The sequence below is a fragment of the Gossypium arboreum genome, chromosome 10, assembly GCF_025698485.1.
Source record: "Gossypium arboreum isolate Shixiya-1 chromosome 10, ASM2569848v2, whole genome shotgun sequence".
NCBI classification, from domain to species: Eukaryota; Viridiplantae; Streptophyta; class Magnoliopsida; order Malvales; family Malvaceae; genus Gossypium; species Gossypium arboreum.
This window is the reverse complement of record NC_069079.1, coordinates 50,709,675-50,781,763: the sequence shown is the minus strand read 5'-3', so window position 1 is coordinate 50,781,763 and position 72,089 is coordinate 50,709,675.

Sequence of the window (72,089 nt, the reverse complement as noted above, 5' to 3'; positions counted from 1 at the left end):
CTACGTTAAACTCGCATTAGAAGTATAATACTATCCCCAACCAAATCTCACTTACCACACAACCGAGCAGAGTATAGATTAATGAAATGGCGCACACCGAAGCATGAAAAGAATTGATCTGAAAGGTATATAGAAGGGGTAGTCAGCAAGAAGAGAGAAGTTAGTAGATGGTTCAATAAAGTAAACAAACCGAAAGCTAAAAGGGGAAACAGCGACATTGAAGGCTTACCTTACAATATTCGGCCAACACAAAACATTAGAGTGAGAAAAGAGAACCGTGTGCCTTACTCAACTGATCACCACATTCACCAACCAAAAACAAAACAAAGAAATAAGATGCTATTCGGCCAAGATACAAATGTAAGAAGGGAAAGAAACAAGACCTACCAGCTAAAGCCAAGGTTCACTTAAGGGGAAAAGCTAGATTTTTTCCAAAAGCCCAGACTTGAACCCAAGCTTCTTCAACAAGCCCAAACACACTCAAATTCCTTAGCCATTAAAGCAACCATGCAACTTATATCATTTTCTTGCTTAACTAAAATATTTATGACGAGTCTCCTAACCGCTTTCAAGCTCAAGGCCCAATATTTCTAGGCCCAAAATTCGGGGAGTTACAACTTTACCCCCTTAAAGAAATTTCATCCTCGAAATTTCCAACTATCCAATAGTCGCATAACTCAGGTTACACCACTACACTTCTGCTGTGCACTCTAATTCTAATTTCAAAATAAATAAATAGTACACTATGGATAAGGTACGTACTAGTATTCGCATCTGGAGCATATTCATCCTCTCGGCGGCGTGCTGCATAGACCAAGGCTGGCTACCCTGCCTCAGTATGATCAGCACCTCTTTCTGGTGCTCCACAACCCAAACTGTTTCCACCATTGGACGGACCATGGCCTCTAAGTCGCTACTACCCAACCCTTGGTGGCTGTAAATTACCTCTACAAAATACTTGCCTCTAATCCGGTCTTTTGGGACACTCTCTGAGACGATGCTCCATGGAACCACAACTCAGACAGGCTCCTGTTCTCCACTAGCACTCTCCTGCATGACTTTTTCCATAAATAGCACAAGCTGGTAACCTAGTAGTAGCAACAGAGGGCCCCTCTCTGACCAGCCCATCCACTCTGGTCCTTCTCTTAGTCCTTTGATTGCAATTGGAGGGCTCAAAGTCCCTTTTATTTTTTCCCCTTTCTCTTTCTCGGTTTAGGTGCTCAGTACGCTTTACATCTTCAGTGACTTTTGCTTTCTCCACCAATGCTATGAAATCTCGCTCCCTCTGAGGAGCAATCAGTACCTGAAGACTGTCTCTGAGGCCGTCTTCGAACAGAACACAATGTTTATAATCTGTTGCCACTATTCTTTTAGCATACCGACTGAGTCGTAAGAATTCTGCCTCGTACTCCACCACAGATCGGTCTCCATGAGTCAAGTTCAAGAATTCCTTCCTCCGGGCATCCACGCAGCTTGCACCCACGTATTTCCTTTGAAACACCGATTTGAAGAACTCCTAGGTTATCCGGTCAAGCTGAGTGCCTTCTTTCACGGTAAGCCACCACTAGTAAGCTTCCTCTCGCAACAGTGACACTGCTCCTTTCAGTTTTTGCTCGGAAATGCAATCCAGGTCGTCCATTATCCTTTCTGTAACAGCCTGATTTTGGGCCTAGTCAAAATAGTGGTTTTGGAACCACTATTCTGAGGCCGGAGAAAATTATTTTGATGTTATTTTATATGTTATAATGTGATTTTATAAGTGCATGTTAATTTTGGTATATTAATTTTAGCGATTTCTAATCCAATTTCGAAAAATGACTAAATCGCGTAAGAAGTAAAAGTTATTTTTTAATACCTAAAGGTGTTAAATTGCCTTGTATCTTAATTGAGGTTTTTAATGTGAAATTATGACATTGAAAGAGTGATGGACGGCCATGAGACAAGGAATTAAATGGTCAAATATGTTAGGTAAGTGTTGGGTGACTTATTTGACAAATAAGTAATAAAATAAAGAAAAGAAATTATCATCTTTTCTTAATCTTCTCTCCACCAATTTTTCCAGCCAAGAAAGGGGTTTAGAACCTAGAAAATTTCATCAAAGAAACTCCCATGCTAATAAGTGTTTTTTAATGTCTTTCTTGATAATTTTTGCATTTTTAGAACCCCTAAAGCATGAGCTTTCAAGAGAGGGGGCTATTTTGCAAAATGATTAAGAGTCTAGGGTTTTCCATGAAAGCATATGTGTTTTTTTCTGAGTTTATATGAAATAATATGAGTCTTGGTAGTGTTATAAATAACTTTTATGAAAGAAGTTTCCATGAAAACACCTAAAATGGGGTATTTTGCAAAGTTGTTAAATAAGTGTAAATGTGTGAAATAATTGAATTTGTGAGTTGTTATAGTTATGAAAATCATTTTTCTAGGCTTAAAGAGTAAGAAAATGTGATAAAAATCATTTTACGAGCCTAAGGGCAATTTGGTAATTTTGGCAAAGTATAGGGGCAAAATCAAAAAATTTTCCAAAATGTGTCATTGGACTAATTTGATTATTATATTGTGTTAATAAGTTAAATGTGATGTTATAGATGATGAAAAACGAGACTCGAGCTTAGAACGAGGAAAAACGAGAAATTGATGTTTAGGCCTCTTTTACCAATTTGGTGTCGAGGTAAGTTCGTATGACTAAATAAGCATGTTATCCATGTTATTGTTAATATACTTGAATCTATCTTGCTTTGGTTATATTAAATTATATGTTGATGATATTGAGTATGATGAAAGTGATGCCAAAGTTAATAACATTCACGTGATGGTAGAAGACATTAGAAATTCAATGGAATATGATATCCCATAGAAACGAGTAAGTCATATGTAAATAATACAACTACATCATTACTACACGTATTTGAATTGATATAGCATAAATTGCTTGATTGTGGAAATGATTATGCATGATGAGAATTGATGTAGAGGAACCTCCCGGTTGAATCTTAGGAATAAACGGATATTCATGCAATGACATTGGGTGATGTGTGTGTGCTAGTGTAAGACATGTCTGAGACATGTATCAACCACATTATGAGAGCCAGTGTAAGACCATGTCTGGGACATGGCATCGACATTGAGACGAGAGCTAGTGTAAGACATGTCTGGGACATGCATCAGCCTTGAGATGTAAGCCAATGTAAGACATGTCTGGGACATGCATCGGCTACGAGATGTGCTAGTGTAAGACATGTCTGGGACATGCATCGGCACGGATATGTGAGAGCCAGTGTAATACCATGTCTGGGACATGGCATTGGCATTATACCCTATGTTTGAGGCTTAGTGAATATCCAATAGCTTTTCGAATGGTTCAACGATGAGAGCTACGGTTTAAGCTAAATGAGAAAGGTTATGAACATATTGTGAATGGTACAGGTACTTACATGAAATTGATGAGATTTGAATTCAATTCATGTTATATGATTAGTAAGGAATGAATATGAGCATGTTGAGTAACACAGGTATGTATGCCAAGCTCATGAGATATGATTTCAGTTTATGATGCACATTTGATGAAGATGTAAATAGGTAATTCATGCCTATGAGAATGATTTTGTGATAACCTTGTGATTATAGGTCTATACTTATGATGTATGAATATGTAGCCTTACCAAAGTGGTGGAAATGAATTAATATGGTGTGATAAACTTAGCATCGTTTATTTACACTAAAATAGTTTTGGACAGCAGCCATAGTCTGACATTGAAAATACACTAAAAATAGTGGAAAATAAGTTAAGAGGCTAAATAAAATATGGAATTAAATTTTACTGAGTCTAGTTTCTTATAAAAGAAACCATGTAAGCAAAAGAATTTCCTATAATGAGATATTTGAAGTTGTGTGAGATAGAGTCAGAATGACTTCGAAATCCCCTATTCTGATTTGAGAAAATCATTATAAATTTTACAATAATAGTTATGAGTTATAGTGTATAGTTTTATAATCCTTAATGAGTATATTTTTAATAGAAATAGACAAGAACATTATTCGAGTCCTGTCCTATGAGATAATTGAACTTTAGTGCAAAAGGTTCAGAACTACCAGACACTAAATCAGGGGTAAATTTGAGGAATAAACTGTACTATTTGGCTAAATCAAAAATTTTGGAAATTTTATGATAGAAAGTTACATGAGTCTAGTTTAAATGAAAATTAACAGAACTTAATTTAGAGTTTCTTAGCTCCAGATACAAATATTTTATTAACTATTGTACAAGAAGATAGCTTATCATGACTTGAGAATATGTTGGGAACTTGGATAAAACATGTTAATGAGTTGCTTATTGTTTTCATATGAACTTACTAAGCATAAAGCTTACCCCTTTCCTTTCCCATGTTCTCTAGGGTTTCCAGGTTTGCTCAGGTTGGAGTTCATCAGAGATATTTTCACATTGTCAAGCTATTACTATTGGTGTAAGTGATTTCAAGTACTTTTAGTCTATAGCATGTATAGGAGTTTAAATATTTGAGTATGTGATATTATTTTTGCCAAATGTATTGACTTATTTTGGTTATGGGGTTGTAAACCCATTTTAAAGATGCATGCATGTGCTATGGACTTACGTGATGAGCTTATAATCATTTTGGCATGAATGTGGTAAAGATGTGAGTAAAATCTATGATATCTATTGCATGTGAAATTGCCATGGTCATGACATGTTAGGAATGTTTAAGTGCCTAATTTTGTCATGTTGTATGCTATTGTATAAGTATGCATGCATGTGTTGTGAGGGGGACAAAATGGCTTGGAAAATAGCCTTGTATTTGTCCACACGGGTAGACACACGGGCGTGTGTCTAAGCTGTGTGTGACGCACGGTCCGCCCCCATAGGTATGTTGTCCAGCCGTGTGTCCCCTGCACCTAAGTTTTTCAAGTCAGTATGCACGGTAGTAAGCACACAGGCAAGAGACAGGGCGATGTGTCTCAGCCTTATGAAGGCCATGGCCATAGGATACAGGTGTGTGCCTTGGCCGTGTGGCTTCAATTTTTTCATAACCAAATTGGAAAAATGTCCAAGTTTTTGGACACGGATTCGAGACACAGGCGTGTCCCTAGCATACGGGCGTGTGGAGCCTTAAACCATGAAATTTTTCTAAGTTTTTCTTAAGTTCTCGGTTCAGTCCCGAACAGTCTCTAATACATGTTTTGGGCCTCATGAGCCCGTTTAAAGGACAAAATATATATGAAATGAAAAGTTTTAAATTGATCAAAATTTTACAGCCCAATTTTATATAGTTGGTTGAGTTTAAGTCCTGTATCACTTCGAACCAGTCCCGGCGTCGGATATAGGCAAGGGGTGTTACACTTTCGGTGGCCTCTAACCAATATCCAGCCATATTCAGTGCTACTCTCGCGATACCCTTGAAGATCTCAACTCTATCGACCGAAGTCTCTCAGAAATCAACCCTCGGCTCCCATTACCAATGTTTGGCCCAGTGACCCTTTCTACAATCCTTAACATTGCTTGGGAAAATGCGTCGTCCCCAGCTGCTCGATCATACGACCCTATCTCGGGTACTGATGAAGCCGGTGCTTCTCTTGCCTCAACGTTGGCCATGTGACCTGATGCCGAAGATCCAGCCTTAGCACTTCGCGTATAATCTGGTTAAGAAATTTTATGGCCCATAGTTTCAGTAATTAAGCAGATGTTTTCTAACAGTAGTAGTTAAGAGTTGTTTTCGCAATCGCAGGCTCGCTACAGTTTTAGTTTCCTATAGTTTTTCAGTTTACTCTAACTAAAGAGTCTCAATATAGTCTATCATCTAAAATAAGCCGAGTAACTGTCTATAGTATAACAATTTAAAATAGATTTCAGTATCAGGAGAACTTACTTGGTTCGACCCCGGAGACTCGGTGAACCATACAATAAAAATCCTTCAAAACACTTTAGAATCGTTTGTAAATAACTTTAAAATCCAAAAACTAAGGCCTATTTCCCAGCCGAGTTTTGTAACTTGACTCTGATACCACTAAATGTAACACCCCAAACTCGGCCTAGACGTTAAGACCGAATCTGGCGTGTCACATTAAAATACTTTTTTGAAAAACTTTGTCTTATTAATAAATCTTGCTTGAAAGAGAAAAACTCCTTTGTTTAATTTTTGAAGTCAACTTAATTATTTGTTAACCATTTAAAACTAGCCTTACTTTTAAAAACGAGTTTGTTGCGAAAGTATTTTAACAATGTTACGAAAGTTGTTAAAACCCCCAAATTAAAAGCTAGGAAATTAGAGAAAATGCCTTATTACATCAAAAACTCAAAGAGAAAGTAATTTAAGTAATGTAAAAGAAAATACGAAAATTTAAAGCCGTTCATAGTGTGTAACACCCCAAACCCGGCCTGGATGTTATGACCGGATCTGATGCGCCACATTGATGCGTTCAAAACACTTAGTTTGGAAAAGCTGAGTTGGTGTTGTAAAAGACACTTTTAAAAGTAAGTTAAAGTGAATGGAAGCTGCGCACCAGGTAGGAAACCAGGAAGAAGAGGAGGTGAGTCCGTCGGACTACTTAAGTACCAAGCTCTCTCTTCGGATCCAATCCTAGACATGCACACCGCCATTGCCACACTCTAACATCTCGTATAATTTTGAGAAAACCGTTTGATTATGACCAGCTTAAGAAAATGATTAATGTTGCAAATCGTTTGCTTAAAATATTTATTTTTCTTGGGAAAACATTTACTTTACGGAAACTTTGCTCGTCATCGTGATCTTTTTAAAAACAAGTAGATTTTATAAAACGAACCCTAGTGCTAGCCAGTTTAATAATCCCCACAATAAAAGTAATTAAAAATAGCGGCCTTATTACAACTTTAAGCATAATAAAAAAATAAAAAATAAAATAACCCAAATTAAAGGCTAAACTTCTTTAAAATCGGCAATTAATCTTCATGGCCACTCGACTCCTTGACTCCAAGTCCACCAATTCTAGGGCTCACCGCAAGGATAGAAGAGGAAGGGGTGAGTTTGGGAAAACTCAGTATACTGAAACCCATCCAAAGCCCAATTCAGCTCGAGCCCATTGGGCCTAAGCCCTATTCAGATAACAAGATACAGAGGTCAAGCCCTTTTCGTATCACAAGAGCAAGGCCTTAGCCCTTTTTACATAACAGTGTGGCCCATAGGCCCATTCAAGAGCATGAGTAACAACAAGAATAATGAATGCAAGCCCATCTGGGAGACTACTCAACCCACCAACCGCTACACCGCCTGCACCAACCCTACACACCATGTGGGGAATATCTCAACCCACCCAAATTTACACACCACAGCTTGCAAAGAACGCGCTCAAATTTCAATCATTGAGGCAAAGCCTCCAAGACGTGGATGAACCACTTTCAAGATTTCCTCCATTAATACCCCAATCCCATGCAACAGATATTAATAAATGCATATCATGCAAAAACAAGAGTAATCAATCAAGCGCTTCACCAATTTAAAACCCTAGAGGTATATCGATAATTTTGCTCTTTAGGGTAATTTGGTAATTTTGCTCTTTAGGGTAATTTCGTGATCTACGCCATCGCAAGCTAATTCAGTAATTTTATCGCTTTTATGCAATTTGATTCCACCATCTACCTAATGAGCTAATTTGCCCATCTCTTACCCATATTGGTCCGTAAGCCCATTGGGCCCAATTTTGGCCCATCGAGCCCCTTTTTTCGAAATACGCTAAAACGTCACGCTGAACGTGCTTACCACCTTGCGGTGCAGATCTAACAATTACTCTATGACTTGAGAGCATTCAGATACCCACATGACCATGAAATGCCGGAATTTGGCATTTCGCTTTTGCCGAATTGAACTAAAGAAGGTGTGTTAGACACACCGTTTCATGACGATCGCCATCGAGATCCCTTACGATGTCCTACAATTATTCATCACCATTTTTAGCATACAAGTTATGCTTAACAAACTCAAAATCCACCCTACCTTATTCTACCAAAGAACCCTTATTGACCATAAGTTGCTTACCTTCACGTGGTCCAATAATACGATTCAAGCTTATCCAAGTCGATACTCCAAGCCTCATTGCTCCTCCAAAGTTGTCTATATCACACAGTCCAAGTCAACACTTGCCCACAAGGGCAAAATAGTCATTTAACACCCTAGGGGCAAATGGTAATTTTACCCCACAAGGGTATTTCAAGAATTTTACCCTACTGGGTATTTTAGTAATTTTTCAAACCATGGGTATTTTGGTAATTTTATAAACAAAGGGTATTTTAGTAATTTTACAAACCGTGGGTATTTTGGTGATTTTATAAACCAAGGGTATTTTGGTAATTCAGTAAATTGGGGGTAAAACAGTAATTTCAGAATCGGAGTACTTTGGTAATTTTACAAGTCGAGGCATTTCAAGAATTGGTAAACTAAAGTATTCTAAACATGGATAACAATACGAATGGGCCTAAAGCCTATTCTCTACCAAATGAGCCCACACGCTCGTGTGGCCCTTTTAGCCCAAACCTAGCCACAGATATTCGATTCACCTAGCCTAGTCCAATATTTACTACACAATCAAACAACTTATCGAATTGGGCTCAGAGGCCCATTGGGCCCACATGGCCCCTTTCGCCCATCGCACCAAGTAGCAATCCAACAACAAGAGTAGTGATAAATACACACCGATAGGAGATGGAGTTAATCCGCTCCAAGCACTTCTAGCCGATGCCCAACCCAAACGAGCTCGCCATAACGCGAAGGGATCACCAAGAAAGGTACCTTTACTCTCCTCATAGTTCTCTATTTAAAGCCGACAGATCCACTCCTATGTTAGCTTACCGATGTGGGATCCTCCATCATCGAGTTTAAATTCAACACCAACTCTTGCCATCCCAACATAGCAAAATAATCAACCTTTGCATGCCAAGGATTCAACCAAAGTCCTCCTATATGCCAACTCACGCCATCACCACTAGGCCACCAACTCATTTGTGTCATAAATCCAACACATTAAACTTTAAAGCACACCTACTTGCTTCTAGATTTATTGAAAAGAAAAACAAAATATATTGCAAGAGCCAAGACTTGAACCTTGGACCCTTGCTTCCTCTATGACGTCACTTCCTTGTCCCTAAGTGGCGCCACCTTGCCAAGACACCACACTCCTTTTTGTGTCACAATTTCTCCAACAATATTCTTAAGGCCTACCTACTACACCTGTGGTTTGATCTACCTTAAATTTTTACTAGAGTCCGTGTTTGAACCCAAGACTTCTCCAACACTTCTCAAGACACTTAACCACTAAAATAAGCCTTCATTAACAAAATTTACATGCACAACAAAATATTAAAAGTCGCCTTCAACCGCTCCCATGCTCAAGGCCCAAAACTTCTAGGCCCAAATTCGTGGTGTTACAACTCTACCTCCTTAAAGAAATTTCGACCTCGAAATTTCCATTTAACAGGTAGTCATCTAACATCTACCCCACTATGCTATCACAAGACTCTGGTCTAAATAATTTTAATACTGACGCAGAACATCTAATTACCGAAATAAAGAAACGTTTATCAAGCACGCATTCAATTCAGTAACACACACTTAAATAGGATAAACTTGGAAATCCCGAGCTCGATGCTCCTTAGACCCACATCTAAAGCATCCTCCCATCTTCCTAAGGCATTCACCAAGATGACACCGCTGCGTCTTTGCAGTTGGAAAGTTTGGTCGTGCCTTAACACGCTTCACGTAAGCGAAGCTTGGTCTTCGAGAACTAGAATCCTTTCTCTTCTTACACTTTAAGCACCCCGCTTGAAACATTTCCCTAATTTCCTTAACCTTGGTCTCCAATACTTCCTCTACCACTTTCCTTACTAACTCGGCCATTGCCTCAAGACCAAGCTCGAGTTACCGCTACCGAAGTTGGCGGACTTTTCTTACCCTCAAAATCCATATCAATACTCTACATTACCAAGACACATCTCAATTAACTACAAAGATCTCAAAAATTTTACTATTTATTCACATGTCTTATGCGAGATAGTATTTTCAAGTTTCTATTTTCACAGAATCATAGCCTAGCTACAGTCTCAGTATTCTAGAGTTTTTAGGGTTGCCCTAGTTATAATGTCATGATATGGTCTCAGTTCTATCTACAATAATATCTTAATACAGTGTAATATGAGGAACAGAAATACTTACAGACTTGGTGCCGGGGATTCAGTGTGCCACTTCTTTATCAGTCCATAAAAACCCATGTTTTTGTTTACCGAAAATAAAAAGATATCATTTGAAAACACTTTTTTTTAAAACTATTGATTTAACCTCGTTCAATAGAAAAACTTTGAACATTTTTGAAAAACCTATAGGAAAAAACTTTTTTTTTAAAGATTTTCGGACCCGATCCACAGCCGAGTTGTTGTAACCAGGCTCTGATACCACTAAATGTAACACCCCAAACCCGGCCTGGATGTTATGACCGGATCTGATGCGCCACATTGATGCGTTCAAAACACTTAGTTTGGAAAAGCTGAGTTGGTGTTGTAAAAGACACTTTTAAAAGTAAGTTAAAGTGAATGGAAGCTACGCACTGTAGGAAACCAGAAGAAGAAGAGGTGAGTCCGTCGGACCGCTAAGTACCAAGCTCTCTTTGGATCCAATCCTAGATATGCACACCGCCATTGCCACACTCTAACATCTCGTATAATTTTGAGAAAACCGCTTGATTATGACCACTTAAGAAAATGATTAAGGTTGCAAATCGTTTGCTTAAAATATTTATTTTTCTTGGGAAAACATTTACTTTATGGAAACTTTATGCGTCACCGTGATCTTTTAAAAACAAGTAGATTTTATAAAACGAACCCTAGTGCTAGCCGGTTTAATAATCCCCACAATAAAAGTAATTAAAAATAGCGGCCTTATTACAACTTTAAGCATAATAAAAAAATAAAAAATAAAATAACCCAAATTAAAGGCTAAACTTCTTTAAAATCGGCAATTAATCTTCATGGCCACTGAATCCCACCCACTCCAAGTCCACCAATTCTAGGGCTCACCGCAAGGATGGAAGAGGAAGGGGTGAGTTTGGGAAAACTCAGTGTATCTGTAAACCCATCCAAAGCCCAATTCACTCGAGCCCATTGGGCCTAAGCCCTATTCAGATAATCAAGACACAGAGGTCAAGCCCTTTTCGAATCACAAGAGCAAGGCCTTAGCCCTTTTTACATAACAAATGTGGCCCATAGGCCCGCTTCGAAGAGCATGAGTAACAACAAGAATAATGAATGCAAGCCCATCCGGGAGACTACTCAACCCACCAACCGCTACACCGCCTGCACTAACCCTACACACCATGTGGGGAATATCTCAACCCACCCATTTCTACACACCATAGTTAAAAGAACGCCGCTCAAATTTCGGTCCATTGAGGCAAAGCCTCCAAGACGTGGATGAACCACTTTCAGATTTCCTCCATTAATACCCCAATCCCATGCAACAGATATTAATAAATGCATATCATGCAAAATACAAGAGTAATCAATCAAGCAGTTCAGCCAATTTAAAACCCTAGAGGTATATCGGTAATTTTGCTCTTTAGGGTAATTTTGTAATTTTGCTCTTTAGGGTAATTTCGTGATCTACGCCATCGCACAAGCTAATTCAGTAATTTTTATCGCTTTATGCAATTTGATTCCACCATCTACCTAATGTGCTAATTTGCCCATCTCTTACCCATATTGGTCCGTAAGCCCATTGGGCCCAGTTTTGGCCCATCGAGCCCCTTTTTCCAAATACGCTAAAACCTCACGCGAACGTGCTTACCACCTTGCGGTGCCAGATCTAACAATTACTCTATGACTTGAGAGCATTCGCATACCCACATGACCATGAAATGCCGGAATTTCGGCATTTCGGCTTTTGCCGAATTGAACTAAAGAAGGGTGTTCGGTACACACCTGTTTCGCGACGACTGCTACTGAGATCCCTTACGATGTCCTACAATTATTCATCACCATTTTTAGCATACAAGTTATGCTTAACAAACTCAAAATCCACCCTACCTTATTCGGCCAAAGAACCCTTATTGACCATAAGTTGCTTACCTTCACAGGGTCCAATAATACGATTCAAGCTTATCCAAGTCGATACTCCAAGCCTCGCTGCTCCTCCAAAGTTGTCTATATCTGTAACACCCCTAACTCGTGACCGACGCCGGTGTCGGACACGAGGGGTTAACGAGACAAATCCTCTTAAAGTACCGACCAATTTGGCATTTCTGGACAGGCTGGAAAACTGCGTCACCGTCGCCTTAAAAATCATATCTCGAGTTCCAAAACTCGGAAACTGGTTTCGTAAATTTTCCCTGAATTTAGACTCATATACCCATCCATGGATTTATTTTTATAATTTTTGGTTGGGCCAATTGGTACAGTTTATTAGTTAAAGTCACCCATGTTACAGGGATCGACTGCTCTGACCTCCGCGCGTTACAACTTGAATATCTTTTTGTACAGGGCTTTAATACTGGTGCCGTTTGCTTCTAATGAAACTAGACTCAAAATGGAATCTGTACATATAAGGCATGACTCCTAATTCTTTCTGTATAATTTATGGTAAATTTTCAAAGTCGCGACAGGGAACCCAGAAATCGTTCTGGCCCTGTCTCACGAGAACTTTAATATTTCCCAGTATACTGCTCATATGGTCGTTTCGTTTCGTCCATATAAAAATAGATTCATCAAGGTTCAGTTCCATAATTTACTCACTATTTAATTCTACTTCTACTATTTTTAGTGATTTTTCAATCTCATCTCACTGCTGCTGTCCGCAACAGTTACTGCAGTAGACTATGCCAATTTCATGAATTTTTCCTTGGCCTTAATCATCCATCATACATGACACAAATTATGGCCACCTTAACAAAATTTGAGTTTCTAAGACTCGTGGCTATAGGTTCTAGCATCCCACTCGACGACCACATAGGCCATTTTCACATGGCTTAAAGTTTACAACCCACAATTCGACAAAATATAATAGCCTATACATGCCAAATGTTCTTCAACAACAAAAAACAATACCACAAGATTTCAGCCGGTGTGATGACTTCAACGACGGTTCCGAGCACGCAACAATACGAGTCCAAGAGACCTAAAATGGGTGACAAGAAAACACCGAGTGAGTTTACAACTCAGTAAGTCATAAGCATTCGTCAATCCATCGATAAAGTTACTACTACATGTACAACAAATGAGGCTAGGTACTCGTCCATATCGAATCTATACCATAATACTCGAACCTTTCGGTCCAATCTCGCACCAATTCATACATCCACATTTCATATTCTACACAACAAGATAATCAAGCATTTTTACACATTAACTCAATTTCCAGCACAACCATACAATTTCAATCATCACATAGATTTAAGGCTTACCAAATTCAACCCCGAGCATGAACATATTTTCTATTCACAAGAGCTCGAGGTACTTACCCGATCCGCTGTCCGGGATTAACTCGATTATGTCGCACACTCAGTGCCAATTGTAATACAAGAGCATATAGTGAATCCGCACACTTAGTGCTATATATTTTCAGCTCGCACACTTAGTGCTATATAATTTTCAGCTCGCACACTTAGTGCTATATAATCAAACTCGCACACTTAGTGCTGTACAATTTAAACCCGCACACTTAGTGCCAATCTTGTCACCGTGTCCATTTATACCCGCACACTTAGTGCCGAGACCAATACCTTATGCATTTTGCTGCCTTTATACATTCAACAATGGCATCATTCCATACACATACATTTCCATTTACACATCAATTCATTTAAACACAATTGTGTATATATTATGGTCATTTACATCAACACCAAATATATGCTTAATGACTTACCTTATATTGATGAAACGATTTCCAATCGACTACTCGATTATCTTTCCTTTGCCTTTGCTTGATTCTCCACCTCTAGCTTCTTGAGCTAAATTTAACAAATAAATTGGTTTTATCAATTGAGCATCGGAAGAGGAATTCAAGATGCCTAGCCAATATATAAATATCTACTCATTAGGCATCAAAGTCGATATGTACAAAATCATGAATCGAACTCAACACCTTAGTTAGTATTCCTCTTAACCGAATTTTCTAAGCCAAGAATAGGCATCAATATGCTTGCCTCTAACCGAATGCATGCACACCAATTTCCCTCATGTGGCCGAATATGCATGTCCATGTTGAGGCCGATTATGCACTTAATACCACACAAAACAGCATGCATTTTACTAACTAACGATTACATATTGTAGCTCAATACACATCTCTCATGTACTACATAACCGAAAACATCATCCCAAGCAAATATATACCTTGAAATAGTATATATGTCATACCAATTCATCATGTGCAAACACATATTCAAAGCTCAATCTTACCTACCATGCAACATGCATGAATCATACTTGTGGATATACCATGACCGAATACATCACAACACCATCATTTTGGTCATGATTAAGCAAAGAACTTAATGTCTCACTCAAAATACTAAAAGAAAGTCCAAGAGCCATCAATCCCCATCACGTACACCATTAACAAGCTTCATATTTAACATGCAATGGCATTAACACAAAATCCACCTTGGCCAAATACCATTTCCATGGCATAACAAGGATTTGAACCATGGCTAACATGCACATCAAGTTAGCAACCAAAACAAGCATGAATCTCATGACACAACCTCAAACATACCTTAATCTTGATGCAAGTATAGCCAAATCCCCTTCTAGTTCTCTTCTAAACCAAGCATGAAGCAAAAATCCTCCCTTTTTCCTTAGTATTTTCGGCCAAAGAAGAGAAAAATGGATGAACAAAATTTTTCTTTTCTCTTCCACAATGCACGGCAAGGGGGGTTTCACACACACACACACATTTTTTTTCTTTCTTTATTACCCATACTCATTTGTTTATTGTTTCTCCCTAGTGCACCAACAAAACATGTTTCATGACATGTTTAGCCCATGATTCCTTGTCATGGCGGCCACTTCATGTTAGGAGGGAAATTTGACATGCAAATCCCTTATTTTTGCATGTATTATCAACTAGTCATCCTACATTTCCCATCATACTTTCAATGTTTACTACTAGGCCCTTTCTAGTGAAATTCACATTTATAACTCTAAATCAAACATCAAAATGTCACACATGAATTAACACATATTATAGGCATCAAAATAAATTATAAATTATTTTTATGCCTCGCTTTTGTGGTCCCGAAACCACATCCCGACTAGGGTCAATTTTGGGATGTCACAACTCTCCCCCACTTAGAAATTTTCGTCCCCGAAAATCTTACCGGTAAATAGGCTCGGGTATCGCTCTCTCATAGAGTCCTCAAGTTCCCAAGTGGCTTCTTCAATTCGTGTTTATGCCACAACACTTTCACTAATGGGATTTTCTTGTTTCAGTAGCTCTTTTACTTCACGCATCGTATCGCGAACCGCTCTTCTTCATAACTCAAATTAGGTGAACCTCGACCTCGGATGGAGTAATTACGTGCGTCGGTCGACCTATATCGTCAAGCATCGAAACATGGAAAACGCTAGAATCTTTTCGAGCTCGGGGTAAAATTAATCGGACGCCATCGCCCAACTCGCTCAGATACTTCATACGGACCGATGAACCTCGGACTCAATTTGCCCTTATGGCCAAATCTAAGCACCTTCTTCCGTGGTGAGACTTTGAGAAATACCTTGTCTCCAACCCGATATTCAATGTCTTTCCTTTTTCAAACCAAGATATGACTTTTGGCGATCCGTAGCAGCCTTCAAACTTTCACGAATCACTCGAACTTTTGCTCGGCATCCTTAACCAAATCAACCTCAAGAATTTACCTTCACTAAGTTCACCAGAATAATGGGGTACGGCATTTACGATCGTGATAAAGCCTCGTAAGGCGCCATCTTAATACTTGATTGAAAGCTATTATTGTGTTTAATTCAATCAAAGGCGATACCGCTCCCATGAACCACTAAACTCAAGGATACAACATCTCAACATATCCTCGAGTATTTGAATTATCCGCTCGGATTGACCATCGGTTTGGGGTGAAAGCCGGTTTGAAATGCAACTTGGTACCCAAAGCTTCTTGAAATTTCTTCCAAAATCGCGAGGTAAATCTCGGATCTCTATCCGACACAATAGAAATCAAGACCGTGTAATCTCACAACTGAGAAACGTATAATTCGGCTAGTTTATCCAATGAAAAATCCAGACGCACGGGATAAAGTGAGCCGACTTAGTCACCTATCAACAACAACCCAAATCGCATCCTTCTTATTAGTCGACAATGGCGGCCGGACACAAAGTCCATTGTGACTCGATCCCATTTCCACTCGGTATCGTGATCGGTCAAGCAACTCAAGGCACTTGATGTTCCGCTTTCACTTGTTGACATATTAAACATCTCAAACAAAGTCGGAGATGTCCCGCTTCATACCATGCCACCAAAACCGACGCTTCAAATCGTTGTACATCTTCAGACTCCCGGTGGATTGCCATTCGGCTACAAAGGGCTTCGCTCAAAATTATTGGAATAAGTTCCAATTCTTTGGGACACACAGACGACTTCAACCTCAAACAATCGTCATCATCGATTTGAAATTCCGAGTCCTTGTTCGAACACACTCATCCCGCTTTGCAACCAACTCATCGTCGACTTTCTCGAGCTTCACGAATTTGACGATCAATAATGGTTTGGCTTTCAATTCAGCTACTAACACATTGTCGGGTAGGATAGATAAGTGTACATTCATCGTCATAAAGCAAATAGTGATTTTCGCTTAAGGCATCCGCAACCACATTAGCCCTTCCCGGTGATAATCAATGACGAGCTCATAATCTTTTAACAACTCGAGCCATCGCCTTTGTCGCAGATTTAAGTCTCTTTGGGTCATCAAATATTTGAGACTTTTGTGATCCGAATACACGTGGCACTTCTCACCAAATAAGTAATGTCGCCATATCTTTAAGGCGAATACGATGGCAGCCAATTCGAGATCATGGGTCGGGTAATTTTTCTCATGTGGCTTTAATTGCCTCGACGATAGGCCACAACTCGCCTTTCTTGCATCAATACGCAACCCAACCCAAGTAGGGATGCGTCACTATAAATGACAAACTCTTTGCCCGATTCGGGTTGCACTAGAATTGGGGCTTCAGTCGAATAAGCTTTCAGTTGATCGAAACTTTTCTGACATTTCTCCGTCCATTCGAACTTAACATCCTTTTGGAGTAGCTTCGTCATTGGCGTGGCTATTGTCGAGAAACCTTTTACAAATCGTCGGTAATAACCGGCAAGCCCCAAAAAGCTCCTAACTTCGGTAACATTCCTTGGTGGTTTCCAATCGACTATGGCGAATTTTGTTCGGGTCCACCTCGATATTCGGCGCGACACCACGTGCCCCAAAAAGCTAACCTCTTTCAACCAAAATTCACATTTATCGAACTTTGTGATAATCGCTTATCTCGTAAGATTTGCAACACTAGCCTCAAGTGTTCAAAGATGCTCGTTTCATCTCTCGAATAGACCAAAATGTCATCGATAAATACAACTACGAACCGATCCAAGTATGGCCTGAAAATTCTATTCATTAAATCCATAAACACCGCAGGGCATTAGTGAGCCCAAACGGCATCACCAAGAATTCGTAGTGACCGTACCTCGTTCTAAAAGCGGTTTTGGTATGTCCGATTCTCGGACCTCAACCGATAGTACCCGACCTCAAATCTATCTTTAAAACACCGAGGCTCCCTTTATTTGATCAAACAAATCGTCAATTCGTGGCAATGGATATTTATTCTTTATCGTCACTTTATTGAGTTGACGATAGTCGATGCACAACCTCATGGTTCCGTCCTTCTTCTTCACAAACAATACAAAAGCGCCCCATGGAGAAAAACTCGGTCGAGCGAAACCTCTATCCGTCAATTCTTGCAATTGAACCTTCAATTCCTTTAATTCCGTTAATGCCATACGACACGGGCTATTGAAATCGGCGTAGTACCCGGTACAACTTCGATGTCAATTCCACTTCTCGAACCGGTGGCAATCCCAGAACTCCTCGTGAAAAACATCCAATACTCACAAACCATCGGTACCGATTCGAGTTTCCTTTCCGTCTCTTTACTTCCAAACACATACGCAAGGTATGTTTCACACCCTTTTCACATACCTCCGAGCGGTCATAGAAGATATTATCATTGGCGCCTTTTAAATCAAGAGACTCGACTCGGACTACCTCATTATTTGCACTCCTCAAATCAATGGTTTTTCTTTTGCGTCCACCATCGCATCATGTACGATCACCAATCCATACCAAGAATAACATCGAATTCATTAAATGGTAGAAGCATCGATCGGCCGGAAAACAGATTCTCGAATTGTTAGGGGCATCTCTTGCACACTTTATCAACGAGCACGTATTGACCCAAAGGGTTTGACACTGAATTACGAACTCAAGAGACTCAACAGTAGAGTCTTCTTGGATGCTAAGGTTTCACATACATATGAGTGAGTAGAGCCGGGTCAATCAATGCAATCACAATAGTATCAAAGAGAGTAAAAGTACCAGTGATAACGTCAGGAGGATGCCTCCTCTCGTGCTGGATGGCATATGCTCTAGCAGAGTACGGGTCTCGGATCGGACAGCCAGATTAGAGGCTCCTCTCGATTACCACCCCTACCTCCAGAGATTCTCGGGGCCTACCTCCACCGTCGCTCCACTAGGTCTTGCACCTTGCGCCTTATTCCTCTCATCTAGCTCCTGCAATCTCTAATGAAGTGGTCCTTCGAACCGCATCCATAACAGCCCTATTAATGACTTACCCCAACATTCACCTAGGTGTCGTCTTCCACATTGGGGGCATTCTGTGTCTCTCTTGACGATTATTGCCCACACTAGCTATCAAGTAGCTCGGAGTCCGTCGCTGGTCGGGCTCTAATGGAAATTCTCGCAATCGTCCTCGACTTCATCGGTGTCCTCCCCGAACCTCTTTACAGCCGAGAACGGAGCTTTACTCGTCGATCTTTTACGGTAATCTCTTGCTTCAAATTTAGCCTTCTTCTTCTCCTTCCCAAGTTCTTCCGCTTTGCGTGCTCGCTCGACTAGTGTCACGAACTCCTTTATCTCCAAAATTCCCACTAGTAACTTTAACTCTTCATTCAATCCTTCTTCAAATCTTTTGCACATCGCAACCTCATCAGCCACACACTCCCGAGCATACCGACTAAGTCTTACGAACTCATGTTCAGATTCAGATACTGATCATCCGCCTTGCTTGAGTTCCAAGAATTCCTTACGCTTCGATCGATGAACCGTTGACTAATGTATTTCTTTCAAATTGGATTGGAAGAAATCCCAAGTAACTCGCTCATTTGGGACTATGGAAATTAAAGTCCTCCACCAATAGTAAGTCGAGTCTCATAACAAGGATATAGCACACTTAAGACATTCGTCGGGTGTGCATGACAGCTCATCTAACACTCTAATGGTGTTATCGAGCGTAACTCGGCCTTTTCGCATCATCAAGAATTATGGCCTTGAACTCCTCGCCCCACGCTTCCTAATCAAGTCCACAGGTGGTTTACTCACCTCACAGGATCAAGAATCGGAGGCATTACGGGCTCTTGGGTGGAGTATTTAAATTCGGAATGGTTGGACAGCCGGGTTGGTTCGGGCATATTATGCGACCCACTCATTCATCATGGTGAAGAAGGCTTGTTTCGCCCTTCATTTTGATTATTCGCGGATGACCGAGGCTCAACAGCGGTGTCCCTTGCGCGGAGCAGCCGCTACACTTTCAACGTCATCCGCCAAGGGTCTCTACCCGGTTCCATTTACTAATCAAAACAAAAATTTCAACCGTCAAGTCATCACATTTTTAAGCACTAACAATTTGGCATGTATAGCTAGATTCACGCGCGCTATGGTAGTCCTAGAACCGACTAAACCATAGCTCTGATACCAATAAAATTGTAACACCCCTAACTCGTGACCGACGCCGGTGTCGGACACGAGGGGTTAACGAGACAAATCCTCTTAAAGTACCGACCAATTTGGCATTTCTGGACAGGCTGGAAAACTGCGTCACCGTCGCCTTAAAAATCATATCTCGAGTTCCAAAACTCGAAACTGGTTTCGTAAATTTTCCTGAATTTAGACTCATATACCCATCCATGGATTTATTTTTATAATTTTGGTTGGGCCAATTGGTACAGTTTATTAGTTAAAGTCACCCATGTTACAGGGATCGACTGCTCTGACCTCCGCGCGTTACAACTTGAATATCTTTTTGTACAGGGCTTTAATACTGGTGCCGTTTGCTTCTAATGAAACTAGACTCAAAATGGAATCTGTACATATAAGGCATGACTCCTAATTCTTTCTGTATAATTTATGGTAAATTTTCAAAGTCGCGACAGGGAACCCAGAAATCGTTCTGGCCCTGTCTCACGAGAACTTTAATATTTCCCAGTATACTGCTCATATGGTCGTTTCGTTTCGTCCATATAAAAATAGATTCATCAAGGTTCAGTTCCATAATTTACTCACTATTTAATTCTACTTCTACTATTTTTAGTGATTTTTCAATCTCATCTCACTGCTGCTGTCCGCAACAGTTACTGCAGTAGACTATGCCAATTTCATGAATTTTTCCTTGGCCTTAATCATCCATCATACATGACACAAATTATGGCCACCTTAACAAAATTTGAGTTTCTAAGACTCGTGGCTATAGGTTCTAGCATCCCACTCGACGACCACATAGGCCATTTTCACATGGCTTAAAGTTTACAACCCACAATTCGACAAAATATAATAGCCTATACATGCCAAATGTTCTTCAACAACAAAAAACAATACCACAAGATTTCAGCGGTGTGATGACTTCAACGACGGTTCCGAGCACGCAACAATACGAGTCCAAGAGACCTAAAATGGGTGACAAGAAAACACCGAGTGAGTTTACAACTCAGTAAGTCATAAGCATTCGTCAATCCACCGATAAAGTTACTACTACATGTACAACAAATGAGGCTAGGTACTCGTCCATATCGAATCTATACCATAATACCTCGAACCTTTCGTCCAATCTCGCACCAATTCATACATCCACATTTCATATTCTACACAACAAGATAATCAAGCATTTTTACACATTAACTCAATTTCCAGCACAACCATACAATTTCAATCATCACATAGATTTAAGGCTTACCAAATTCAACCCCGAGCATGAACATATTTTCTATTCGTCAAGAGCTCGAGGTACTTACCCGATCCGCTGTCCGGGATTAACTCGATTATGTCGCACACTCAGTGCCAATTGTAATACAAGAGCATATAGTGAATCCGCACACTTAGTGCTATATATTTTCAGCTCGCACACTTAGTGCTATATAATTTTCAGCTCGCACACTTAGTGCTATATAATCAAACTCGCACACTTAGTGCTGTACAATTTTAAACCCGCACACTTAGTGCCAATCTTGTCACCGTGTCCATTTATACCCGCACACTTAGTGCCGAGACCAATACCTTATGCATTTTGCTGCCTTTATACATTCAACAATGGCATCATTCCATACACATACATTTCCATTTACACATCAATTCATTTAAACACAATTGTGTATATATTATGGTCATTTACATCAACACCAAATATATGCTTAATGACTTACCTTATATTGATGAAACGATTTCCAATCGACTACTCGATTATCTTTCCTTTGCCTTTGCTTGATTCTCCACCTCTAGCTTCTTGAGCTAAATTTAACAAATAAATTGGTTTTATCAATTGAGCATCGGAAGAGGAATTCAAGATGCCTAGCCAATATATAAATATCTACTCATTAGGCATCAAAGTCGATATGTACAAAATCATGAATCGAACTCAACACCTTAGTTAGTATTCCTCTTAACCGAATTTTCTAAGCCAAGAATAGGCATCAATATGCTTGCCTCTAACCGAATGCATGCACACCAATTTCCCTCATGTGGCCGAATATGCATGTCCATGTTGAGGCCGATTATGCACTTAATACCACACAAAACAGCATGCATTTTACTAACTAACGATTACATATTGTAGCTCAATACACATCTCTCATGTACTACATAACCGAAAACATCATCCCAAGCAAATATATACCTTGAAATAGTATATATGTCATACCAATTCATCATGTGCAAACACATATTCAAAGCTCAAATCTTACCTACCATGCAACATGCATGAATCATACTTGTGGATATACCATGACCGAATACATCACAACACCATCATTTTGGTCATGATTAAGCAAAGAACTTAATGTCTCACTCAAAATACTAAAAAGAAAGTCCAAGAGCCATCAATCCCCATCACATACACCATTAACAAGCTTCATATTTAACATGCAATGGCATTAACACAAAATCCACCTTGGCCAAATACCATTTCCATGGCATAACAAGGATTTGAACCATGGCTAACATGCACATCAAGTTAGCAACCAAAACAAGCATGAATCTCATGACACAACCTCAAACATACCTTAATCTTGATGCAAGTATAGCCAAATCCCTTCTAGTTCTCTTCTAAACCAAGCATGAAGCAAAAATCCTCCCTTTTCCTTAGTATTTTACCAAAGAAGAGAAAAATGGATGAACAAAATTTTTCTTTTTCTCTTCCACAATGCACGGCAAGGGGGGGGTTTCACTCACACACACACACATTTTTTTTTTCTTTCTTTATTACCCATACTCATTTGTTTATTGTTTCTCCCTAGTGCACCAACAAAACATGTTTCATGACATGTTTAGCCCATGATTCCTTGTCATGGCCGGCCACTTCATGTTAGGAGGGGAAATTTGACATGCAAATCCCTTATTTTTGCATGTATTATCAACTAGTCATCCTACATTTCCCCATCATACTTTCAATGTTTACTACTAGGCCCTTTCTAGTGAAATTCACATTTATAACTCTAAATCGAAACATCAAAAATGTCACACATGAATTAACACATATTATAGGCATCAAAATAAATTATAAATTATTTTTATGCCTCAGTTTTGTGGTCCCGAAACCACATCCCGACTAGGGTCAATTTTGGGATGTCACAATATCACACAGTCCAAGTCAGTCACTTGCCCACAAGGGCAAAATAGTCATTTAACACCCTAGGGGCAAAATGGTAATTTTACCCCACAAGGGTATTTCAGTAATTTTACCCTACAGGGGTATTTTAGTAATTTTTCAAACCATGGGTATTTTGGTAATTTTATAAACAAAGGGTATTTTAGTAATTTTACAAACCGGGGTATTTTGGTGATTTTATAAACCAAGGGTATTTTGGTAATTCAAATTGGGGTAAAACAGTAATTTCAGAATCGGAGTACTTTGGTAATTTTACAAGTCGAGGGCATTTCAAGAATTGGTAAACTAAAGTATTCTAAACATGGATAACAATACGAATGGGCCTAAAGCCTATTCTCTACCAAATGAGCCCACACGCCGTGTGGCCCTTTTAGCCCAAACCTAGCCACAGATATTCGATTCACCTAGCCTAGTCCAATATTTACTCCACAATCAAACAACTTATCGAATTGGGCCGTCAGAGGCCCATTGGGCCCATTATGGCCCCTTTCGCCCATCGCACCAAGTAGCAATCCAACAACAAGAGTAGTGATAAATACACACCGATAGGAGATGGAGTTAATCCGCGCCCAAGCACTTCTAGCCGATGCCCAACCCAAACGAGCTCGCCATAACGCGAAAGGGATCAGCCAAGAAAGGTACCTTTGCTCTCCTCATAGTTCTCTCTATTTAAAGCCCACCAGATCCACTCCTATGTTAGCTTACCGATGTGGGATCCTCCATCATCGAGTTTAAATTCAACACCAACTCTTGCCATCCCAACGTAGCAAAATAATCAACCTTTGCATGCCAAGGATTCAACCAAAGTCCTCCTATATGCCAACTCACGCCATCACCACTAGGCCACCAACTCATTTGTGTCATAAATCCAACACATTAAACTTTAAAGCGCACCTACTTGCTTCTAGATTTATTGAAAAGAAAACCAAAATATATTGCAAGAGCCAAGACTTGAACCTTGGACCCCTTGCTTCCTCTATGACGCCACTTCCTTGTCCCCTAAGTGGCGCCACCTTGCCAAGACACCACACTCCTTTTTGTGTCACAATTTCTCCAACAATATTCTTAAGGCCTACCTACTACACCCAAGGTTTGATCTACCTTAAATTTTTACTAGAGTCCGTGTTTGAACCCAAGACTTCTCCAACACTTCTCAAGACACTTAACCACTAAAATAAGCCTTCATTAACAAAATTTACATGCACAACAAAATATTAAAAGCTGCCTTCAACCGCTCCCATGCTCAAGGCCCAAAACTTCTAGGCCCAAATTCAGGGTGTTACATAGTGTGCCACCTCCGAGTCCTCCTATATGTCGAACCGCCTACTGAATATTACCTGAAAATTTTAAAAGAGGGGGTGAGTTTATGAAAACTCAGTGTGTACAACCCTCATCGATCATAAAGCATGCATCTCATCAATTTGGGCCTAAGCCCATTACAATAACGATGGAACTTGGGCCTTAGCCCATAGTAGCCTCAGTTGAGCCTAAGCCCATGTCACAATCAGAATCAGATTATGCAATGCAAAAATACCCAACCAACCCTACACTCCGTATCCCATCCAACCTTAAACTCATGTGGGGATTTAATCGACCCACCTATCCCTACACTCCTGCTGTAGCACCGGTTGCGACACTAACAATTTCTCTGCAGAGCTGCCAATCATATAATGGCTTTAAGCCGTCAATGGATCCATAGTCGTCAAGTGACCATGTGACCCTAACAAATCATATACTTCCTCCAAATCAATGATCCCGTCCCCCATGGAGCATAATATCACATGAATGCAAACACATTATAAATGGCATACATTAACAATCTTATAACATGTAGGGGCATTTTAGTCATTTTTCCCTTCGAGGGCATAACTATCATTTTACCTATTTTGGGGTTTCAGCTTAAATAACGACCTCTCCGAAGGTTTGCAATCACTTTGAGCGACACAAATAACCTAAATGATCATAACAGTGTATATGGGCCCAAGGCCTATTACTCGGTCCAAGTGGGCCCACATGCTTGTGTGGCCCATTTAGCCCAAATTCAGTTACGGCTACGTGACCCACATAGCCTAGACCAATATTTATCACCTACCGGGGATTTAATCTATGTGGGGCCCATGAGCCCATTAGGCCCACATGGCCCATTTCAGCCCAATGTGGCCCATAACGGCCCAAGTCCATGGAAATGCTCGTGGTGGCCTTTACATTCTATCGTCCATGATTTGTGGGTTTAGTTTATGACACGTGCGATCGAACACCCATGTGGCACCAAATGCCAAAGTTTCAGTAAATCGACTTTCGGCTTTTGCCGTTTTACAGTAAAATAAGGGGTGTGATTACACACCTGATATGGTAGTGATTAATCCCCACTCCAAACACTCCTATGCCCCAAAAGCCTCAATAGCCACTCCCTTGATCCTAAAGGAATGGTCAATCGCCTTCGATCGCTACCTATACAAAAGATGCCAACATCCTACATTAGACTCGCATTAGAAGTATAATACCATCCCTAACCGAATCTCACTTACCACACAACTGAGCAGAGTAAAGATTAAAGAAGTGGTGCACACCAAAGCACGAAAAGAACTGATCTGAAAGATATATAGAGAGGGTAGTCGGTAAGAAGAGAGAAGTTAGCAGATGGTTCAACAAAGTAAACAAATCGAAAGCTGAAAGGGGAAACAGCGACATTGAGGGCTTACCTTACAATATTCGGCCAACACAAAACATTAGAGTGAGAAAAGAGAATCATGTGCCTTACTCAACTAATCACCACACTCACCAACTGAAAACAAAACAAAGAAATAAGATGCTATTTGGCCAAGATACAAATATAGGAAGGGAAGGAATAAGGAGAACCGAAGTAGGAGAAAAGAGAAGTATGAGGCGAGAATATCTTACCAATAATCAGCCACATTAAACAGTTGAGGGAGAGGAGAAAGAGAGCGATGGAAACAACGCAAGGTTCGATTATAGGGAAAAGAGGTATTCGGCTGAAACTAAAAAAAAGAAAAAGGACTTGAGATGGAGGTGAAGAATAGAGCAGAAAACGATTAATATAAAGCAACACTCAAAAAGAAGCAAAACCAAAAAGGGAAAAACAACCCAAAATGCCAAGAAGAGAATTCGGCACCTATACACTCTTAAGTTGCGGTACATGCACTCCCCAAACCCCCTTAGCTGAATTTGCACATACAAGCTACCTAATTCGGCTACAACTCTCTAAGCTTCAAATTCCTTGATTCACTCCACCCTTTTCTCCATAATCCACTCCTTCAAATCCTCAACAACCAACATCCTATCCCTTGATCCCTTCCCTTTTTACCAAGTCCACAACCACTCACTAGAGTTTTATCTACCTCAAACACTTGCCGCCCCAAGGAGCAAAATAAATATCCTTTTGCATGTAATGAAATTCGAACCCAAGCCCTTTAAGTTGCTCAACACGTCACTTGCCACCAAACTACAAGGCTCTTTTTGTGACACACTTTACCCACTAATATTTATAAGGCTTACCAGCTAAAGCCAAGGTTCACTTAAGGAGAAAAACTAGATTTTTTGCAAAAGCCCAGATTTGAACCCAGGCTTCTCCAACACTCCCAAACACACTCAAATCCCTTAGCCATTAAAGCAATTATGCAACTTATATCATTTTCTTGCTTAACTAAAATATTTTTGAGCAGTCTCCCAACCGCTCCTATACTCAAGGCCCAATACTTCTAGGCCCAAAATTCGGGGCGTTACAATAAGAAATAGGGTGGCAAATTGGCTTTGCAAATGGCCTATTTTTGTCCACATGGGCAAAGATACAGGTGTGTGTCTTAGCCGCGTGCTACACACGGTCATGCTACACGACCGTGTATCCCCTCGGGTTCCCTTCAAATTAAAGTCAGTATACCCTACAGTTTTGATACAGCCTAGACACACGGGCATGTCTACTAGCCATGTGTGGCACACGGGCTGGCACGTGGGCGTATAGTCAGCCATGTGACCCAAGTTAGTAACCCTCTTAGATTTCACACGGCCTAGAACACAGGTGTGTCCTCGGCCATGTGGTGCAAGTCAGTATGTATGCCCTATTTTCAGATGGTCAGTGACACGGGCGTGTTTGGTAGCCGCGTGAGGCACACGGGCTGTTCACACGGCCGTGTGACCCTTCAATGTTGAAAAATTTTCTAAGTTTCCCAAAGTTTACATATGTTATTGGTTTAGTTCCTAACCTCTTCTAAGCATGTTTTAAGGTCTCATAGGACCTTAGAAGGGACAATATGATTGAGATGAATGGATTTTGGTATTGAATGCATATATGTATGATAAATGATGTGTATTGATTGGTAATGCCTCGTAGTCCTATTTTGACAAAGGATACGATTTAGGGGTGTTACATCATAAATACTAGCAAACTTCCACATGCTTAATCCTATACTTATATGAAAACTTCATAACTTATTCAATTTAAAGCTCGTATGATTCATATACATACCTGAACCAATCCGTAACAAACTCATACCCAAACAAAAAATGTTGAATACTAGAATCGTCACACACTAAGTGACAATACATATCCGAAGCTATTTTAATCTCCAAACTAAGTGTCATACATAGCCGAAGCTATTTTGAATCTCACAATAAGTGCCATCCATACCTAAAGCTATCTCGAATCGCATACTAAGTGCCATACATAGCTGAATTGTCGTTAAATATGATTGTAGTCTCATATACACAATTTATGAAATATCAAAGTATTTAAAGCATAATTATAACAATTCTTATTACATACGAACTTGCCTCAGATGTAAAAATAGCTAAAATGATCGATTAGTCGAGAACTTTGTTTTTCCCACGATTTAGATCCGAGTTTCCCTTTTCTTGATCTATATGTAATCAAAATCAGTTTATTTAATCACCTCTCTATTCAATTTAGTCCAAAATTCACTTTAAGGCATTTTTACATAATTTCCCCTAATGTTTCACATCTTTTATAATTTAGTCCTTATTACATTTAATCACAAATTAATGAAATTCAAAATAAACCCATGCTAGCCAAATTAGTATAATGCCCCTAGCAGCCCATATTTTTCATTTATTCACATTTCAACCACAAAGTTTCAACATTTCTCAATTTAATCCCTATTTTGCATTTTCACTAAAAATCACTTAACAAAACTTGTATATCTTTTAACAAACATTCATAATCTATCAAGAAACTTCAAAACACATGCTTATTCATCAATGCCATCATTCAAAATCTTTAACAGTTTTGTAAAATAGTCCCTAGGCTAGTAGAACTAGTTGCAACGATAACAAAAACATAGAAATCATTAAGAACAGGACAAAAATGAACTTACAATTGCACAAATGAACTTGGCTGAATGTTGAGTGTTCAACAATGAGTTTTCCCTCTAATATTCGGTTGAAGAAGAAACTAAAAGATGCTAAAAGGTCTTGATTTTGTTTATTTTATCTTTAATTATAAGTTTCCAAATTTAACCTTTAAAAACATTAGTAATTACACCAAATACCATTCCAATATCATCCACTATCTTTCAAATGGATTAATTATCACTAAAGGACCTTTACTTTAAGGTTCTATAGCTATTAGATACCTTTAGCTAATAGAACACAAGTTTTACACTTTACGTGATTGAGTCCTTTTTATCAAATTGACCATTCAAACGATGAAATTTTTTAACGAAATTTTCACACAATCACTCAATCATGATGTAAACATTAAAATAATAATAAAATAAAAAATTTTACATCATATTTGTGGTCCCGAAACCACTGTTCTGATTTGACTAAAAAAGAGCTGTTACAACTCAGTGAATGTAGGATGAATAGTCGGGCTTGGTTCAAATATGGCTCCCAAGATCACTTTATTTGAGACTGCCTTGAAATGGCTAAGAAATATAATTTTCAGAATGCAAGATCGAGTAACACCACTGCTGTAACACCCCTAACTCATATCCGTCACTGAAATGGGGTTATGAGGTATTACCAGACAAGACACAAATTTCGAACAATCATATGCATACACTTGCACAAACTTTTAAACCAATCAATTATTAACATAAATAACCGATTTAATCATTATTACCATATAGTCATATATAACTTTAATGCAACTTATGCAATGTGAAAAATGTACAAACTACAATACACTTCAATCGCATACTAAAAATCAAACATAAATAGAACTCACAAAACCAATTACACATAATCATATCAATTTGACCATATCATATTCGACACTTGTACCTTACTTCATATATAATCAATTTATATTCACAATTTAAGGACTAACCTATACACTACTCGACATTCATCTACTATCAAGTAGAACATTTATACATCATATAAAAACTCATATAATTTTCATGATTTACTAATGCACAAGTCACTATTCATTTGGTTATTTTTCAATGCATTTAGTCGAAAACAAATATGTTTAACCATTGTTCAATTACTTTACAAATCTATACATTTCAAATATCTATATCAATATACATATAAATATATATATAACATGGCTTGTCTAACATTTTAACATACCATAACTGAATATAAACATGCTAATATTACCTATTAAGCAATATAACAAAGATCACATTTTTAATTAATTCAAAGACCATATATTTGACTAAGTATTTAAGTTTACATTTTACTAAGTTTTACGTCATATCAAACTTATTACATCATATTCATATGTATATATATATATACCAAATCATGTTAAATACTTATATTATACATTTACCAAAATACAACTCAAAACCAACTTGCTTCTTAACAATTCGGTAATAATATAAACCATTCATAAAGATAAATCATACCATATAACATGCATATCAAAATGAACTCCAACCATGTTTGGATATAACCAAATATTCTTTAATACCAAATCACATAATAATACCTTAATTAAACATATCAACCGAATTCACATACATATTTATCTATCCATATATCATAACCGTATCAACCAAATGCACACATCCAAAATCACCAACCAACTTCAATGCACAAAACACATATCACAAATATCATTCATCCATGACACATAGCATGATAACCAAAAATGAACTTAAACTATAATCAAACAAGACCAAACTCAAGCATAGAAGTTAAGCCATTTTTGCATGGCTTAAATTATACAAAACCAAAATCCAACATTTTAAACTATAATCTAGCCTATACATGCCATAAGTTCAAAAATTCAACTTATAAAATACTGAAGGCAGTCGATAGTGTGATAGACTTTGACGATGATCCCCTAGATCGTAACTTGACTCTAAAATCTATAAAACAATGCAAATAAACACATACAGTAAGCTATCATAGCTTAGTAAGTCATAAGCAACTAAATAACTCAATGTTAACATCAACTCAACTTAACCAAACTAATTTATGTTATCATATTCACATTTATTTTCAAGATCATAATTTCATATATAACATATACTTCCATATACAATTTCACATTGGTCGAATATACCTAGTCTTATATGCACATATTCAAGAATCATTTCAAAAATATTCACATTATGTATTAAGAAGGCCGAATACATTTTCCACATTCACATACATTCATCATTTACATCATACATGATTTGTAACAAATATTAAGTAACTTACTTACCTTATTCAAGTAGGTAATAACCTAACTCATACCTGGTCATTTTAACTCATTTTACACATTCGATCACAACTTATCATTGCCTGATGAACCATTTGGAATTGGATAGGACACTCGGATAATCACATATATTGTACAATGCCAACGTCCCAGATTTGGTCTTACATGTAATCACATATCGATGCCACTATCCCAAACAGGGTCTTACTCGAACACATATATCGAAGTCACATATGGATGCCAACGTATAAAATATGGTCTTACTCACACACATATATCGAAGTCACATATCGATGCCAAAGCATAAAACGTGGTCTTACTCGCACACATATATCGATACCATGGTCTTACTCACACATCACATAACGGAATCTTATGTCATGACATATGTATCCTAGCTATTCCTAAGGTTCATACGAGCTTTCAGACGTCGTAACTCGATCGAATCGAACTCGTAAACTTAATTCTTAAGCATATACACATTCGATAATTAAGTATATACAATTTATAAAATTCGATTCAACATTTAAGGAATATATATATTCAAAATTATTAACACTTATTTGCTTATAAACTTACCTCGAAGGATGAAAAATAGAATGGGACGGCTAGTCGACAACTTTAGTTTTCCCCCGATCCAAATCTGTTTTCTTTGGTTCTTGAACTTAATCAAGCTTAGTTTTGGTCGAACCCTTGAAGGTTTTGTTTCTTTTCTTTCTTTTTATTTTTGGCAAGAACAAAACAATATGAAACCTTATTTTATTTTTTTATGTTTTAATATAACATATATTATTTCATAAATTACCTTATTAACCTTTGTTAATTAATAAAAACCAATATATATTAAGGTCATGACCATCCATCACTAACTCCAATGGTCAATTTGCAACATAAATACGGCAATTTAAGAAAGACAACAACAATTTGGCCCTTTTACAATTAACCATCAAATTTTCATTTTACGCGATTAAGTCCTTTTATTTAATCAGGCACTCAAACGACAAAAACTAAATCATGAAAATTTCACACATATAAATTCACACATAATAAACACAAAAAATATTTTTAAAATATTTTTCTGACTCAGATTCGTGGTCCCGAAACCACCATTCCAATTAGGCTCTAAATCGGGTTGTTACAACTGCTAGAGGGAGGCCAGTGAGAAATACAGGGAACGAGACCAGTGGCAGAGGAGTATCCAAAGACTCAGCTATGAGATCAAAAGTTAGATCACCTGTGAGAGCTTATGCTATTCGTGCTTGTAACACCCCGAACCCGAGACCGTTGCTGCGATTGTCGGACACGAGGTTAACAAGCCAAAACCACTTATGGCACCGACCAATTTGACATTCCAGCAAGCTGGAAAACTGCGTCGCTGTCGCCTTAAAAAGCATATCTCGAGTTTCACAACTCGAAACTGATTCCGTAAATTTTCCTGAATTTAGACTCATATATCCATCCATGGATTTATTTCTAGAATTTTTGGTTGGGCCAATTGGTACAGTTTATTAGTTAAAGTCACCCATGTTACAGGGTCGACTACACTGACCTTCGCGTTACAACTTGAATATCTCTCTGTACAGGGTTTCAATACTGATGCCGTTTGTTTCTAATGAAACTATACTCAAAAATGAATCTGCACATATAATGCATGACTTCTAATTCATTCTGGATAATTTATGGTAAATTTTCAAAGTCCGAAACCGTTCTCGCCCTGTCTCACGAGAACTTTAATATCTCTCGGTATCTTTGTTCATATGATGTTTCGTTACTTTCATATGAAAATAGACTAAATCAAGGTTCGATCGCATAATTTATTCACTATTTAACACCATTCGTACAAATTTTGGTGATTTTCCACATCCACGTCCTTTGCGGTGGCAGCATCTTTTTAAGGTAGGCTTTACCTATATTGTAGTTCCCATGGACCAACTATAGTCTAGTCATACTTAGGTCCAACATATGATCATATTTAGCCATTCCAATGGCTGATCATGTGACCAACTCTCTCATTCCAAACCATAATCACATCATGAAACCAAATATAATTACAAACTACATATGGTCAAATTCCATACTCCACTTTTACGAACCATTTTCGCATGGCCGCACACATATACATCACAAAGTACTTAAAAACAACCGAGGGTAGTCCTATACATGCCATATCCAAAACTCAACTAAAGGAGTACCAAAAAGGGCTTTGATAGTGTGGTTGACTTCAACTTCTATGATCCCGAATCCGATCGCTAACGAGCAAAATCTATAAACAGAGAAACAAGGAAACGGAGTAAGCAATTTATGCTTAGTAAGTTTCGAGCCATAATATACACACAACCAAAGCATAGCATTCAAGTAGCTAAACAATAATTCATATGCACAATTTCTCAAAGACATGCTTACTTCACAATCCCAACTCTTATATTCATACACAAATAACGGCCTAGTTAATGCCGATAGCTCATTTATCATTAGGCGAATATTCATACGCACTTACTCATAGTGTGTGAAGCACACACAAAACATACCTTGTTGTTGGGAATTTCACAAGTGCATTAACTGAAAATTTTCCAGCAAGCTTAAAATTTTCAAATCACATACCTTTGAGTTTAACCGGATATAGCTACTCGTTCAAACGCCTTGGGACATAGCCCGGTTATGGTAACCCGCACAAATGCCTTGGGACTTAACCCGGATATCACAACTCGCACAATTGCCTTGAGCTTAGCCCGGTATCATAGCTCGACAATTGCCTTGAGCTTAGCCCGATATCACTCGAACATTCATACACATCTTTGTTTCATTTTCACAACAAAACTTTTATGCACAATTCACTTAACAAAATATCATTTCGGCTCAATGGCCATATACAAAGGCGAATTTCGATTGCTTATTACTTCATTCAATCGAATCAAAATCTAAGTTTCGATATCGAAAACTTACCTCGAATGTTGCCGAACGATTCGATGGCTATTCGACTACTTTTTCCTTCCCTTTATCGGATTTGGTTCCCTTTGCTCTTGAGCTTAATGTTAACAAATAAATTGATTTAATCGTTTAGAATATCGAAAAGAGGAACTCATGGCACTTAGCCCACATATATTCACTAGACATTACAGTCACATGCGTACGGAATTCATGAATCAAACTCAACACACAAAGCCTTCAACATGCTTACTCATGGCCGAACAACACAACCTCTTAGGTGCTCATTCATGGGCCGATTATGCATGTTGATGTTGAGGCCAATTACATGTTTAATACCACACATGAATGGCATACATTTTACTAGCTAATGCTTTACGTATTGTGGCTCAATACACATCTATCATTTACCTTATAACCAAAACATAATCACAAGAAAATACATACTTTGAGATAGTATATATGTCATACCAACACATCATGTGCAAACATATATATACATATAGGTGCATGGCCGAATCTCAAGGTGTTCATAACCATCTAAAACACAAATTTTTACCAATCAAGTAACAAGCCTAAATCATGCTCATGAATGCATCATGGCCGAATACATCACAATCATACCCCATTGAACTTCGGTCATGGTTAAACAAAGAACTCAATGTCTTACTCAAGATTGCTACAAAGAAATTTCAAGAGTAGTCAATCCATCATTGCATGCATCATTAGCAAGCTTCACATTTAGCATGCAATGGCTTTAACACAATAACAACCTTGGCCAAATACCATTTCCATGGCATAACAAGGATTTGAACCATGGCTAACATGAACATCAAGTTAGCAACTAAAACATGCATGAATCTCATGACACAACCTCATACATACCTTAATCTTGATGCAAGTATAGCCAAAATCTCCTTCTAGATCTCTTCCAAACCAAAAATGGAGCAAAAATCCTCCTTCTTCCTTAGTTTTGGCTCAAAGAAAGGATGAACAAATTTTTTCTTTCTTTCTCTACAACTCACGGCAATGGGGGAATACCACACTCACACACATTTTTTTTCATTCTTTTCTTACCCATACACCTTTGTTTATTATTTCTCCCTAATGCACCAACAAAACATGTTTCATGACATGTTTTGCCCATCCTCTCTTGCCATGGCGGCCACTTCATGTTGGGGGAATTTGACATGCAAATCCCTTATTTTTGCATGCATGATCAACTAGTCATCACACATTTCCCCATCATACTTTCAAAGTTCACTACTAGGTCCTTTCTAGTGAAATTCACATTTATAACACTAAATCGAAACATCAAAAATGTCACACACAAATTAACACATATCATAGGCATCAAAATAAATTTTAAATTATTTTTATGCCTCGATTTTGTGGTCCCGAAACCACATCCCGACTAGGGTCAATTTTGGGCTGTCACAGTGCTCGCGAGGATGCATCCTCCCTTGACGTGATCACTGGTACATTTTCTCTTTATGATACTAATGCTTTTGCATTAATTGATCCTGGACCGACTCATTCCTATATTTGCATGAATTGGGTATCTAGTAAGAATTTACCTGTTGAGTCTATTGAGTTTGTGATTAAGGTATCGACCCCTTTAGGCAAACATGTTCTAGTTGATAAAGTTTGCAAGAGTTGTCTTTTAATGATTCGGGGTCACTTTTTTTGGCTAACTTAATGCTTTTGCCATTTGATGAGTTTGATGTGATACTTGGAATGGATTGGTTGACTCTGTATGATATCATAGTGAATTGTAGACAAAAGGTTATTGAATTGAAATGTCAAAACAGTGAAACTCTTCCAGTTGAGTCAGATGAGTCGGGTGAATTGCCTATTTTGATTTCATCGACGTCGGCTCAGAGGTATGTAAGAAAGGGTTATGAAGCATTTCTCACGTATGTACTGAATACTACAGGTAGTTTGTGAATATCCGAACGTGTTCCCAGAAGAGTTGCCAGGGTTACCACAGGTCAGAGAGGTGGAATTTGCTATTGATTTGGTACTAGGGGCAGCATTGATATCGATAACTCCGTATAAAAATGGCTCTAACTGAGTTGAAAGAATTAAAGTCTCAGTTACACGAGTTAACAGACAAGGTTTTTGTGAGACCGAGTTTTTCTCCTAAGGGTGCACCGGTATTATTCGTTAAGAAGAAAGGTGGATCCATGAGACTTTGTATCGATTATCGTCAACTCAACAAGGATCAATGTAATTATTCTAGCCTATTCATGTTATTAATTGTTGAAGTTTGTGAATTTGGTGCTAAGTTCATCTCATTCATTTTATTACATACATTGCATTTAGGTTAATTTGCATTATGGATCACTTTGCATTTACATTATTCAATTTAATTTAACAATCAACCACCTACAAAATACTGTGTTTTCTTACCAAATTGTTAGTATTAATTTTACAATTAATTGATTAACATACACAGTCCCCATGGAAACGATAACTCTTTTACTTATTACTTGAAATGACTATGTACACTTACACAAACCACGTGTTATAATGTTCGGAAAGAAACTTGGATTTTTCACAAACTAAAATATAATCAAATCCAAGTTAAATAAATAAATAAATAGGATAAACAATTAGAACAATAAATCAATTATTAGAACAATAAAGAAGAAAATAAAGAAGATAGATGGAAAAGATAGACTGTGATATGTAAAAGTCCTAAAAAGCCTTGGAACCATGAAGAATCCACAACCCCCTATCAAGCGGCTCTAATTTTCCCTCCATGATAGAAACCTTGGCAAGCTAGAATGATTGCATTAATTCAATAAAGTTCATTTCCCTCCATGAGCCCCACAATCTAAAAAGACTGTTAAAACTCTTCTAAAAGAAACTAAAGAGAAAATCTTGACAAGAAAACTCAAAGAGAATTTATTGACTCAAAAGTGAAGTTGAATAATAATAAATTAATTGATTTGTATACAATGTAAAGGCCTATATATAGACTAGCTAAAGAAATCTAAATAAAACTCTTTAAGTATACTAGAATACTAATTAAACCAAACAAGTAGTTTTAAACTAAATTTTCTTGTTGACATAAAACTCATAAATAACTTAAACTACTTAATAATATAATTCTTAATAAAATAATAAGAGCTGATAAATATAATATTGTGCTCATATATAATAAAAATTTAGCCCAAAAATCGAACCCAATATAATTTAAACTCGAATTAAAAGCCCGAAACTCGTAATTTCCATCATAATCCTCTCCAGAAATTTTGTTCGCATAGTTTTCACTAAAACGATGATAACTTGAGCTCCTAAACTCAAAATTGAGTGATTCAAAGTGAATTTCAAAGCTAAGAGATAGATCTTCGAATGCCATGAGACATCTCAACCCAAAAATGTATGGGACCCATCCAAATTGTTATCGCAAGTCTTCTAATTTACTAAACTTTAAAATTGGTAGCTTCGGTGAATGGAATTTAACAAATTTCACCCAATCCGTGCATGTATCATCCCATCTTTAACCAAATTGCCCTGGCCTTTCACTCCCAATATATTTCTTCTTTTTCAATTTCAAAATTTAATTTTATATTTATGTCAATTAAATCTGCTAAATTTTTGTCTGTTCTTTCCAACCCATCAAGTTCTTCTAATTTCGTGAGCAATCTCCTTGATAACTCCTTTCTTAATTTTTTTTTTAATTCCCACTGCCTATCTTTGTAAACCTTTCCCCAAAACTACTAATCATTCCACCACACTCCCCCTAATTTTCTCCCATAGTCGTTTCACCTCCTCTTCACAAGAATTTTTCATAGCCCACCATACTTCAAATCTAAAGTGAGACCTTTTCATGATCGCCTTTACAAATTGGTTTTAAATAGTAGAAGGAAATGATCTGAAAAACAATGTGACAAGTGTCTAATTGTGTATTCAGGAAATAAATTAATTCATTCCAAATTCACCACCCCTCTATGTTCTTTAGTATTCATCTCCAGAAGGTTTCCCCTTTCCCACATAAACCAACGCCCTGTATACCCTATGTCTTCAAGATGACAGTCTTCTAGAATTGCCCTAAATTCTTCCATGTGTCCTTCTTCCCTTGATAGACCTCCTTCTTTTTCAAAAGAGAAATGAATCTCATTAAAATCCCTACAAACCAGGCATGGGTTAATCAGCTCTATTCCTAACCTTTTTAAAAGGTCCCATGCTCCATTCCTTCCTCGGGCTTCTACGGCCCCATAGAAACTAGTCAATCGCCACTTTTCCCCACCTTCATCTTCTTTGATATCAACATCAATATGGTTGATAGAATAAATTCTTAAGCTTACAGATAACTCCCCATTCAATCCTAGGCTCAACCCACCTCTCGTACCCAAATATGACACATCAATACCGTTATGGAACCCATATCTTCGTTGCACTCTCTCCATTCGCTTAATGTCCAACTTTGTCTCCATAAGGAGGACAAGGGGAGTATGTTGCTCCAGCGTGTGCTGAAGCCTCTTAATGCCTTATAGACTCCCCAATCCACGCATGTTCCAGGTTAAGATTTTCATTACATCAAGTTGGCTTGCCTATTGGCAGGTGCTGATATCTATTTTTTGCAAATTTCCTCACATCTCTCATTCCCTTCAGCCATGCTTGTACAAAAAGATCTCTTTAGAATTTGTTTACCTGACCCAGGCCTTATCTAAATATCTAAATCAATATACATATAAATATATATATATATAACATGGCTTGTATAACATTTTAACATACCATAACTGAATATAAACATGCTAATATTACCTATTAAGGAATATAACAAAGATCACATTTTAATTAATTCAAAGACCATATATTTGACTAAGTATTTAAGTTTACATTTTACTAAGTTTTACGTCATATCAAACTTATTACATCATATTCATATGTATATTTATATACCAAATCATGTTAAATACTAATATTATACATTTACCAAAATACAACTCAAAACCAACTTGCTTCTTAACAATTCGGTAATAATATAAACCATTCATAAAGATAAATCATACCATATAACATGCATATCAAAATGAACTCCAACCATGTTTGGATATAACCAAGTATTCTTTAATACCAAATCACATAATAATACCTTAATTAAGCATATCAACCGAATTCACATATATATTTATCTATCCATATATCATAACCGAACCAACCAAATGCACACATCCAAAATCACCAACCAACTTCAATGCACAAAACACATATCACAAATATCATTCATCCATGACACATAGCATGATAACCAAAAATGAACTTAAACCATAATCAAACAAGACCAAACTCAAGCATGCATGGCTTAAATTATACAAAACCAAAATCCAACATTTTAAACTATAATCTAGCCTATACATGCCATAAGTTCAAAAATTCAACTTATAAAATACCGAAGGCAGTCGATAGTGTGATTGTAATAGCCCAAAATTGGGTCTAGTTGGAATAGAGGTTTCGGGACCACAAAATATGAGATATAAATAATTATTTTATGATTATTTTGAGGTCTATGATATGATTGCATGATTGTGTGAAAATTTCGTGAAGAAATTCTATGCATAAAGTGCTTAATTCGAAGTTAGGGACTAAATTGAATAAGTTGTAAAACTTGCATTCTAGAAGTTTCTAGTGTGAAATTGATTTGAAATATTAATTAGGAGGTCTTAAATAGAAATTTGACCAATTTCTAAGTTATGGACAAAAATTGGACATGGATGGAATTTTTGGAAAGTTTAGTAGTAAGGGTATTTTGGTCATTTAGGGGTAAAATGAATTAAAATACAAAATTAAAAGCCAATTTTGCTCATCTTCTTCACCATGGACGTGTATACCAAGGGAGACTCCATGGATAGGGTTTTCAAGCTTCCCAAGCTCAATTGTAAGTCCGTTCTAACCCCATTTTTCAAGTTTTTTACGTTTTTGGAGTCCCGGTAGCTCGATTAAGCTTATGCTAGCAATAATTCAACCTAGGGTTCATATTTGGAAAAATACCCATAGGTAAAATTTGTGTATTCTGGTGTTTTATGATACAATATGAGGTTTTAAGTTATGTTAGACAACTTGTGCTACTCGGTTTTAAGTGAAAACGAGGAAAAGGGCTTAATCGGTAAAAATACCTAATAGTCATAAGTATATGTTAGAGTGAGAATTTGATGTTGCCATAGAAGGGAAAAGTGATCATCATGTCATAAAACATAAGAATAAGGGATGAAGTTTAATTCCTGAGCCTAAGGGTAAAAGTGTAAATATGCAAAAGTTTAGAGGTAAAATTGTAATTTTTCCAAAGTTTGAGTTAAGGACTGTTTTGAATAGTACATTAATTAAATAAGTAAAATATGATGTTTTAGATCCCGGAAAACGAGATTTGAACCTAGAATGAGAGAAAAATCGAAAATTGGGAAAGTTGGTAAAATGGTCGTTTTAATATCAAGGTAAGTTCATATGTATAATAAGCATTAATTTATGCATGTTTCAATGTAAAATTGATATATTTACTATGATCTCCGAGGTGTTGAAAGTATGTAAGTTGGTATGATAATAATACAACAATAATGCTATAATTTATATTTGAAAGTTAAATTTAGTGAATTAATTGAATTATGTTAAATTAAATTATTATGGTGCCAAGTTTATGAATTGATTTAAAAATATGTCTATGGTACATGAAGTGCATTGAATTATCATACATAAATGTGATTTCTATGATTATGGATATTATGGGAAATTGTAAGTTCATATGATTTTTAATAAGACAATGTGTAATTTAATGTTATTGCGTTGATATTAAATGAGATGTAAGTTTATATGTAAGTAATACATCACTATTACTTGTATTATGATATTTTATAAAATATTGGAAATATGTTTGTGGATAATTACTTGATTGGTGAAATTGTTGGAAAAGAGAGAAATCTGGTTGAACCTTCTGAAAGATTGGATGATCAGATGGTATGTAGCTAGGTCACATGTATAGTGCTGAGTGCACATCATGTGTACAAGAGAGCTACAAGACATTATGATGTAGCTAGGTCGCATGGGTGATACTATATGTACACCATGTAGACAAGAGAGCTACGGGATATATGTAGCTAGGTCGCATGTTTGGTTCCAAGTGAAGGACACCATGTAGACAAGAGAGCTACGAGATAAACTGGCTAGGTCACATGGGTGGTACTAAGTGTTCACCATGTGTACAAGAGAGCCGAACCATATGATGGGTGGAGCTAGGTGCTGAAACCACCAAGTATCGAGGATTGATCCGAAGTGTTCAACGGGAGACTCTCTATGTATTGCTTTGTGAGTTTTGTGATGAATAAGTGCAGGAACTTGGTTATGTGAATGATGTGTTCATTAAGTGACCAGGATGTGGTAAGGTTATAAACAAGTAAGTTATACATGTAACACCCCGTACCCGAGACCGTTGCCGGAGTCGGACACGAGGTGTTAACGGACTTAATTCACTTATTCGCACAGTCCATTTTAAAATTTCCAGACAAGCTGGCTAACTGCATCACTGTCACCTTAAAAATCATATCTCAAGTTCCAAAACTCAAAAACTGGTTCCGTAAATTTGTCCTAAAACTAGACTCATATTTCCGTCTACAATTTTTTTTCTAGAATTTTCAGTTAAGCCAATTAGTACAGTTTATTAGTTAAAGTCTCCCCTGTTACAGGGTTCATATACTCTGACCTTCATGTATTACAACTTAGATATCTTCCTGTACAGGGATTCAATACTTATGCCATTTGTTTCTAAAGAAACTAGACTCGAGAAGGAATCTGTACATATAGGGCATGACTTCTAATTATCTCTGGTTAATTTATAGTGAATTTCCAAAGTCAGAACAGGGGATCCAGAAATCGCTCTGGCCCTGTTTCACGAAAACTTAAACATCCTTTAAAATACGGCTCATATGATTGTTTTGTTTCTTCCATATGAAAATAGACTCATCAAGGTTAGATTACATAATTTATTCGCTATTTAATTCCATTCCTACTATTTTTAGTGATTTTTCAAGTTCACATCACTGCTTCTTTGTCAAGATCTGTTTTAAGGTAGACTATACCTATTTCATGATTTTCCATGGATCAACTAGAGTTTTGTCATACATAGCACCAAAATGATCGTGATTAACCATTCCAATGGCTAATCGTTACCAACATTTCCATACCACTCAATGAACAACATACAAAATGATTATAACGCTATGGTCAAAATATATATAAGCCATTTTCGCATGGCTATCCAAATATATACATTACCGAAGGTACTTGACTAACAACAAAAGGCGGTCCTATACATGCCATTTTCGAGTTCAACTAAAAGAGTACCAAAAGGGCTTTGATAGTGTGGATGACTTGACTTTGACACTCCGAGTCCGATGGTGACGAACCAAAATCTATAAAGCAGAGAATCAAAGAAACGGAATAAGCATTTAATGCTTAGTAAGTTTTGAGTAATGAAATCATGCACAATCAAGTATAGCATTCATATGACTAAAGCGAATAGTTTCATATACACATATTCTCAAAATCATACCTACTTCACATTTCCAACCCTTATATTCATACATAAGGTATTAACTTGACTAAAGGCTAGAAGCTTGTTAATCGATTGAGCGAATACTATTTAAAAGGAATCAATTATTCCAATGCATATACAAAACATACCTCATCGTTGGGATTTTACGAGCGTATTAATTGAAATTTTTACAGCAAGATCGCTCATTCCCAAACCAAGTACCTTGAGATTTAGCGGATATAGCTACTCGCTCAAATGCCTTCGGGACTTAGCCGGTTATAGTAACTTCGCACAAATGCCTTGAGGACCTAGCCGGATATAGTAACTCGCACAAATGCCTTGAGACTTAGCAGGATATAGTAACTCGCACAAATGCCTTGGGACTTAGCCCGGAATTAGTCACTAGCACAAATGCCTTGGGACTTAGCCGGTTATCATCCCGATATTCATGCACATATCAATAAATCATGACGCATCTATATTTCATTTTCATAACTAGAATTCAAACACAAGTCACTTATCAAGCATTACCATTTTCGCTACCGTCACAAGTATAAACTAGTCACCTCAATATATAATTCAAGTTGAATCATTATATCTCCATTTATTTGTTATGCTATATGTCATGACTTAATCAAATCATAAACTAAGTTCCATTACTCAAAACTTAACTCGGATCTTTGTCGAGCGACTTTAACGGCTATTCAATTACTTTTTCCTTCCCTTTATCGGATTTAGTTCCCCTTTGCTCTTGAGCTTAATTTAACAAATAAATTGATTTAATCATCTTGAACATCGAGAGAAATTCAAGGTACTTAGTCCATATATGTATTGGACATTAGAGTCATATGCATGAAATCATGAATCAAATTCAACATATTAGCTAATATTCTCCTTTAGCTGATTATCTAAGTCAAGATAGAATCATCAATATGCTTACCTATAGCCGAATACATGCAACACCAATCTATGTATGCATTCATGTGGTCGAGTGTACATATTCCAATATGATATCATTTCCATTTTGTTTAACACTTAAAATTTACCACATATCAATTAACCCATTTCTTTACTCATGTGGCATGCATACACATGATTAAGTTATTTAACACCTAACTCACATAGTCATAGTGTACAAAATCTTAAAGTCCACATATGAATACCCCCAAGTTTCCATGACTTAACCCCTAACCACATTTTTGCCAAGAATTCCTTGAATTTCTAATAGCATACACACATATAATCAATTAACTTAAGCTACCTTTAAACTTTTACTTATCACCTCATGCCAAACCATCAAATGAACTAATTATAATTACATAGGTACTACCAAAGCCGAAACCTATGCATACTATTATTCCTTATGCCCAAACCAAAGACCACATTTGGCACTTTCATCCACCATTCTACCAAGCATGTAATATTCAAACACAACCAAACTCACATTCGGCCCTAGCTCATAACAAGGTAGCCTATTCTTTTCCCTTAGTATCTAATGCTCACCTATGATTCTTTTTATAGTTCAAACATTCATCTATCATCATTCACCTAACTTTAACATGAAACAACAAAACTCACCATTTCTCATCCAAATAACATGAACAACAACCATTTCTTGAACATTTTCTCATGACCGATTGCTCATGTTACCAACAAGATTCAAAATTTGAACATGGGCTAACTAAGGGACTTAGTAACTAGCTTAATACATTCAACAATTCCAAAAGCTACCATGAATTACATACCATATTCAAGACTAGAAGGAGTGGCCGAATATTTTACTTCCCCTTCCCCCTTCTTCTTAGCATTTTCGGCCAAGGATGTTAAAAGATGAACATTTTTTTTCTTTGTTTCTTCTTTCAATTCATGGCAATGGAGGAGCAACCTAGCTAATTTTTTTTTGTTTCTCCTCCTACTAACCACTATTATTTTATTACCCATGTTCTTTATTTTATTATTCCTAACATAAAACACTAACATAAAATGTTTATAATACATTTTAACCCATAGCATGGCCGGCCACCATCCTAAGTTTTGGGTAATTTGACATGCAAGGACAAACATTTTCTAACATGCATCAATAGGCCACTTTAACATTTGCCTAGCACATTTCTAAATTTTCTCACACAAGTCCTATTTAGCAAAATTCACTTACAATTAACAAAATTCAAACATGAAATTTTCACACATGCCTATATACATATAATAAGCATCAAATATAACGGTTAATTATTTTTATGACTCAGTTTTGTGGTCCCGAAACCACTTTCCGACTAGGGTCAATTTAGGGTTGTCACAACTCTCCCCCACTTAAGAAATTTTCGTCCCCGAAAATCTTACCGGTAAATAGGTTTGGGTATTGTTCTTTCATAGAGTTCTCGGTTTCCCAAGTAGCTTCTTCGATTCCGTGTTTGAGCCATAACACCTTTACTAACGGAACCCTTTTGTTTCGCAACTCTTTCACTTCACTAGCTAGGATACGAATCGGTTCTTCTTCATAACTCAAGTCAGATTGAATTTCAACCTCTGATGGACTAATTATGTGCGAAGGATTAGATCTGTAACGTCGAAGCATCGAAACATGAAAAACATTGTCAATCCTTTCAAGTTTAGGGGGTAAAAGCAACCTATATGCAACTGGACCAACTCGTTCAGAGATTTCATACGGCTCAATGAATCTCGGACTCAGTTTGCCCTTACGGCCAAATTTGAGTATCTTTTTCCAAGGTGAAACCTTAAGAAACACTTTGTCTCCCACTTGATACTCAATATCTCTTCATTTTAAATCCGCGTACGACTTCTGACGATCGGATGCTGCCTTCAGACTTTCACAAATTATTTTTTCTTTCTGCTCAGCATCTTTAATCAAATCAACTCCGAAAATTTTACTTTCACAGAGCTCGGTCCAAAACAATGGTGTACGGCATTTACGACCGTACAAAGCCTCGTAAGGTGCCATCTTAATACTTGATTGAAAACTATTGTTGTAGGCGAATTCAATCAAAGGTAAATACCGTTCCCATGAACCACTAAACTCAAGGATGCAACATCTCAACATATCCTCGAGTATCCGAATTATCCACTCGGATTGACCATCGGTTTGGGGATGAAAAGCAGTGCTAAAATGCAGCTTGGTACCCAAAGCTTCTTGCAATTTCTTCCAAAATCGCGAGGTGAATCTCGGATCTCTGTCTGACACAATAGAAATAGGTACCCCGTGTAATCTCACAATCTGAGAAACATACAATTCAGCTAGTTTATCCAATGAAAAATCTGTACGTACATGGATAAAGTGAGCCGACTTAGTCAGTCTATCAACAACAACCCAAATCGCATCTTTCTTACTTGCCGATACTGGTAACCCAGATACAAAATCCATCGTGACTCGATCCCATTTCCATTTAGGTATCATGATCGGCTGAAGTAAACCCGTAGGCACTTGATGTTCTGCCTTCACTTGCTGACATATTAAACACTTCGAAACAAAATCAGAAATGTCTCGTTTCATACCATGCCACCAAAACTGACGTCTCAGATCGTTGTACAATTTCGTACTCCCCGGGTGAATTGACATTAGGCTACAATGAGCTTCGTTCAGAATTATCGAAATAAGTTCTGAATTTCTTGGAACACACAAACGACTTCTGAACCTCAAACAATCGTCATCATCAATTTGAAACTCTGATTCCATATTCGAAACACATTTAGCCCGTCTTGCGACTAATTCATCATCGACTTTCTGAGCTTCACGAATTTGATGAATCAACAATGGTTTGGCCTTTAATTCTGCTACTAACACATTGTCGGATAGAACAGACAAGTGTACATTCATCGCTCGTAAAGCAAATAGTGATTTACGACTTAAAGCATCCACAACCACATTAGCCTTTCCCGGGTGATAGTCAATGACAAGCTCATAATCTTTTAACAACTCGAGCCAACGTCTTTGTCGCAGATTCAAGTCTCTTTGAGTCATCAAATATTTGAGACTTTTGTGATCCGAATATACATGGCACTTCTCACCAAATAAGTAATGTCGCCATATCTTCAAAGCGAACACGATGGCAGCTAGTTCGAGATCATGGGTCGGATAATTTTTCTCATGTGGCTTCAGTTGTCTCGACGCATAAGCTACAACTCGACCCTCTTGCATCAATACGCAACCCAACCCAAGTAGGGATGCATCACTATAAATGACAAACTCTTTGCCTGATTCGGGCTACACTAGTACTGGAGCTTCAGTCAAATAAGTTTTCAGCTGATCGAAACTTTTCTGACACTTTTCTGTCCATTCAAACTTAACACCTTTCTGAAGTAGTTTCGTTATTGGTGTGGCTATCATCGAGAAACCCTTTAAAAAGCGCCTGTAGTAACCAGCAAGCCCCAAAAAGCTCTAAACTTCAGTAATATTTCTCGGAGGCTTCCAGTTAAGTATGACTGAAATTTTGCTCGGATCAACTCGAATACCCGATGCAGATACCACATGTCCCAAGAAGCTAACCTCTCTTAACCAGAACTCACACTTACTGAACTTAGCATACAACTGCTTATCCCGTAAAATTTGCAACACTAATCCCAGGTGTTCAGCATGATCGGTTTCATTTCTCGAATAGACCAAAATATCATCGATAAACACAACTACAAACCGATCTAAATACGGTCTGAAGATCCAATTCATCAGATCCATAAATATCGCGGGGGCATTAGTGAGCCCAAACGGCATCACTAAGAATTCGTATTGACCATCTCTCATTCTGAAAGCAGTTTTGGGTATGTCCGAATCTCGAATTTGCAACTGATAATAACCCGATCTCAAATCTATCTTTGAAAACACCGAGGCTCCCTTTAGTTGATCAAACAAATCATCAATATGCGGTAACGGATATTTATTCTTTATTGTCACTTTATTCAGCTGACGATAGTCGATGCACAACCTCATGGTTCCTTCCTTCTTTTTCACAAACAATACTGGTGCACCCCAAGGTGAGAAACTTGGTCGAGCGAAACCTCTATCCGTCAACTCTTGCAACTGAGCTTTCAACTCTTTTAACTCGGTTGGTGCCATACGATATGGAGCTATCGAAATCGATGTAGTCCCGGTACAAGCTCAATACCGGACTCTACCTCCGAGCAGTGGTAAACCCGGTAATTCTTGGGAAAAACATCCGGTATTCACAAACCACCAAACCTGATTCGGTTTCTTTTCTAACTCTTTTCATCAAGTACATACACAAGGTATGCTTCACACCCCTTTCTTACATATTTTCGAGCCAACATTGATGATATTACGGTGGCAACCCATTCAAGTCCGTAGACTCAACTCGGATTATCTCGTTATTTACACACCTCAAATCAATGGTTTTCTTTTGCAATTTACAATTGCATCATGTACTGATTAACCAATCCATACCGAGGATAACATCAAATTCATCAAACGGTAAAAGTATCAAATCGGCCAGAAAACAGGAACCTCGGATTACTAGGGGACATTTCTTACACACTTTGTCAACAAGTACATAACGACCCAAGGGATTCGACACTCGAATTACGAACTCGATGAGACTCAACAAGTAAAGTCTTCTTTGGATGCTAAGGTTTCACATATATAAGAATGAGTAGAACCGGGGTCAATCAAAGCAATCACATTAGTATCAAAGAGAGTAAAAGTACCGGTAATAACATTTGGCGAGGAAGCATCCTCGCGTGGCGTATAGCATAAGCCCTAGCAGAGCACGAGCCTCGAGATCTGGTTGTAGCGTCTCTAGATCCTCTCGACCACCACTAGGATTTCCGTGTTTCTAGATGGTCTACCTCGGCGATGGTAGCACCGGTTTCCACTTTGATTTACATTCTGCTCGGACAATCTCGGGCAATCTTTAATAAAGTGGTCGGTGATCCGCACTTGTAACAGAGGCGGTCATGGAATCTACAACTCCCGAATGCCATTTACCACACATCGGCACTCTGTCATCTCGACGTTCATTTTCAACATTTGGCGATCAAGTGACTTGTGTACCCATTGTGGGGTCGATCACGATCTCGTCTAGAAAAGCCCGAAGTGTCTCTAGATCGGCCTAAATCATCTCTAAATTTCTTCGATAACTGTTGAAAGGGCTTTCCCGAAGATCTCTTACGAAACTCCTTTGCTCCTATATCAGCTTTTCTTTTCTCCTTACTGAGCTCATCGGCTTTGCAAGCTCGCTCGACAAGTACCACAAATTCTCGGATTTCTAAAATGCCAACATACAGCTTTATATCATCGTTCAGTCCATCCTCGAAAAGTTTACACATCACAGCTTCTGAAGAAATGCATTCTCGAGCGTACCGGCTAAGTCTTACAAACTTTCGTTCATAATCAGTAACCGACATGGAACCTTGTTTAAGTTCAAGAAATTCCTTCCATTTTTGATCAATGAATCTCTGACTGATATACTTTTTTCGAAACTCGGTTTGGAAAAACTCCCAAGTTACTTGCTCTCTGGGCACAACAGAAATCAACGTATTCCACCAATAGTAGGCAGAATCACGTAGCAATGAGATAGTACACTTTAGGCACTCATCGGGTGTGCAAGATAGCTCATCGAGTACCCGAATAGTGTTGTCCAACCAAAATTCAGCTTGCTCAGCACCATCGCTGTCCGTAGCATTAAATTGAGAGCCGTGTTTTGGATTACATCAGCTGGGGCTTATTTGACCTTATTTGGTCGATTCTTGGAGGTATTGTAGGTGCGGGGTTGTATTAGTCGAGAATGGAGGTTGTGGAACAGCCAGTATTAGTTCGAATGTATTGGTTGAACCAATCATTCATCACGCTTATAAAAAGCTTGTCTAGCTTCATCATTACGATTACTAGCAATAGGTTGAGAGTTCGCAAGACTTTGTCCCTTGTGCGGGAGCAGCGCTACACTCTCAAGATCATCACTACTGTTCGTTTGGGATCGAGATCCATTTCTATAAGGAAACACATTTTAAGCGTAAATCACCACACTATCAAATAAACACATAATGGCATGTATAGCTAGACCCAAACGTATTACGGTAGTCCTAGAATTGACTAAACCGTAGCTCGATACCAATAAAATGTAACACCCGTGCACGAGACCGTTGTTGGGAGTCGGACACGAGGTGTTAACAGACTTAATTCACTTATTTGCACAGTCCATTTTAAAATTTCCAGACAAGTTGGCTAACTGTGTCACTGTCACCATAAAAATCATATCTCAAGTTCCAAAACTTGAAAACCGGCTCTGTAAATTTTTCCTAAAACTAGACTCATATTTCCGTCTAAAATTTTTTTTCTAGAATTTTCGATCAAGCCAATTAGTAAATTTTATTAGTTAAAGTCTTCCCTGATACAGGGTTCATCTACTCTGACCTTCATGTATTACGACTTAGATATCTTCCTGTACAGGGCTTCAATACTTATGCTGTTTATTTCTAAAGAAACTAGACTCGAAAATGAATCTGTACATATAGGGCATGACTTCTAATTATCTCTGGTTAATTTTTAGTGAATTTCCAAAGTCAGAACAGGGGATCCAGAAATTGCTCTGGCCCTATTTAATTCCATTCCTACTATTTTTAGTGATTTTTCAAATTCACATCACTGCTGCTGTCAGCATCTGTTTTTAAGGTAGACTATACCTATTTCATGATTTTCCATGGATCAACTAGAGTTTTGTCATACATAGCACCAAAATGATCGTGATTAACCATTCCAATGGCTAATCGTTACCAACATTTTCATACCACTCAATGAACAACATACAAAATGATTATAACGCTATGGTCAAAATATATATAAGCCATTTTCGCATGGCTATCCAAATATATACATTACCGAAGGTACTTGACTAACAACACAAAAGGGTCCTATACATGCCATTTTCGAGTTCAACTAAAAGAGTACCAAAAGGGCTTTGATAGTGTGGATGACTTGACTTTGACACTCCGAGTCCGATGGTGACGAACCAAAATCTATAAAGCAGAGAATCAAAAAAGCAGAATAAGCATTTAATGCTTAGTAAGTTTTGAGTAATGAAATCATGCACAACTGAAGTATAGCATTCATATGACTAAACGAATAGTTTCATATACACATATTCTCAAAATCATACCTACTTCACATTTCCAACCCTTATATTCATACATAAGGTATTAACTTGACTAAAGGCCGGAAGCTTGTTAATCGATTGAGCGAATACTATTTAAAAGGAATCAATTATTCCAATGCATATACAAAACATACCTCATCGTTGGGATTTTACGAGTGTATTAATTGAAATTTTTACAGCAAGAACGCTCATTCCCAAACCAAGTACCTTCGGGATTTAGCCGGATATAGCTACTCGCTCAAATGCCTTCGGGACTTAGCCCGGTTATAGTAACTCGCACAAATGCCTTCGGCACCTAGCCCGGATATAGTAACTCGCACAAATGCCTTCGAGACCTAGCACGGATATAGTAACTCGCACAAATGCCTTCGGGACTTAGCCCGAAATTAGTCACTAGCACAAATGCCTTTGGGACTTAGCCCGGTTATCATCCTGATATTCATGCACATATCAATAAATCATGATGCATCTATATTTCATTTTCATAACTAGAATTCAAACACAAGCCACTTATCAAGCATTACCATTTTCGGCTACCCGTCACAAGTATAAACTAGTCACCTCAATATATAATTCAAGTTGAATCATTATATCTCCGTTTATTTGTTATGCTATATGTCATGACTTAATCAAATCATAAACTAAGTTCCATTACTCAAAACTTAACTCGGATCTTTGTCGAGCGACTTCAACGGCTATTCAATTACTTTTTCCTTCCCTTTATCGGATTTAGTTCCCCTTTGCTCTTGAGCTTAATTTAACAAATAAATTGATTTAATCATCTTGAACATCGAGAGAAATTCAAGGTACTTAGTCCATATATATATTGGACATTAGAGTCATATGCATGAAATCATGAATCAAATTCAACATATTAGCTAATATTCTCCTTTAGCCGATTATCTAAGTCAAGATAGAATCATCAATATGCTTACCTATAGCCGAATACATGCAACACCAATCTATGTATGCATTCATGTGGTCGAGTGTACATATTCCAATATGATATCATTTCCATTTCGTTTAACACTTAACATTTACCACATATCAATTAACCCATTTCTTTACTCATGTGGCCGATTATACTTGGTCATGCATACACATGATTAAGTTATTTAACACCTAACTCACATAGTCATAGTGTACAAAATCTTAAAGTCCATATATGAATACCCCCAAGTTCCCATGACTTAACCCCTAACCACATTTTTGCCGAGAATTCCTTGAATTTCTAATAGCATACACACATATAATCAATTAACTTAAGCTACCTTTAAACTTTTACTTATCACCTCATGCCAAACCATCAAATGAACTAATTATAATTACATAGGTACTACCAAAGCCGAAACCTATGCATACTATTATTCCTTATGCCCAAACCAAAGACCACATTCGGTACTTTCATCCACCATTCTACCAAGCATGTAATATTCAAACACAACCAAACTCACATTCGGCCCTAGCTCATAACAAGGTAGCCGATTCTTTTCCCTTAGTATCTAATGCTCACCTATGATTCTTTTTATAGTTCAAACACTCATCTATCATCATTCACCTAACTTTAACATGAAACAACAAAACTCACCATTTCTCATCCAAATAACATGAACAACAACCATTTCTTGAACATTTTCTCATGACCGATTGCTCATGTTACCAACAAGATTCAAAATTTGAACATGGGCTAACTAAGGGACTTAGTAACTAGCTTAATACATTCAACAATTCCAAAAGCTACCATGAATTACATACCTTATTCAAGACTAGAAGGAGTGGCGAATATTTTACTTCCCTTCCCCTTCTTCTTAGCATTTTCGCCAAGGATGTTAAAAGATGAACATTTTTTCTTTGTTTTCTTCCTTCAATTCATGGCAATGGAGGAGCAACCTAGCTAATTTTTTTGTTTCTCCTCCTACTAACCACTATTATTTTATTACCCATGTTCTTTATTTTATTATTCCTAACATAAAACACTAACATAAAATGTTTATAATACATTTTAACCCATAGCATGGCCGCCACCATCCTAAGTTTTGGGTAATTTGACATGCAAGGACAAACATTTTCTAACATGCATCAATAGGCCACTTTAACATTTGCCTAGCACATTTCTAAATTTTCTCACACAAGTCCTATTTAGCAAAATTCACTTACAATTAACAAAATTCAAACATGAAATTTTCACACATGCCTATATACATATAATAAGCATCAAATATAACGGTTAATTATTTTTATGACTCGGTTTTGTGGTCCCAAAACCACTTTCCGACTAGGGTCAATTTAGGGCTGTCACAATACATGAGGATGATTTTATGGTGACCTTGTGATCATGGGCCTATACTTGTGATGTATGAAATATGGTGAAAATGATTTGTGATATGTATGTTAAAATGAGGTTAATACAAAGAAAGTGTGAAAGAGTGAATTAGCAATAAAACTGTTTTGGACAGTAGCAGTGACGTGATTTTGAAAAATCACCAAAAATAGTATAAATTGAATTAGAGACTGAATGAGATATCAAATAAAATCTTAATGAGTCTATTTTCATATAAAAGAAACATAGAAAGAAAAGGAGTTCTATTTTTTTAGATATTTATGTTTTTGTGAGACTGATTCAGAATGATTACGTGATCCCCTGTTTTGAATTTGGAAAATCACAAAAATTTGGGAAAAATAATTAGAGGCTCAAAATTATATTTTTAAAATCCATAATGAGTCTATTTTCAATATGAATCAACAAGAACATTATCGAGTTCATCTTTGTGAGATAATTATTTTTTAGTGAAGAGAGGTCGAAGCGCGAGAAAGTGAAACAGGGAAATTTTAATGAATAAACTGTACTAATTTGCTAAACCAAAAATTATGAAAATTTTATGGTGGAAAGATATGTGAGTCTAGTTTCAGGGGAAATTTACGAATCTTAATTTGGAGCTCTATAGCTTGAATTATAAATAATTAAGTGACTATGACTCGTGTGGACAGTTTGATGTGAACATTTATTAGTAAATTGTGAAATCGTACTTACAAGAATGCTATATACATTAAGGATGTGGAATGGAGAGGAGGAGGAGGAAAATAAATATATGTGGAATACATGGAAACTATGGTATATAAAATATTGATATAATGAAATAAATGATATGTGTTTATAAGAAAACAAAAGAGAATGTTATGTATCATGACATGTATATATATATATATATATATATGACTAGTCTCAATGTAATGCTTGTTGGGTATGGAATTGAATTAAAATGTTTCGAGCAAACATGTTATTCTCACAGCATCTGAATCGTGGAATTTTATAAAGATATGATCTAGCTTTAAATATGAATGCTTGATGATTAAGTGAAGATATTTGGTAAGATGATAATCTTGGTATAAATGTATAAGTGGTACTATAATAAACAATGTAAAATGAGTATGAGAGACACATGTATGATGACATACAAATGCTATGTTTGTGGTTTAATTGAGGATGTTTAATCATTAAATGAATACCATGTTATATGCTTTTGATTTTGTATAAGTGTGTAAGAGATCAAGGTTGACCAAAGCTTGGAAAATAGCCTAGGTATATTCCACAGTGAGAGACACGACCATGTGTCTCGGTAGTGTCTGAACACTGACTTTGGGACACGGGCATGTGGAGCCTTAAAGCATGAAATTTCCAAGATTTTCGTAAGTTCTCGGTTTAGTCCCAAACCCTTTCTAAAGTTTGTTTTGGGCTCCGTAGACTCAAATAAGGGACTATGTGTAAGAGAATGAATGCTTTGAAATATGAATAAAATTTTATGGCTCGTATTTGAGTTTAATGTTTGTATGTTTGTCTGGTAACACCTCGTACCTTAGCCCGGCCTCGGATACGGGTAAGGGGTGTTACATTTAGTGGTATCAGAGCAGGTTTAGTCGATTCTATGACTAACATAGCAAGTGTAAGAGTTTAGTTATACATGCCACAAATATGTGATAGTGTGATGTCTCCCGACACTAATAAGGACTATTTTGTTTAAAATGAAATATTCTCCAACCGAGCTACATCTGACCATTTGATAGCGATATTGAAGTATTTGAATAAAGTGTAGCTATGATGTGTTAAACTCGAAAAGGTATGAATAAGAATTCGTGATATATGTATATGTGATAATATGTGAGATGAAAGTTTATATTGTGATATATTTATTCATATTTGTTTGGGCTTCATATGCTGTTGCATGCTTGACTAAATTAATTAGTAAATGTGATGATTAAAGTTATTCAAAATTCATAGAATGTATGAGTGAGTGCACTTGTTTGAAATGAGATAATTGGAAATTTTATGTAAGGCAGTATGAATAATAAATTGTTTGAAGTGGATAGTATGATTATAATGACATATGTGGATAATGAAAAAATGTGTCATATAGATATATGTCGAATCGAGTTAGAGATATGCGACCTCACCCCTTACCGATGAGGTGTATATAACAAAAATTCATGAGAATCATGTTGACTATGTTCCTAAGTGTGGAATCAAAGAGTTCGGTGATAAAATAATTATAGATATGACCGAGTGCGAGAATGGTTGACAAGTGAAGGACGAGTTAGAGAAATATCGAGTTCTTGAGTTATCTTGGGATTCAAATTGATGATGAGTGTTTACGAAAGTATCGTCTTGAAAAAAATTAGTTAGTAATGCTGGAAATTATGAGAAAGATACTAAACCTCACTCTGGTAAGATTTTGGAGGACAAAAATCTCTGAAGGGGGGGAGAGTTGTAATAGCCCAAAATTGGGTCTAGTTGGAACAGAGGTTTCGGGACCACAAAATCTGAGATATAAATAATTATTTTATGATTATTTTGAGGTCTATGATATGATTGCATGATTGTGTGAAAATTTCGTGAAGAAATTCTATGCATAAAGTGCTTAATTCGAAGTTAGGGACTAAATTGAATAAGTTGCAAAACTTGCATTCTAGAAGTTTCTAGTGTGAAATTGATTTTAAATATTAATTAGGAGGTCTTAAATAGAAATTTTACCAATTTCTAAGTTATGGACAAAAATTGGACATGGATGGAATTTTTGGAAAGTTTAGTAGTAAGGGTATTTTGGTCATTTAGGGGTAAAATGAATTAAAATACAAAATTAAAAGCCAATTTTGCTCATCTTCTTCACCATGGACGTGTATACCAAGGGAGACTCCATGGATAGGGTTTTCAAGCTTCCCAAGCTCAATTGTAAGTCCGTTCTAACCCCGTTTTCAAGTTTTCTACGTTTTTAGAGTCCTGGTAGCTCGATTAAGCTTATGCTAGAATATTTCAACCTAGGGTTCATATTTGGAAAAATGCCCATAGGTAAAATTTGTGTATTCTGGTGTTTTATGATACAATATGAGGTTTTAAGTTATGTTAGACAACTTGTGCTACTCGGTTTTAAGTGAAAACGAGGAAAAGGGCTTAATCGGTAAAAATACCTAATAGTCATAAGTATATGTTAGAGTGAGAATTTGATGTTGCCATAGAAGGGAAAAGTGATCATCATGTCATAAAACATAAGAATAAGGGATGAAGTTTAATTCCCGAGCCTAGGGGTAAAAGTGTAAAAATGCAAAAGTTTAGGGGTAAAATTGTAATTTTTCTAAGGTTTGAGTTAAGGACTGTTTTGAATAGTACATTAATTAAATAAGTAAAATATGATGTTTTAGATCCCGGAAAATGAGATTTGAACCTAGAATGAGAGAAAAATCGAAAATTGGGAAAGTTGGTAAAATGGCCGTTTTAATATCAAGGTAAGTTCATATGTATAATAAGCATTAATTTATGCATGTTTCAATGTAAAATTGATATATTTACTATGATCTCCGAGGTGTTGAAAGTATGTAAGTTGGTATGATAATAATACAACAATAATCTTTGTAATTTATATTTGAAAGTTAAATTTAGTGAATTAATTGAATTATGTTAAATTAAATGATTATGGTGCCAAGTTTATGAATTGATTTAAAAATATGTCTATGGTACATGAAGTGCATTGAATTATCATACATAAATGTGATTTCTATGATTATGGATATTATGGAAATTGTAAGTTCATATGATTTTAATAAGACAATGTGTAATTTAATGTTATTGCGTTGATATTAAATGAGATGTAAGTTTATATGTAAGCAATACATCACTATTACTTGTATTATGATATTTTATAAAAATATTGGAAATATGTTTGTGGATAATTACTTGATTGGTGAAATTGTTGGAAAAGAGAGAAATCCGGTTGAACCTTGGAAAGATTGGATGATCTGAGATGGTATGTAGCTAGGTCACATGTATAGTCTTGAGTGCACATCATGTGTACAAGAGAGCTACAAGACATTATGATGTAGCTAGGTCGCATGGGTGATACTATATGTACACCATGTAGACAAGAGAGCTACGGGATATATGTAGCTAGGTCGCATGTGTGGTTCCAAGTGAAGGACACCATGTAGACAAGAGAGCTACGAGATAAAGCGGCTAGGTCACATGGGTGGTACTAAGTGTTCACCATGTGTACAAGAGAGCCGAACTATATGATGGGTGGAGCTAGGTGCTGAAACCACCAAGTATCGAGGATTGATCCAAGTGTTCAACGGAGACTCTCTATGTATTGCTTTGTGAGTTTTGTGATGAATAAGTGCAGAACTTGGTTATGTGAATGATGTGTTCATTAAGTGACCAGGATGTGGTAAGGTTATAAACAAGTAAGTTATACATGAGGATGATTTTATGGTGACCTTGTGATCATGGGTCTATACTTGTGATGTATGAAATGTGGTGAAAATGATTTGTGATATGTATGTTAAAATGAGGTTAATACAAAGAAAGTCTAAAAGAGTGAATTAGCAATAAAATTGTTTTGGACAGTAGCAGTGACGTGATTTTGAAAAATCACCAAAAATAGTATAAATTGAATCAGAGACTGAATGAGATATCAAATTAAATCTTAATGAGTCTAATTTCATATAAAAGAAACATAGAAAGAAAAGGAGTTCTATATTTTTAGATATTTATGTTTTTGTGAGACTGATTCAGAATGATTACGTGATCCCCTGTTCTGACTTTGGAAAATCACAACAATTTGGAGAAAAATAATTAGAGGCTCAAAATTATATTTTTAAAATCCATAATGAGTATATTTTCAAGATAAATCAACAAGAACATTATCGAGTTCATCTTTGTGAGATAATTATTTTTAGTGAAGAGAGGTCAGAACTGTCGAGAGAAAGTGAAATAGGGGAAATTTTAATGAATAAAATGTACTAATTTTCTAAACCAAAAATTATGAAAATTTTATGGTGGAAATATATGTGAGTCTAGTTTCAGGGGAAATTTACGGATCTTAATTTGGAGCTCTATAACTTGAATTATAAATAATTAAGTGACTATGACTCGTGTGGACAGTTTGATGTGAACATTTATTAGTAAATTGTGAAATCGTACTTACAAGAATGCTATATACATTAAGGATGTGGAATGGAGAGGAGGAGGAGGAAAATAAATATATGTGGAATACATGGAAACTATGGTATATAAAATATTGATATAATGAAATAAATGATATGTGTTTATAAGAAAACAAAAAGAGAATGTTATGTATCATGACATGTATATATATATATATATATATATGACTAGTCTCAATGTAATGCTTGTTGGGTATGGAATTGAATTAAAATGTTTCAGGCAAACATGTTATTCTGCGCATCTGAATCGTGGAATTTTATAAAGATATGATCTAGCTTTAAATATGAATGCTTGATGATTAAGCTGAAGATATTTGGTAAGATGATAATCTTGGTATAAATGTATAAGTGGTACTATAATAAACAATGTAAAATGAGTATGAGAGACACATGTATGATGACATACAAATGCTATGTTTGTGGTTTAATTGAGGATGTTTAAACATTAAATGAATACCATGTTATATGCTTTTGATTTTGTATAAGTGTGTAAGAGATCAAGGTTGACCAAAGCTTGGAAAATAGCCTAGGTATATTCCACACGGTAGAGACACGACCATGTGTCTCGGTAGTGTCTGAACACGACTTTGGGACAGGCGTGTGGAGCCTTAAAGCATGAAATTTCCAAGATTTTCATAAGTTCTCAGTTTAGACCCAAACCCTTTCTAAAGTATGTTTTGGGCTCCGTAGACTCAAATAAGGGACTATGTGTAAGAGAATGAACGCTTTGAAATATGAATAAAATTTTATGGCTCGTATTTTAGTTTAATGTTTGTATGTTTGTCTGGTAACGCCTCGTACCTTAGCCCGGCCTCGGATATGGGTAAGGGGTGTTATAGTGATAGACTTTGACGATGATCCCCGAGATCGTAAGTTGACTCTAAAATCTATAAAACAATGCAAATAAACACATACAGTAAGCTATCATAGCTTAGTAAGTCATAAGCAACTAAATAACTCAATGTTAACATCAACTCAACTTAACCAAACTAATTTATGTTATCATATTCACATTTATTTTCAAGATCATAATTTCATATATAACATATACTTCCATATACAATTTCACATTGGTCGAATATACCTAATCTTATATGTACATATTCAAGAATCATTTCAAAAATATTCACATTATGTATTAAGAAGGCCGAATACATTTTCCACATTCACATACATTCATCATTTACATCATACATGATTTGTAACAAATATTAAGTAACTTACTTACCTTATTCATGTAGGTAATAACCTAACTCATACCTGGCCGTTTTAGCTCATTTTACACATTCGATTACAACTTATTGTTTCGCGATGAACCATTTGGAATTGGATAGGAGACTCAGATAATCACATATATTGTACAATGCCAACGTCTCAGATTTGGTCTTACATGTAATCACATATCGATGCCACTATCCCAGACAGGGTCTTACTCGAACACATATATCGAAGTCACATATGGATGCCAACGTATAAAATGTGGTCTTACTCACACACATATATCGAAGTCACATATCGATGCCAAAGCATAAAACGTGGTCTTACTCGCACACATATATCGATGCCATGGTCTTACTCACACATCACATAACGGAATCTTATGTCATGACATATGTATCCTAGCTATTCCTAAGGTTCATACGAGCTTTCAGACGTCGTAACTCGATTGAATCGAACTTGTAAACTTAATTCTTCAGCATATACACATTCGATCATTAAGTATATACAATTTATAAAATTCGATTCAACATTTATGGAATATATATATTCAAAATTATTAACACTTATTTGCTTGTAAACTTACCTCGAACGATGAAAAATAGAACGGGACGGCTAGTCGACAACTTTAGTTTTCCCCCGATCCAAATCTGTTTTTTTTGGTTCTTGAATTTAATCAAGCTTAGTTTTGGTCAAACCCTTGAAGGTTTTGTTTCTTTTCTTTCTTTTTATTTTTGGCAAGAACAAAACAATATGAAACCTTATTTTATTTTTTTATGTTTTAATATAACATATATTATTTCATAAATTACCTTATTAACCTTTGTTAATTAATAAAAACCAATATATATTAAGGTCATGACCATCCATCACTAACTCCAATGGTCAATTTGCAACATAAATACGTCAATTTAAAAAAGACAACAACAATTTGGCCCTTTTACAATTAACCATCAAATTTTCATTTTACGCGATTAAGTCCTTTTATTTAATCAGGCACTCAAACGACAAACATAAATCACGAAAATTTCACACATATAAATTCACACATAATAAACACAAAAAATATTTTTAAAATATTATTCTGACTCAGATTCGTGGTCCCAAAACCACCATTCCGATTAGGCTCTAAATCGGGTTGTTACAACTGCTAGAGGGAGGCCAGTGAGAAATACAGGGAACGAGACCAGTGGCAGAGGAGTATCCAAAGACTCAGCTATGAGATCAAAAGTTAGAGCACCTATGAGAGCTTATGCTATTCGTGCTCGCAAGGATGCATCCTCCCTTGACGTGATCACTGGTACATTTTCTCTTTATGATACTAATGTTTTTGCATTAATTGATCCTGGACCAACTCATTCCTATATTTGCATGAATTGGGTATCTAGTAAGAATTTACCTGTTGAGTATATTGAGTTTGTGATTAAGGTGTCGACCCCCTTAGGCAAACATGTTCTAGTTGATAAAGTTTGCAAGAGTTGTCCTTTAATGATTCGGGGTCACTTTTTTCGGCTAACTTAATGCTTTTGCCATTTGATGAGTTTGATGTGATACTTGGAATGGATTGGTTGACTCTGTATGATATCATAGTGAATTATAGACAAAAGGTTATTGAATTGAAATGTCAAAACAATGAAACTCTTCAAGTTGAGTCAGATGAGTCGGGTGAATTGCCTATTGTAATTTCATCGACGTCGGCTCAGAGGTATGTAAGAAAGGGTTGTGAAGCATTTCTCACGTATGTACTGAATACTACCGGTAGTTTTTGAATATCCGAACGTGTTCCCAAAAGAGTTGCCAGGGTTACCACAGGTCAGAGAGGTGGAATTTGCTATTGATTTGGTACTAGGGGCAGCACCGATATCGATAACTCCGTATAGAAATGGCTCTAACTGAGTTGAAAGAATTAAAGTCTCAGTTACACGAGTTAACAGACAAGGTTTTTCCGAGACCGAGTTTTTCTCCTTGGGGTGCACCGATATTATTCATCAAGAAGAAAGGTGGATCCATGAGACTTTGTATCAGTTATCGTCAACTCAACAAGGATCAATGTAATTATTCTAGCCTATTCATGTTATTAATTGTTGAAGTTTGTGAATTTGGTGCTAAGTTCATCTCATTCATTTTATTACATACATTGCATTTAGGTTAATTTGCATTATGGATCACTTTGCATTTACATTATTCAATTTAATTTAACAATCAACCACCTACAAAATACTGTGTTTTCTTACCAAATTGCTAGTATTAATTTTACAATTAATTGATTAACATACACAGTCCCTATGGAAACGATAACTCTTTTACTTATTACTTGAAACGACTATGTACACTTACACAAACCACGTGTTACAATGTTCGGAAAGAAACTTGGATTTTTCACAAACTAAAACATAATCAAATTCAAGTTAAATAAATAAATAAATAGGATAAACAATTAGAACAATAAATCAATTATTAGAACAATAAAGAAGAAAATAAAGAAGATAGATGGAAAAGATAGACTATGATATGTAAAAGTCCTAAAAAGCCTTGGAACCACGAAAAATCCACAACCCCCTTCAAACGGCTCTAATTTTCCCTCCATGATAGAAACCTTGACAAGCTAGAATGATTGCATTAATTCAATAAAGTTCATTTCCCTCCATGAGCCCCACAATCTAAAAAGACTGTTAAAACTCTTCTAAAAGAAACTAAAGAGAAAATCTTGAAAAGAAAACTCAAAGAGAATTTATTGACTCAAAAGAGAAGTTGAATAATAATGAATTAATTGATTTGTATACAATGTAAATGCCTATATATAGACTAGCTAAAGAAATCTAAATAAAACTCTTTAAGTATACTAGAATACTAATTAAACCAAACAAGTAGTTTTAAACTAAATTTTCTTGTTGACATAAAACTCATAAATAACTTAAACTACTTAATAATATAATTCTTAATAAAATAATAAGAGCTGATAAATATAATATTGTGCTCATATATAATAAAAATTTAGCCCAAAAATCGAACCCAATATAATTTAAACTCGAATTAAAAGCCCGAAACTCGTAATTTCCATCATAATCCTCTCCAGAAATTTTGTTCGCATAGTCTTCACTAAAACGATGATAACTTGAGCTCCTAAACTCAAAATTGAGTGATTCAAAGTGAATTTCAAAGCTAAGAGATAGATCTTCGAATGCCATGAGACATCTCAACCCAAAAATGTATGGGACCCATCCAAATTGTCATCGCAAATTGGTAGCTTCGGTGAATGGAATTTAATAAATTTCACCAATTCGTACATGTATCATCCCATCTTTAACCAAATTGCCCTGGCCCTTTGCTCCCAATATATTTCTTCTTTTTCAATTTCCAAATTTAATTTTATATTTATGTCAATTAAATCTGCTGAATTTTTGTCTGTTCTTTCCAACCCATCAAGTTCTTCTAATTTCGTGAGCAATCTCCTTGATAACTCCTTTCTTAATTTTTTTTTTAATTCCCACTGCCTATCTTTGTAAACCTTTCCCCAAAACTACTAATAATTCCACCACACTCCCCCTAATTTTCTCCCATAGTCGTTTCACCTCCTCTTCACAAGAATTTTTCATAGCCCACCATACTTCAAATCTAAAGTTAGACCTTTTCATGATCGCCTTTACAAATTTGTTTTAAATAGTAGAAGGAAATGATCTGAAAAACAATGTGACAAGTGTCTAATTGTGTATTCAGGAAATAAATTAATTCATTCCAAATTCACTACCCCTCTATGTTCTTTAGTATTCATCTCCAGAAGGTTTTGCCTTTCCCACATAAACCAACGCCTTGTATACCCTATGTCTTCAAGATGACAGTCTTCTAGAATTGCCCTAAATTCTTCCATGCGTCCTTCTTCCCTTGGCAGACCTCCTTCTTTTTCAAAAGAGAAATGAATCTCATTAAAATCCCTACAAACCAAGCATGGGTTAATCAGCTCTCTTCCTAACCTTTTTAAAAGGTCCCATGCTCCATTCCTTCCTCGGGCTTCTAGGGCCCCATAGAAACTAGTCAATCGCCACTTTTCCCCACCTTCATCTTCTTTGATATCAATATCAATATGATTGATAGAATAAATTTTAAGCTTACAGATAACTCCCCCTTCAATCCTAAGCTCAACCCACCTCTCGTACCCAAATCTGACACATAAATACTGTTATGGAACCCACATCATCGTTGCACTCTCTCCATTCGCTTAATGTCCAACTTTGTCTCCATAAGGAGGACAAGGGGAGTATGTTGCTTCAGCGTGTGCTGAAGCCTCTTAATGCCTTATAGACTCCCCAATCCACGCATGTTCCAGGTTAAGATTTTCATTACATCAAGTTGGCTTGCCTATTGGCAGGTGCTGATATCTATTTTTTGCAAATTTCCTCACATCTCTCATTCCCTTCAGCCATGCTTGTACAAAAAGATCTCTCTAGAATTTGTTTACCTGACCTAGGCCTTATCTTTCCCTCACTATTCACTAGTGGAAGCTCTTCCCTATCATCCTCCATATCTTCTCTCCCCATCCTTTCAGAAGTTTTGATTCCTTTCCTTTTATCTTAAGTCCTTACTCCTTCCAAATTGAAACCTAAAATAGATCTCATGAGGTTGTGGTTCTGTCATAGGTCAAAATTTCGTACCGACCTTTCACTCCTTCCTTTGTTTTGTTTTTCAATAGATTCCCCAAAATTATCCCCGTTATTATCCTCCGTCATCGAAACACTCAGTGTAATCGTTGCTCTTCTTAGTTGTGCCTTCAGAGACAAGTCCCACCCACTATCTACTTCCCTCATTCCAATATTTATTATTTTTTCACGTAATCTATCCCCATGCCCTAAACAACCACACAAAAATCAAATTAGAGAAAAATTTTGTATCTAAATTTAACGTAAACAAAATTTGTTTGTGATGACATAACTTTTCCCTCCTTTTTAGCGATTTTCATACATCCAACTAAACCCTACTACGTATCAAATTTTTATAACTCTGATTTGATTGTCTTGTGTCATATTTCAGGAATTTATCCACAAAACTCTCAAGTTGTTTTACCACATTATCTGAGAAAAAACGTGGCGGGAGATCATGCACTTATACCCAAAAGCCCGTGAACACTAGAGGAACATAACACATTCCACATCACTTCGTGGAAGAAACGAAACAAATAGTGTTGTTCTCCTAAATCTAAAATCTGAATTCCTCCCAATAGATACCACAAATTAACCGTAGTATTTTTCATGGCAAGGAAGTGGACCACGTTTGCTGTAAGACAACACCCTACCAAACAAATATCATAGCCTAATTTTTGCACATTAGGCTCCCCAAATTTCACGACTTCTTCTTCCTCATCGTTGAGGCATAAATCTGCCATATCTTTCTCCATTGATGAAACTCCTTCGCACGCCAACTTCTTTCTTTTCACCGACTTGGTTGTAGAACAGACAAAATCACAATCTTTTCTATTATCGATTTGCAGTCTCCTAATTTTCTTGAATATAGAAAAGTTCTTGTCAGCTAAAGCAAATCCTAAGAAAAAAAATTTGGACTTGCCAATTGAGCAAACGATAACGTGCTATCAAAGCAGACTCAAGTTTGTTAAACATTATAGCATTTAAAGTTAAATTCTTGAGAAATAAATTTAACAAATTAAGACCAAATTTATATAATATATATTAAAGTTAATCAAGAAATTATAAATGGAATATAAAGATTTCCGTAATGTAAAGATAAAATATTCATCGTTTTTCAAATATAAGTTTCTAATCTATAATTTATGAAGTTAACTAAATACAATTTTCAAAAATTGAGTAATCGAAAGTAAAATTTTATTATTGTTTTTAAGTTGGATAGTGAAAATATATTATTTTAAATAATGGGGTGATCATATTTATATTTTATCTTTTTATCAATTATATATAACTATTTAAAATAATTTGCTACTATTACTCATTATGCATTATCACTTTACAATTATTAATCTTTATATTGTGAAAATTACTATGAATTATCGTTTTCCTATTAATTGTTAATTATCAAAACAGAAGTAATAATTTTGTTTTCGAAAGGTTTGTAATTTTAGAAACATGTAATTTAATGATCTATACTTATCAATAATCAATGCTTTGAAAATTAGATTAGTAGTCGAATCAATTAGATTATTTATTTTTATTTAACTAATTTGATCCAGTTCAATAAAATTGAATACACAATTAAAATTTATAAACAAGTTCAACTGTCGATTTTTTATCCCAATGTTAGTTATGGAATCGATTAAACCACTAACTCTACTTGTCGGTTTGGTCTAGTTTAGATAACACTTTGAGTAACTTGAAATTTTGATATAATTTAAAATATAAATTTTATGTTATAATAATGTTAATATTTGTAAATGTACAAAAACTTTTATTTATATTAATTGTTTATGCAGATTTTAAAATTTTAATGATGAAGTTTATAATTGTTGTTTATCTATCATAATTTATTATTTTGTTATGAATTAACTATTACGTTTTCATTATTTTAAATTTAAATTTTAAATTTTAACTGAGAAATTTTCATATATCACTATTTGCTACTATTATTATTCGTTATGCATTATTATTTTATAATTACTAATCTTTATACGATGAAAGTTACTATGAATAGTCGTTTTTTCCTATTAGTTGCTGATTATAAAATATTGAAGTAATAATTTTATTTTCAAAAGGTTTGTAATTTTAGAAACATGCGGTTAAATTATCTATACTTATATTAATTGGATCGATAGTTGAACTAATCAAATCATCCGTTTTTTATTCAACCAGTTCGACCATCGGTTCAACAATAATTGTATACACAATTAAAATTTATAAAATGTTAGTAAAATATCAAAAATTTAATAAACTGGTTCAATTGTCGATTTATTATCCCAATGTCATCGGTGGAACTGGTTAAACTATCACTTCAACCTACTAATTTAGATATCACTTTGAGTAACTTGAAATTTTGATATAATCTAAAATCTTAAGATTAAAATAGTGATGATATTTATAAATGTATAAAAAAAAATCATATTAGCAGTAACTAAGTGATATAAATTAGTTATGAGCAATTCATTGTTAGTTAAGTAGTTCAGGATAGTTGTCTATTCTATTAGTGATCCATTGCTAGTGTATAAGTGTTAAAGATCATATTGTAATTGTAAGATAAAAATGTATTTTCTCAATTTCTCACATTCTAATGTGGTATCAGAGTAATTTGTTTTACTGGTCATCAAAACTCATAGATTGCAGTCCTTTATTGATGGAACGGTTCATATACCACTAAAAGAAATTGTTAGGGTCGATGGTCTTTCTATTGGAAATTTGGCTGCTATTATAGAAACGACATGATTTTCAATATGATCATATTCTGAAGTATCAATCAGCCATTCTTAATAGTCTTCCTTCGGAATATGATCATGTTGTTTCTATAATAATGATGAGTTAAGTGCCTTTTGATTTACAAGGCATTACGACGGCGCTGTTAGATGTTGAAGCTCACCAATAAGTGCATCCATCTTAGGTTACGTTTTCTGCATATCTTGCAATAGAGAACAAATCATTACAGCCGGGTTCTCAGTCTGCTATGGCCATGCCTACATATGTTGCACAACCACCACCTCAAGTGTTTTCGTCCAATCCAGCAACTGAGTTTTGCGGTCAGGGGCGTGGACAATCTAGTGGTGGAACGCGCCTTCAATGTCAAATCTGTGGCAAGGTTGGTATGTCGCCCGGCGCTGTTATCACAGATATGATTCAGTGTATGATAATGATGTCCCAAACCCTAATGTTAGGTCTGGGCAATCGGGCTCTTCTGGTTTTAGAAGATCGGGCTCGTTATATAGTGGGCCAATATCTCAAAAGAATCGTAGACCTATTTCGGCTTATATGTGTTGGGCTGATAATAGGTCTTATAGATGTCATACTTCTGGGCCTATTTTGCATTGTGATGATAGATTATCTGGTGGTCCCAAGTCTGGTTCTCTTGTTCGATATCCTAGGTTGGGTTCAGGTCAGCCTATTCTAGTCTTGGTTATTCTGGCCCATTGATACCTCTTTGAAATTTGCAGGTGCATTATAGGTGTCCCCCATAGCTGTTGCTTTTGTTTCTCCAGCAGCAACTACTCCTTCTGTTGTCTCTGACCCGACGTGATATCCTGACAGTGGAGCTACCACACACATGACAAATGACCCTACCAAGTTCAATGACTGTCAATTGTACAATGGGTCAGGTAAAGTTGTTGTCAGTAATGGTCAATCTATTCCTATTTCTTACATTGGTGAGTCTAATTTATCTTATGTCTCTGATCTGTTGCTTCTTAAAGATTTATTATATATTCTAGACATCCACAAAAATCTTTCTATTTCCAAGTTTATTAAGGATAACAGAGTGTTTTTTGAATTTTATCCAAATTTCTGCTTCATCAAGGATCTGGAAACATGCTAGATACCACTTCACGGCACTGACGAAAATGGATTGTATCAGTTTTCATCTGTTTCTCCCAAACATGCATTGACTATTGAAAACACGGCTGTTGATAAGGTGTGTCAGAATTCTAGTCTAGATTTCAGGTTCACTCGATGGCATCAATGACTTGATCATCCATCTTTTGCTGTTGTAAAAGAAGTGTTGGTGTCTTGTAATGTTTCAATTCCTACAAATAAGTCACCTTCCTTATGTAATGCTTGTGTTCTTGGTAAAAGTCATAGCCTGCCATTTGTGGCTACTAATTTAGTATATTCTGCTCCTCTTGAACTTGTTGTTGATTTATGGGGTCTTGCACCTTACTACTCTTCTGGTTATCAATATTACATTTCGTTTGTATATGCTTTTTCATGGAACACATTGATATATTTTCTTCGTAAGAAATTTAATGCAGTACAAATGTTTTTGACCTTCAAAACTCATGTTGAACTTCAACTTGGTGTCAAGATCAAACAACTTCAAACAGATGGGGGAGGTGAGTTTCGTACATTTGATTCATATCTTAATGGGTGCGGTATAGCTTATCAACTCACGTGTTTGCACATGACTGAGGAAAATAGGATAGTGGAAAGGTGTCATCGGCAAATTGTGGAAACTGGTGTTCTGCCTGCTCAAGCATCATTACCTTTGTCTTATTGGTTGATGATTTTATTCTACTGTGTATCTCACGAATCTGCTTCCTACAAAGGTGTTAAGTGGAATTTCTCTAATGGAAAACTTCTTGGTTAGAAACCTGAGTATAAGGTGCTTCGTGTGCTTGGGTGTTTATGCTATCCTTTGCTGAGACCATACAATCGTCACAAGTTACAATATAGGTCCATGCCTTGCACATTCCTAGGCTATGCACCAAATCTCAAAGGTTATAAGTGTTTGGATAAGACTAGTCGACTGTATATTTCTCATCATGTTCAATTCGACGTAGGAGTTTTCCCATTTGCCAATGGTTTGAGATCGAAGCTTGCTGCAACTTCTAATAGTCCCCTTAATATTACTACGCTTCCAGTAGTTATGGTTCCTTCACCTATAAGGACCTCATATGTGAGTCCTCATCTTGTGAGTTTTCTATTACTATCTTTTGAGTCTTCTATATCATCTCCTCCACAATACTCTATTGCTTCAAGCTTGTCCGTAACTATTAAATGACAATCAGTATACTCAGAGTATAATTCCTCCTATCAATTCAGAGCTGTCAGGTTCCACTCAAAGCAATATTCATCCTATGGTTACTCGGAGTAAAGCTAGGATTTACAAGCCAAGAGTTTACACTGCTACTCTTAGCCCCGTTGAGCCAGTTGATATTCATGAAGCTATGGCCATTCCAAAATAGAAAGATGCGATTCATGATGAACTACAAGCTCTTGTCAAAAATAACACTTGGTATTTAGTGCCAACACCAGCTGATCTCAAATGGTTGTTTAAGTTAAAAAAGAACCCAGATGGCAGTATGGCTTGAAATAAAGCGTTTTTGGTTGCTCAAGGTTTTTCTTAAGCTGCAGGTTTGGATTATCATGAGACATTCAGTCCAATGGTCAAAGAAAACACGATTCGAATGATTCTGGCGCTAGCTGTGTCGAGAAAGCGGGAACTACAACAAGTTGATGTCAATAATGCTTTTCCAAATGGGGATTTAACTGAAGATATATACATGAGACAACCACCTAGTTTTGAGATCATGGATGTCAATGGTAAGCCTTTAGCTTGTTGCCTAAACAAAACTCTCTATGGTTTTAAGCAGGCTCTGAGAGCATGGTTTGAAAAATTAAGGGAGTTTTTAGTTCAACGGTTGAATTTTCAGGTTTCACGAGCTGGTTCTTCATTATTTTTCAAACAAACTATATATGGTTTTATTTTTCTTCTTGTATATGCTAGTGATATAATAGTGACAGGTGATATATGCTCTGACCTAGATGAAATGATTCAGTGTTTGAATCAGACATTCTCCTTAAAGGATTTAGGAGAGTTGAATTACTTTCTTGGTCTTGAAGTGAATAGAAATGGTGATTGTTTGCATGTGTCTCAGCAAAAGTATATGTAACACCCCGTACCCGAGACAGTTGCCGGAGTCAGACACGAGGGGTTCGCAGACTGAAATCACTTATTTGCACAGTCCATTTTAAATTTCCAGACGAGCTGACTAACTGTGTCACTGTCACCTTAAAAATCATATCTCGAGTTCCAAAACTCGAAAACTAGTTCTGTAAATTTTTCCTGAAACTAGACTCATATCTTCATCTACAAATTTTTTTCTAGAATTTTTGGTCAAGCCAATTAGTGCAGTTTATTAGCTAAAGTCTCCCCTATTTCAGGGTTTGACTACACTGACCTTTGCACATTACGACTTGGATATCTCCCTGTACAGGGCTTCAATACTGATGCCGTTTGTTTCTATAGAAACTAAACTCGAAAAGGAATCTATACATATATGGCATGACTTCTAATTATCTCTGGTTAATTTATAATGAATTTCCAAAGTCGGAACAGGGAATCCAGAAACCGTTCTGGCCCTGTCTCGCAAAAACTTAAATATCTCTTAACATACTGTTCATATGATTGTTTCGTTACTTTCCTATGAAAATAGATTCATCAAGGTTCTATTACATAATTTATTCACTATTTAATTCCATTCCTACTATTTTTAGTGATTTTTCACATTCATGTCACTGCTGTTATCAGCATCTATTTTTAAGGTAGACTTTACCTATTACATAGTTTCCATGATTCAACTAGCCCTTTTGCATATATAGCACAAAATATGATCATGATTAACCATTCCAATGGCTAATCGTTCCCAAACATTTCCATACCTCTTAATGAACATCATACAAGACGATTATAATATTAAGCTCAAAGTGTATATAAGCCATTTTCGCATGGCTATCCAAATTTATACAAAACCAAAGGGTCCATGACCAACAACCAAAAAGGGTAGTCCTATACATGCCATTTCAAAGTTCAACCAAAAGTGTACCAAAAGGGGCTTTGATAGTGTGGGAGACTTCGACTTCAATAATCCCGAGTTCGATAGCTGACGAACCAAAATCTATAAAACAGAGATTCAAAGAACGGAGTAAGCATTTAATGCTTAGTAAGTTTTGAGCAATGGAATTAGGCTCAACTAAAGTATAGCATTCATATAACTAAACGGATAATTTCATATACACATATATTCTCAAAAATCAGTCCTACTTCACATTTCCAACCCTTATATTCATACATAAGGGATCAACTTAACCAAAACCGGAAGCTCCTTAATCGACTGAGCGAATACTATTTAAGAGGAATCAATTAATCCAATGCATGTACAACACATACCTCGTTGTTGAGTTTTTACGAGCGTATTAATTGAAATTATTACAGCAGATCGCTTATTCCCAAATCACGTACCTTGAATTTAACCGGATATAGCTACTCGCTCAAATGCCTTGGGATATAGCCGGTTAGAGTAACTCGCACAATTGCCTTGGGACTTAGCCCGATTTAGTAACTCGCACAAATGCCTTGGGACTTGCGGAACTAGTCACTAGCGCAGATGCCTTGAGAATTAGCCGGTTATCATCCAAATATTCATACACATATCAATAAATCATGACACATCTATATTTCATTTTCACAATTGGAGTTCAAACACACGTCACGTATTAAGCGATCCCATTTTCACTCACCACCACATACAAACAAGCATGGTTTAATTTGCTTTATGACACTATCTCTATGCACATACGGCTACCAGTCACGTATAGACTAATTAACTCAACATATGATTCAAGTAGAATCATCATATCACCGCATATTTGGTATGCTCATACATCATGACTTAATCAAATCGGTAACTAAGTCTCGTTTTCGAAAACTTACCTCGGATGTTGTCGAACGATTTCGATGGCTATTCGACCACTTTTTCCTTCCTTTATCGAATTTAGTTCCCTTTGCTCTTGAGCTTAATTTAACAAATAAATTGATTTAATCATTTGAGCATCGAAAAGAGGAACTCAAGGTACTTAGCCCATATATATACATTAGACATTAAAGTCACATACATGTGAAATCATGCATCAACTCAACATATTAACCCACACTCCCTTTTAGCCGATTGTCTAAACCAAGATAAAGGCATCAATATGCTTGCCTCTAACCGAATACATGCAACACTAATCTTCTCATGTGGCGAGTATGCATGTATATGCCGAGGCCAATTATATACTTAATACCACCCATAAATGGCATACCAATACATCATGTGCAAACATATATATATATATGTGCAAGAGCCAATCATAAGGTTGATTATAACCATTTCATATATTTTCATCATATACCCGAATGCACAAATACATTATAATAACTTCCAACTCAAATCATGTTACAAATTTATACTTCACAAGGATAAATCATTAACCAAATATAAACATATATCTGAATTCACATGTATATTTTATTTTTACATGAAGCATAATAGAATCATT